Source organism: Chlorocebus sabaeus, chromosome 29 (assembly GCF_047675955.1).
Source record: "Chlorocebus sabaeus isolate Y175 chromosome 29, mChlSab1.0.hap1, whole genome shotgun sequence".
Taxonomy (NCBI): domain Eukaryota; kingdom Metazoa; phylum Chordata; class Mammalia; order Primates; family Cercopithecidae; genus Chlorocebus; species Chlorocebus sabaeus.
In genome coordinates this window covers 9,932,008-10,003,772 of record NC_132932.1, presented here as the reverse complement: position 1 = coordinate 10,003,772, position 71,765 = coordinate 9,932,008, and the positions used below count along the sequence as shown (strand labels likewise).

The window sequence follows — 71,765 nt, the reverse complement described above, 5'->3', positions numbered from 1 at the left end:
TGAAGGGTACAGGGGATCTCTCTGAATTTTTACAACTTCAGTGAGTCCTGTATTATATCAAAATAAAATGTGATAATTTTTAAACACTTTCTGATTTTTATATTTATACTTTTACATAAATTTTATATATTTCTATAATATCTAAAATGTAGTTAAAATGTCATAATAATTAAATGATGTTATCATATATTACACTAGCATACAGGAAAGAAAATGCCCTAATTTGGGGCACTATTCTTTTTGTCTGGCTAGGTTGGCATTTAAAATATGCTAGGAGAGGAAGGAGATGCATTACTTTTGCCTGATTCAAGCATATTTTCGAAATGATGTTTTCATAAACAAAGTGCCAACAGCTATGATCTTATCTTCTCTCTTCTTTTTATCCTAATTCAGGTCAATAACAAGTATTTCTGCTCTCTTCTGCAGATTCTAGGTTTTGGAAGAGAGGATGCAATTATGAGCAACGGGGAACTGTTAGTGAAAAATTCACCAAGAAGTCAGAGAGTGCCTTTAAACTTCTTTCTACCCAGTGTTGTCCTATTAAGAAAATAATGTCAGTTTCAGAGAGCGATGTTTTAAATAAATAAGGCTAGCATTTACAGTATTGCTAGAGTTTTAAACTACATGTTCAAGATCCCACTGTTGGTTACATGGATAACAATGTAGGTCATCACATCTAAACTTTGAAACATGGTAGACAATTCCTCTACTACCTGAGAGATCTGAAAGCCACCAATAAAAAAAATCCATACAGCAGATTAAGGTAAAATTTCAATATATCTTAAACTGCTTAAACATGTAAGTTCAACACCCCCCTCCCCCCAAATAAAACCTCTTTTAGCATAAAGAGCTGCAGTTTCCAATTCTACTCAATTAATTAGCTTCCTGTAGTCAATCAAATGAAAATTCTGAAATAGCCTGTAGATGTCATAAACCTAAAGTCAAATTCAAAGACGAATGACATTCTCCCATACACTTCCTTCTTTTCTGGAAACTGCAAACTCATCAGTAGGTACATCTAAGAAGTATACCTGCCCAGAAGTCCCTGTAGTTTTGTGATAACGTATGTAAAATAAGTTCAGCTCAAGGTATGGCATGGTAGTTTCATCCTACAGACCCACTGGTTTATCCTGGAGAGATTCTGAAGGACACAGTCAAATAACCAGGTGCAAGAAAAGAGTGCCTCCCTGCTTGCTAAAGCTCATTAGAGAAGGGCATCCATCTTTACTTCTTCAGGACAACATCCATGAACTGTAAAAATAGAATTTTACTTAGCAAAGGAAAGGGAGAATAAATGCAAGAATTTTTTAGGATCTGGTATATTGAATCATGAATCAAACAAGAAGAAACTATAATTGCCTCTCATTCTATCGAACAGAGAAATTTCTTCCACACAATCTTTTGTGTGGTAAGAATAAAGCTTCATTCCAAAGAAAATCCAGTTAAAATATCCCGGAAGAAATAAAACACAAGATCCTGCAGCTCTTTAATGCTTGCTACTGGCCAAATCTTGCAATTAGAATCAGTCACTTTAAGTGCTGAAGTCGTATAATGCTAATAGATCACTTTATAATGTGAACAATTTTTTCAAGTTGTATTTAATTTTCCATCATTACAGTACTGAATACCAGTAGTGTCTGTCCATTCTGATATAGGTTCTGAAGTCTCCAAAGGGTACAGACTACTGCTTGCCTAGGCATTGCTTAATTCTGGCTTTAATTCTCAGAGACCTGAATTAGAGCTGTAAAATGGACTGTATTTCAACTTTCTCCCTAAATGTGTTTATTTTTATTTTCAAACCACATGAGGACTCCTTTTTATTTCATAATTATTTTATTTCAAAAAATATAAATTGAGGTGAGGTGTATATGTCTGAATGTGTGTGTGTGCACATGCACACGTGTGTGGTTTTCTTTAAGAAAATGAAATGAACCAGAAAATAAGCCCTTAGCAGTAACCTAAGAAATAAAACAAAATCATTTACAACACATGGGATTGTTGCAGGATATGTCAAGATTAGATGGTTTTAAGGGAGCTATCCTGAATGTGGAAGCAATTATAATGAAATTCATGACTCATTAGCAAACATTCCATATTGTGTTTCTCATTTCTGGGTCAATGTTACTAGGAAATATAGACTTAAGATTTAGATGTTTCACTAACTTCAATGCCAGATTATAGATAGTTGGACTGTACAATGACATAAAGCAAAGACTCCAGGGTTTTAAAGTTTTTCACTTCTCAGATGTAGGCAATTTGGTCTTAAGATACCTATGAGCAAAGTAACTTCAAAAATGTATTGGTAAGAATTAAGTTGGTGATAGAAGGGTTGTCTGTAAATGTGAAGAATTACCTGGTGCAAATGCATATACTGGTGGATGACGGTGGGGATTTTGCTTGCACACTGCTTGGTATGCAAAATGGCTGGTGAACTCAAGTACCCAATACTGTACGTAATGGGAACCAGATGTCTAACAGAGAGAGAAAAATATTTTATAGCAATAAATGTGACATTGACTCTTAAAGGGTTTGCTGTTTTTAAACAACTTCCCAGTCTTACTTTCCCTCATATTTTAATGTAGTTTAAAGCACATTGTGTAAGGAAATTATTTTCATATTTTAAAAGAAAAAGTATTTAACTTGCCACTAACTTATAAAATGCAGACATAAGGAGAAATGATCTGAATAAGATAATTTTGGAATTCATTCATTTACCAAAGCACTATGCTCAGCAATGCAAAAAAAAATATTAAGGCAAATAAAGCATAATTCCTCCTGCCCTTAAGGAACTCAAAACATACTAGATGTGATAAGATGCACACAGCTGGATGGGGACATGGCACAAGCAAGCCCTGGGAAAGACGCTCACAGCGCTTCAAGAATTCCAAGGAGGAAAAGAAAACGCGATGCAATGGCCAGCAGGTTCCATGAAGGAGGGTCCCGCTGATCCATCCTGCTCAACATCTCCCCCACCCACCCCTTCTCTTCACAGCACTAGGCCACCTTGGTGAAGACCCTCCTGCTCTCTGGCCAATGCTCAGCAGCTTTGCTCTCTCAGTGTCCCCACAGTCACACCCCACGCAACCCCAACTTTGCTGCCAGGGTAGTTGTTCAGAAGCACTAATCCAGTTGGGAAGTAGGGTGCCCTGATTATTAGATTGCAAGCTCTGTAATGAAGCTTGGGGTTCACTCCCTGCTTTGATGATATTGGTTGTGACCTTGGAGAAGTCACTTAACCGATCTCCCTTGATCTGCTTTTTTGCTTCCCTAATAGCAAATGTATTATATGCTTGGAGTCAGGATTTCATGAGCTGCTGCACACCATGTGCTTTGCACAACGTCAGCATGGAGTCGGGGCACTGTTGGAAACTCTTTTAGTTATTATCCGATCAGTCATCCAATCTAGTTTGTTTGTTTGTTGGAGACAGAGTCTTACTCTGTTGCCCAGGCTGGAGTGCAGTGGCGCAATCTCGGCTCACTGAACCTCTGCCTCCCAGATTCAAACAATTCTCCTGCCTCAGCCTCCCTCGCAGCTGGAACTATAGGCACCTGCCACCATGCTCAGATGTTTGTATTTTTAGCAGAGAAGGGGTTTCACCATGTTGGCCAGGCTAGTCTCAAACTCCTGACCTGAAGTGATCCACCAACCTTAGTCTCCCAAAGTGCTAGGATTACAGGCATGAGCCACCACACTGGGCCCAATCTAGTTTTTACAGAGCAAAATGCAAAGCCTCTATTTTGGTATGCCAGACTGTTCATGAGCTGGCACTTGCATACTTCTCCAATTCTTTCTCTTAATCCCTTCTGTTAAATACTCAACTTTCTTGCTATCCTTGTCAGCTTGTCTTTGTCCAAGCAGGCCTTCTGTGCTCAAGTCCCATGCCTCTACACATGCTGTTGCCCCTGCCGTAGGTGCTCCACCTGCCTTCTACCTCTCTACATTGCAAATTTCTGCTTACCCTGCAGGTCTCCCCTCTAGCAGATCTTTCTGACCTTCCTGGATATCCTGTGAAAGAACAAGGGCCTCGCTCCACTAGGCCATGCTCTTAAACTCACAGGACCCACACAAATAGCATAAATAAATGAAGCAGTACAGGATAAAACTGTAAGGAGTGGTGGGGACTGTAATTAAAAAGGAGAACTCATTTCTTTCTTTCTTTCTTTCTTTCTTTCTTTCTTTCTTTCTTTCTTTCTTTCTTTCTTTCTTTCTTTCTTTCTTTCTTTCTTTCTTTCTTTCTTTCTTTCTTTCCTTCTTTCTCTATTTTTTTTGAGATGGAGTCTCATTCTGTCACCCAGGCTGGAGTGCAGTGGCGCAATCCTGGCTCACTGCAACTTCCTCCTCTGCCTTCTGGGTTCAAGGGATTCTCCTGCCTCAGCCTCCTGAGTAGCTGGGACTGTAGGTGCCTGCCACCATACCTGACTAATTTTTATATTTTAAGTAGAGACAGGGGTTTCACTATGTTGGCCAGGCTGGTTTCGGACTCCTAACCTCAAGTAATCCACCCACCTTGGCCTCCCAAAGTATTGGGATTACAGGCGTGAGCCACCGTGCCTGGCAGAGGAACTCATTTCATTTCCTGGCTAAAAGATCAGCCATGTCTCTGTTGCCATGGTGGAATAGGGGCTCATTATTGTCAATTCTTTTGTGTTTTCAAGGTAAGACTGAAATCTGTATTTTTTACCTAAAATCTCCAGTGTTCATTGTTGGTAACTAAAAAGAAAAATCAAATACTATAACTTTAGAACAATTAAAACCCCCTGGGGACCAAGTGGCTAACTGCATGCAGACCTTGGCTCATGGAATGCCTTATTCTGGGATTTCCTTACAGGTGCACACCACCAATCTAGCAAATTTAACTTCTGGCAAATTTAACTGGCCCTCTAATTGTTTGCACATCTACTTCTTCCCCAACAAACTATGCTCTTGAGAATAAGGATCATGTAGGGTTACGTTTGTCTTTCCAAGGTGCCTAGCACAGTGGGTGGCTCAAAGAAGCATCTCACTAAACTTGATATTGATATTTTCCAGAGTCTTGAAGCCAGGGAAGGGTCTGCCGATGGCCGGTCATTCCAGGCACATCAAAAGATAAAAATGTTCATATTCCACATGCCCCTGTTTCTAGAAAGGAAAGATTTTTCAGATACTGTAAGCCTTAGTCTACATCTGACTTCCTTAGGACCATCTGAAACGCTTCCTATGATGGCTGCAAAGCCCTCTCCATCATTAACAACATTCCAGCCAGCTCTCAAAATATAAGCCTAATCTATAAATCTAGGCGGTATATAAACCTAATCTATACCTGACATGTAAGTGAATGGCTAAATGAATTAATTAACTTTATCCCAAAGAGTCCCAACTCAAATGTCAGATGTGACGTTTTAATTTTGTTGGAAAGTGAACATAGACCACATCCTGAACACAGAAAGAAACATGTTTTCTCTAAATCCGAGGCCAAGAAGAAAATGGATAAGGCTAGGGTGGTGGATAACACTGAAGACTCAGAGACAGTCATCCTAGTGCATGCTTTTTGTTGTTGTTTGTTTTTTGTTTGTTTGTCTGTTTGTTTTTGAGACGGAGTCTTGCTCTGTTGCCCAATCTGGAGTACAGTGGAGTGATCTCGGCTCACTGCAACCTCCGCCTCCCGAGTTCCGACGATTCTCCTGCCTCAGCCTCCTGAGTAGCTGGGATTACAGGCACCCGCCACCATGCCCAGCTAATTTTTGTATTTTTAGTAGAGATGGGGTTTCACCATCTTGGCCAGGTTGGTCTCCAACTCCTGACCTTGTAATCTACCTGCCTCAGCCTCCCAAAGTGCTGGGATCACAGGCATGAGCCACCATGCCTGGCCCCTAGTGCATGTTTTAAATAATTTTTATGTCCATAATCTTTGATCCAATAATGCAACTTCTTGGCATTTTTCTCAAAGAATAATTATATGCAAATATTTGACTGTAAGGATGTTCACTGCCGTTCTGTTTATAACGTTGAAAATAGAGGCCACGTATAGTGGCGCATGCTCCTAATCCCAGCACTTTGGGAGACTGAGGTGGTCAGATCACCCAAGGTCAGGAGTTCGAGACTAGCCTGACCAACGTGGTGAAACCTCATCTCTACTAAAAATACAAAAGAGGCAGGAGAATTGCTTGAACCCAGGAGGCAGAGGTTGCAGTGAGCTGAGATCGTACCACTGCACTCCAGCCTAGGCAACAAGAGTAAAACTCCATCTTGAAGAAGAAGAAGAAGAAGAGGAAGAAGAAGGAGGAAGAGGAGGAGGAGGGGGAGGGGGAGGAGAAGGAGAGGAGGAAAACAGAAGGGTTTTTACAGGAGCAGTAACAGAGTACTGGTTTCATGATTATAAATAATGAGAGGTGAAATCTACTGAATCCTGACTTATGTGACAGAAAATGTGCTGTGAGCTTTAAGAATCATTACATCATTTAACCTTACTGTTGTGCCTATCTTACAGAGGAGGGAACTGAGGCATAGGGTGTTTAAATAATTTGCCCAAATCACATAGCCAGCAAGTGTCAGGGCGGGGCATTTGAACTCAGTATTCTTTAACACCAGAGCTCAAGTTTCTCCCACAAATTGCACTTCTCCCATAAATATTGAGACATCCACAGTAGTTACTGTGCAGCCATGAAAATTATAATCTAGGAGGACATATGATGACTCAGAAAAAAACGATGATGTATTTTTCAGTGAACAAAGCCTGTGCCTGTCATTCTGCACAGGCATTGTTAGATGAAAATATCAGAATCCCATAGACACTGCTCCATTAAAGACGAATATGAGGTAAGGATGCAAGGCTGTTCCACAAAATTCCCTGCGGGGATCAGTGCCAGGATACAAGGAGTCTCTGCCCCTAGATCTCTGCCATCTCTTCCTCTGCTTCTTACTATCTCCTCTACTCATCTATTGCAAACCACCGTCTCCACTACAGCTTTAGCTTTCAAGGTACAAATTCTAATCCCCTGTTGATACCGTTTGGTTGTGTCCCCACCCAAATCTCACCTTCAATTGTAATAATCCCCATGTGTCAAGGGAGGGGCCAGGTGAGATAATTGAATCATGGGAACAGTCTCCCCCATACTGTTCTCCTGATAGTGAAAAAGTCTCATGAGTTCTGATGGTTTTATAAAGGGGGCTTCCCCTGCACAAACTCTCTTGCCTGCTGCCATGTAAGACATACCTTTGCTTCCCGTTTACCTTCTGCCATGACTGTGAGGCCTCCCCAGCCATATGGAACTGTGAGTCCATTAAACCTCTTTCCTTGACAGATTACCCAGTCTCGGGTATGTCTTTATTAGCAGCACGAGAATAGACTAATGCATATGCCAATGTGCTATTATAGCACCAGTCCTGCATACAATCTAATTCAATCCCAGGGAAAGAGCAGGGACTAGTCCAGCTGGGCCAGATGTCCATGCCTGTTCCAACCAGCTGGGACCAGGGAATAGAGTTCTGTAGAACTGGTTCAGTAAAATAGGAAGTAGCTTGGAGGAAAGCACTGACCATCTAAGTGGTAAGGCAACATTTTTGGATATAAAAACCATAATTAGAAAGAAAAACGATGAGAAAGGCCCACATTAAGTTGTTAACAATGTTTCTGTCTACAGTGGTTTTTTTTTTTTTTTCTTATTTTTGCTTGTCTGCGTGTTCTAAATTTTCTAAAGTGGACATATATCACTTTATACTAAGAGGATAAAAGAGATCTAACCTACATGGGGATTAAAAATGAATATCCCTTGGCCAGGCACAGTGGCTCATGCCTGCAATCCTAGCATATTGGGAGGCCAAGGCAGGCAACCACTTGAGGCCAGAAGTTTGAGACCAGCTTGGCCAACGTGGCTAAAAATATTTGTATTTTTAGTAGAAAAAGTACAAAATTTTTAGTTTAGTAGAATAATACAAGAATTTTTTGTAGAAAAAATTTAGTAGAAAAATACAAAAATTTTCTACTAAAAATACAAAAATTAGCTGGGTGTCATGGCACAAGCCTATAATCCCAGCTACTCAGGAGGCTGAGGCACAAGAATCACTTGAACCCGGGAGGCAGAGGTTGCAATGAGCCAAGATTGCACAACTGCACTCCGATTGGGGCAACAGAGCAAAACTCCGTCTCAAAACAAAACATAACAAAACAGAAACAAAGAATGAGTGCTATTAGGAGACTAAAGGCCCAAATCAAGATTAAAGGTAATTTCAGTGATGATGGAATATAGTAAATGCTTACCAAAGAAAGGTTAGCAATTGAACAGCAAACCCCACCTCAAAGCCCTTGGATTGGAGCAAGCTTCATCATGAAGATCTCAAAGCTGTATCTGGTGGAGATGCCGAGCATTGTGACATCAGGGCCCACCGTCCCATTACACTGTGCTGGACAACTGGCTCCTGGGATAAGACAAGTCAGAGCAGAGAAGGGCGTGAGTCACGTGGAATATAAGATAGGATTTGAGGAGGCAAGAGACAGTGGCCATAAAGAAGGAAAACAAGATGAAAATGTATATTTCAAGTAGTTGACTGAGGAATGAGACAAGGGCAGAGACAAGTTCACTGGTCTGAAAAATGGCAATGGAGTAGCAAGTAAGTAGGGAAGGAGAAGGGGAGTTGAATCTTTTTGTTTTTCTTTTTTAATTTCTTGCTCTGTCACCAGGCCGGAGTGCAGTGGTGCGATCTCAGCTCACTGCAACCTCTGCCTCCTGGATTCAAGCGATTCTCCTGCCTCAACCTCCCGAGTATCTGGGATTACAGGTGCCCATGACCACACCCAGCTAAATTTTTGTATTTTTTAGTAGCAACCGGATTTCACCATGTTAGCCAGGATGGTCTTGAATCTCCTGACCTCGTGATTCTCTCTCCTTGGCCTCCCAAAGTACCGGGATTACAGGCGTGAGCCACCATGCCCAGTCCAAATCTTTTTCATGCACAGAAAGCATAAAGTCACAGCCGAAGAACAGAAAAAGGAAAGTTTTTGGACCATTGCAGAATGATGTAATTGAAATAAAGGACAGTTGGTCATACCAAGGCAGGGCAGAGGAGGATAAATAAATCATTGAGCACAGTCATAGGAGTTTGAATAAGGCAAGTAAGCACTCCCACTCCACAGTGAGGGAACCTCAGCCACTGCTGTCCTATTTTCCTTCAAAGCTCTCCAAATGATCAGTAGCCACAGCCCTTCCCAAGTACACTGTGCCTGTGACGTATACGAATGCGAGGGTTCATCTTGTATCCACTTGGTACACGTTCTTCTATCACCTCACTCACCTGGTGAATGGGTATTTATTTTATTACTTTTCACGGAATACTTAATTAACTTTGATAGCTCCAACGAGGTTGGAGATTGGAAGCTCCTGGAGATCAAGAGGCTGGGAGTAGCTGCCACCATGACTGGACACTTTAGCAGTTTTAAGACATGTCCACGAGTTCTTTAACACTCCTCACATCCAGAGGAGGTATCTAAATGCCCTGTCCTTGAATCTGAGCTGACCTTAGCAATTGGTGCACAATAGAAAAGGTGACTTGGTAGATCAAAAATGATCATTCAGGCCAGGTGCAGTGGCTCATGCCTGTAATGACAGCACTTTGGGAGGCCGAGGTGGGCAGATCATTTGAGGTCAGGAGTGTGAGACCAACCTGGGCAACATGTTGAAACCCCATATCTACCAAGAATACAAAAATTAGCCAGCCATGGTGGCGGGCACCTGTAATCCCAGCTACTCCAGAGGTTGAGGCAAGAGAATCGCTTGAACCTGGGAGATGGAGGTTGCAGTGAGCTGAGATCACGCCACTGCACTCCGGCCTGGGCAGCAGAGTGAGACTCCATCTCAAGAAAAAAAAAAAAAAAAGGATCATTCAGTCTCAACCTCACTCTCTTGGGACACTCATCTTTGGAGTCCTGAGTGGCCACGTAAGAAGTGCAAGGATGAGATGCTGTGAGGAAGTTTGGATTACATGGAGTGACCCCGTGCAGGGGTTCTAACTGACAGCTCCACCTGAGCGGTTGCAGCCATGGCCAGCATCAACCAGCAGACACGTGAGTGAGGCAGCGTCAGTGATGACTCCAGCCTTGGCCAACAGCAGACCTCATCCTTATCTTCAAGAAAGACTGTGTGGGAACCACCCAGCTGATCTCCGTCAACACTCAAAACAATGACAGAGCATCATAACTTGATTATTGTAGGTTTAAGTTAATAAATTTCAGGTGGATCTGTCATGCAGAAATAGATAACTGGATTAGATAGAGTTGGTTCTCAATGCGTTTCTATTAAATTTCATCCAATAGCAGAAAAGAGAAGGCAACATTGTCTCTTGATTTTTTTCTCCCTTTTTGTCTAACTCCCTGCTATTTTGTTCCTTGGTCAGTCTCTCCTTATATCCTCTCTCTCTCTCTCTCACTTTTTTTTTTCTCTCTCTCTCTGCAAATTCATAATTCTCCCCTTTTTTTGTGGCCATGGAAGCTGGAGAAAACAGAACTGCCATCCAGATAGCCAGGGCTCTCTCTATATATCTATAAAAGGCCTCTGTTTTCTCTCTTTTGGCATAAGGAAACTCAATTCCTTTGTTTTTAACTGCTCCCATTTCTCTGTTCTGTACTGACTTTATTCCTCCTTCCTGAATGATCTTTGAGTCTTCTGTGTACTTTTTAGGTTGTAAAACAAAGAACAAGACACCCTACCCCAGTGATGATCTTGGCTATAACATTACCCTCATCTGGAAAGCGCTGTTATTTTTGGCCACCTTCGGATCTTCATGTAGCTGTTCCACCCCTCTGCTGCAGGAGCTCCAACTCACTTCCCCAGGCAGTCCAGGGGGTCTGCAGACAGCAGCTGCATCAGGAGCTTGAGTGGGAAGACAGCAAGCCGGGTGGTCAGAAGAATCTCTGTGAGGATGCGGCTTCAAATGAAGCAGTGTAGGCGGGAATGCATGAACCCTGCAGCCTGGAGGCTGCCTGGCTCGCCTGGAGTGACTCATAGAATGGTCGCTGAGCAGCTGATAAAGTATGGAGGCTGAGGGAGACCCAGAAACTGGACCGGAAATCTTCCCCCACCCTCAATGTGAAAGGACATCTGTTCCAGCTGCATTGCCCCTCAGAGGTAGCCTGACCACCGCCTGAGAGTGTTGCCCTGGGGCAAGCCTAGGTGGGCACACATCGACCGGTTCACACCCTTGCTCAAACACACAGCATCGTGCATGAGCACAGAGCTGCTTGGCAGAAAGAGGAGGATGCCAGCCCCCAGGAATGGCAAACACGTTGTGAAAAGGACCACGGGCAGGGTTGGCCGGGTAAACTAGCAGCAGGCCAGGCAATATCATCTCAGGTCAAGGAGAAAGCTCCATGGCCAAAAATAGCCACCCTTCCCAGTTGCCACAGTGTCTAAAATTATACCATTGGAGATTTATTCCTTTGCGCACCTCACCTTTGCTGGGGGCGGGTCCGGGGAGGACCCATGAAATGTCTTCACATTAAGGTGCAAAAGGCCTGGCAGCTCCACAGAGTTCTTTGGGGGTGGGAAAGGAGGGCGGTGTTGAAAGGGCAGAACAAGGCAGAGGAAGTGCTGGGAACGCACAGCATTGGGCAGCTTCTCCTATTTCAGAGTTTTACCCTGAAGGAGCCTAGCTGGCAGCTACCTCATAAAACTGAGGCCTAAGCAATTTGCCAGTGAATTTGAACCATGCATGTAAACAATTCTAATAATTTATTCCTTGAAATGTTTCCTATAATACATTATTATGCAGAGCTGCACATGCCTGTACTTCAAATTACCTAAAAGGGGGGTGGGGGGGAACCATACATTAAGGGACAATTAAAAAGAATAACAAGAGGCAACATGAGGAAACAGTGTATGCATATGCCAGTCAGGCTGGAACACAGAGGCTGCTGAAGGCAGCCAGGCAGCCCATTGCAACCAAAGGCTCGGTTTCTGGGGGAAGATTCCCTCGGAAATTCAGGCAAGGACTGTCTTTATAGGTAGAAGTTTGGATAACCTGACCCCAGAAGATTAAGCAGTAAACAAAATAAAAGCAAACAATCACTATTCGAAAGTCACATCCAGTCCACTGCATCAATACACAACAGCTCCATTGTCAAAGTTCGTAAGACGTAGATAAGAATTTCAGAAAGGTAAGTCCATGCTGCTTAAGCCACCTCTGAGACAGAAAGCTAAGTCTCATGGATGCCCTGGTGGGCTTTAGGCAGGGGCAGGGATAAAATAGGGAATGGAACATGAGGAAGGGAGATAGGGAAGAATGAAAGAGCAGAGCCTGACAGTGGGAACAGCTGGTTCCCTCAAGAATAACCACACCTCTACACCATTTGGCAGTTTAAAAAGAACTTCCACGTTAACTTTGCCTTCAAACCTCCTGTGAAAGAAGGAAGTTTACTCTCATTTTTATAAAGGAGGGTTCTTTGGATTAGAGCAATTAGGTAACTTGCCCAAGGCCGCACAGCTGGCAAGCTGGGGACCATGGTCAGGTCTTGAAACCCAGTCTAACTAACTACAGCCCCTGCTTTGTTTATTCCCACAGTGTTGGGAGTTACAGAACACAGGGATTCAAGAAATGATCCTCCTGAATCTACTGAATACATTCCTGGTGATTTTAGTAACTAAGGCTTTCCTTCTCAACCTTAATTCATTTATGCACTCAACAAATAATGATTGAGCCTCAAAAACTACTGGGCATTTTTCCAGAGCTGGAGTTCACCTTCACAGAGATTTCACATAGGGGGCTCCTTGACGGCTGATGGCAACTGTCCCCTTTTCAGAGAGCCACTCCCTGACTGTGCAATGCAAATTGGCTCCAGCCACTCTTTCAGTCTTCCCATAATACTTATTCCCATCTGAAACCATGTGGTTCACAGATTTATTCACTACACTACTGCTTATCTCCTTCTCTAGAGAAGTAAGTCCTTCAGAAAAATGACCCAGTCTTATTTGAAGCTGACTCTCCAAAATTAGAACAGTTCCTGTACATAATAGATGCTCAATAAATATTTGTCCAATAAATGACATTGAATACCAAGGAAAGCTTTTTACCAGTGCCTATTATGTTCACAAAATTGTGTGAGACTACTTACATAAATCATTTCATTTAATCAAGATTGTATATGCCAAAAGAGGAAATATATAAGGAAAATAGGGTTTTAATATTAGTGAAGAAACTGCTTGGAAGAAATAGGGGTCAATCTGAAATGTTTCTATACTGTGCCACTTAATGCAACAACAAGGACTATTTTGTGACATTAAAAGGCAACAAATTTAAAACCAAGAAAAGGAAATACTTTTTTTTTTTTTTTTTTTTTTTTTGAGACGGAGTCTAGCTCTGTCGCCCGGGCAGGAGTGCAGTGGCCGGATCTCAGCTCACTGCAAGCTCCGCCTCTCGGGTTCAGGCCGTTCTCCCGCCTCAGCTTCCTGAGTAGCTGGGACTACAGGCGCCTGCCACCTCGCCCGGCTAGTTTTTTTGTATTTTTTTAGTAGAGACAGGGTTTCACCGGGTTAGCCAGGATGGTCTCGATCTCCTGACCTCGTGATCCGCCCGTCTCGGCCTCCCAAAGTGCTGGGATTACAGGCTTGAGCCACCGCGCCCGGCCAGGAAATACTTTTTAAAGCAGCGTATAATCTACCTGTGGAATTCAGTGCCGCAGGATATTATTGAGGCAAATAGTCTAGCAAGATTCAAGAAAGGATTAGACATTTATATGAATAGGAATCATATTGGCAGTTATACTAACTGGGTTAAAAAGTTACAAGGCATGTCCGTCCTGGGCTCCAGGGCATAGCTGTTCACCAGCTGGAGTGAGGAAGGAATGTCCCCCTGGGATGGAGCATTGCAGAACTGGCCAGATGCACAATGGCTTGTATTTTTGCCATCTTCTGTAACACAGGCAGGGACCACTGCCAAGGGGAAGTTTCTAGAGTAGATGGACCAATGACCTCTAAACGTGGTGTTTCTGTCTTCTCCTTGAATAGTCCTGAATAGGAGATGGAGGTTGCATGTAAAGTCTTTTGGGATTCGTACCTGAGAATTTTTCAGTTTCAGAAAACAGAAATTTTAAAAACAACTTCCCTCTTCCTAATGATGAAAATATTACATGGAATGAAATCATGCCCTACCTGTAATCTTATTAGCAGCACAACCAATAGTGCCAGGAGGCTGCCTGAGCGCCTCCAAACTTCAATGCATCGGAATCCTTGTAGAATCTCATACAAGGACATCATCTACCCGTGTTTTACATCCATCTATCACTGTGCCTTATGCATACGTGCTTAACACAGGTGTTTAACGAAAATGCATTTCTGCAGATGTGAAAAAAAACCTCTCATAATGCCGTCCACTCACCGAGCGAAGCTTCTGTCTTTATTACAGAGTCAGTCACACTGCCAGGCACAACCTTTGATTCTTGATGATGTATGCCATGCATTTTTTTCATTCTAACATGAAAAATCCAAAAGGTAGTTGTTAGCTATGCAACGAAATACAAGTGTTCACAAAGACATGGTATCATATTAATGAAAACATCAAAACTAAATTATGCATTATACTTGCTTACTTTATCAACCTCAGTTTTCCAGGTGTAGGCAACACTCTGAAGAAACTGTATCAGTATTTAAATTATTAGAGATACAGGCCAGGTGTGGTGGCTTATGCCTGGAATCCCAGCACTTTGAGAGGTCCCGGCAGGTGAACCACTTGAGGTCAGGAATTCAAGATGACTAGCCTGGCCAACATAGTGAAATCTCCGTCTCCACTAAAAATACAAAAATTAACCGGCATGATGGTGTGCACCTGTAGTCCCAGATACTCAGGAGGTTGAGGAAGGAGAATGGCTTGATCCTGGGAGGCAGAGGTTGCAGTGAGCCAAGATCATGCCACTACACTCCAGCCTGGGTGACAGAGTGAGACTCTGTCTCAAAAAAAAAAAAAAAAAAAAATTACTAGAGAAAGACTTTCCCCAAACTGAGGTATAAAGAACATTCTGCAAGCCAAAACAGAAAGGGAAATTTTAGTTTAAATCTTAAACCAGCAATATACCTGAAATTTTCAAAGTTTCCTGAAAAAAGAAGATTAAATTAAAATATATATAGCAAAATGTTGTATAAATGTTAATATATGTGCTTTTCTGGAGAGAGAGAAAGAAAAAACCATAGATTCCATTCATATCTTCACCTATGTTCTCACACAATGTAAGTTAAGAAAGTTAAGAAACACTAATCTAGGTCCCAGTTCAAAAGAAAATTCTCACCTAAGTCTGGACAAAGTCCTTTCAAAGTCCTTTGCAACTACATGTAAGACTAGTTCCCTTGAAGTTTCCTTAAATTAGCAGAATAATATCAATTAGATTCTCTTGGTCGAAAATTATTCATATAGGGCCTAATTCCCATCCAGAGGGAAAAAAAAAAACTTAAAACATTTAAGTGTCGAAGGCTACCTGTTATTTCATTAACTGGTTGCAAATAAATTTTTGTAGGTTTGGCCATTTTCTCAGTCTATGCTTTCCTAGTTACTTTTTCATGTGGCTAGTATAAGAGAAGAGCTTATCTGATTTTTGTTTGTTAGTGTGGTTTTTTTTTTTTTTTTTTTTTTTGGTTGTTAATGTTTGTTTTTTACTTATAACCACATATTTTGAGGAATGATAAGGTGTTATAAATTAATAGTACAAGCTCTGTAATCAATTTGGATGGGTTGAAATCTCACACCAGGCTCCAAATGAAACAATTAGCCTCCCCAGGCCTCTCTTTTTTAATCTGTAAAATGGAGATATAATAATATTTACCACACAAAGTCTATGTACAAAATAAATGAGACAATGCCTATAAAACATGTGGCATTGTGCTTGTCATATATTAAGTGGATGATAAATATTACCTAGTAGTATGTATATTTTGCCTATGTATTTATAAGCATTAAGAGTGCATATCCTGTTTCCTTATTATCACATAGTTATCTTGCATTTTTATGGGCCCTTGATACACACTGCAAATGAATTTCCAAAAGGGTTTTGCTAATATATCTTATCATAGCAATATGACAGTGTCAGTTTTACTATTCCTTGGTTAAAAATGGGAATTACTATCAACCAGGAATAAAAGAAAAAGACAAAAAAAAAAAAAAAAAAAAGTGGGGAATGAAAGGAAGGCGAGAAAGAAAAGATAACTTAAAAAATTTTTTAATGCGTACATGTAAGCTTTTGTGTTTCTGTATCTAGGAAAATAAATCTGTGAATGGTCAAATTTCCATTTGACACCAGCCAGTTTCTTTCCAGAGACTTTCTCAAAGTGTTGTACTTCATCTTTCAAAACGCCTCATCCTACAGTCACACACCTTGTAGTTTTCTGGCTGAGTGGACTCACAGAAGGGAACCGTGGTTTCCTGGTTCTCTGCCAGATGTCCAGTGGTCCCACGAAGGCCAGAGATTCAACTGCCTGCCACCCTTGTGAAGATGTTGCATACAAGACGATTCCCAGAGGAACTGGGACCTGGTGAGGCCAATATACAAATATGTTCTTGTAAGGTAGGATAATGCAGAATGAAACAACCCGCATCTGACCACAAGTCATGGGAGGTGTAACCTAAGGAGGCTTATCACCTGAGCTCTGAAAGGGATAATCTGAGAGGAACAGTTGGTTTGTGCAGCTTTTCAAGAGACTTAAATAATACCTGGTTTTGTGAGAAGAGAAAGAAGAAAAGAAAAGAAAGAAAAAGACCAGGCATGGTGGCTCACGCCTGTAATCCCAGCACTTTGGGAGGCTAAGGCAAGCAGATCACTCCTGACCAGGAGTTCAAGATCAGCCTGGCCAACATGATGAAATCCCATCTCTACTAAAAATACAAAAAATTAGCTGGGCGTAGTGGCAGGTGCCTGTAATCCCAGCTACTTGGGAGGATGAGGCAGGAGAATTACTTTAAATGGGGAGGTGGAGGTTGTGGTGAGCCGAGATCATGCCACTGCACTCCAGTCTGGACAACAGAGCAAGACCCTGTCTCAAATAAAAGAAAAAAAAAAAAAAGGAGAAAAAGAAAAAGAAAGCAAGAAAACACTTTAGTTGTGGGTACTGGATTTACTGCATGTCAAAGTGCGGAGATTGACAGTGTTGACTTGGAAATATTCTAATTCTAGGCAGCCAAATGGAGGCTTTTCTTCACCCCCTCCACACCAGCATCTGGCAGGCTCCCTCTTTCTTTTAAAACAGTTCCTGAGGAGGCCCAAAATTCATCTGATGTCTGCACGATTACTGTTCCAATAAGAAAACCGTGACCTCCCTGTTTTTTTGTTTTGTTTTGTTTTTTGAGATGGAGTCTCCCTCTGTTGCCCAGGCTGGAGTTCAGTGGCATGATCTCGGCTCACTGCAACCTCCGCCTCTTGGGTTCAGGCAATTCTCCTGCCTCAGCCTCCTGAGGAGCTGGGACTACAGGCGTGCTCCACCACCAAGCCTGGCTAATTTTTTTATTTTAAGTAGAGATGGAGTTTCACCACGTTGGCCAGGATGGTCTCGATCTCTTGACCTCATGATCCGCCTGCCTCAGCCTCCCAAAGCCTCCTTGCTTATTCACACAAATCCCCAGATGAGAACTCTCTTCCAGGTGGACATGATTTATAGGGCTGATTCAACAGCTTCTCCTACCTTAGTTACCATGAAGGACTCACATTAAAATGCTTAGAAAAGATTAGAGTTGGGCTCTTTTGACATTTGCTCGTGGTGTGGATTATCAGCTATATTCCTGAATCTGGTGCTGGCTAAAGAGGTTGAGAGGATTTGCACTCCAAGATGGGACCACTGGCATGACCTTTTCCCTTGGCTCTGTGGTCAAGCCACCCACTGCCCCACTTACTACCTGAGTGACACCTCTCTAGACCTCTGCCGCCTAATCCAGTACAGGCAGATAGTCACACCTGCCTTGCAGAGTTATTGTGAGGGAAGCACCAGCTTCTGGTACATGGGAGATTTTATTTATACATGAACATATATATGCGTGCATACACATAGATGTGTACTTCAGTTTTTGAAAATCATCTCCATCTTTATAGCTCACAAGGTGATTTTTGAAAAGTCAATCAAGAAAAGAAGAAAAAAACCATTTTCCTCTCCAACAAGAAAAAGCAATTAAACGTCAAATATTAACTGTTCCTGGGAGTGAATTTTTTTAATGGGTTAAAGACTTGACCATTACAGACCTCCAATATGTAATTTCTAAGAAAGGACCAGGTAATATATTTTTTTAAATTAAGTGGAAGACAAAATGCTGGAACCAGTGAATCCATTCAGAAAGCACTTTTTTATCCATTTTCAGTAGCTTCCCAATTGCATCATTCCTTTTAAGAGGCCCAATTTGTTTAACAGCATTTTATTTTAAACCTTTACTTGTGAAAAGCATTGATTTATGATAGGGCTGATTAAAGCAATGGTGTCTTAAGCAATAATGATTTCAATTATAGGACTTTCACCAACGTGCATTATTCTGATTTGCTCTCCATTCTTGCCACATTTTTATATACAAAGGAAAGTGTAGGGATAGGTGATGTAATTTTGAAAAGTCCCTGGACAAATTTAATATCAGAAAGGAATATATAGACAGATGGACTGATGCACCTTTTTTGATTATGTGAATGTATTATATTTTAATATGCTCTGATAAACTCTTCAACAGCTCCCTGATGAGCTCCTACTTGGTATCATTAGGGTTATTTAGTGCTTGGATTCGGCTCAATTCCCACTGGAGCCACACTGAGGTTGTAGAAATGTTCACACTACAGATTCACGCCAAGCCTAGCACTTAGAGTCATCTCTTTTTGTGAAGCTGGAGAAAACAATTAAGCTCACACTTAGATCTTTAACTTGTTCAAAGCCAACACCATAGAAAGGCATACTAGGCTCAGGTGGTGGCTCGCGCCTGTAATCCCAGCACTTTGGGAGGCCAAGACAGGTAGATCACTTGAGGTCTAGAGTTCGAGACAAGCCTGGCCAACACAGTGAAACCCTATCTCTACTAAAAATACAAAAGTTAGGCAGATGTGGTGGTGGGCACCTGTAATACCAGCTACTCGGGAGGTTGAGGCATGAAAATCGCTTGAACCCGGGAGGTGGAGGTTGCAGTGAGCTCATGCCCCTGCATGTAGAGACGTGGCGAAACCCTGTCTCTACAACAAATACAAAAATTAGATGGGGATGGTGGTGCTAGTTCCAGTTACACGGGAGGCTGAGGTGGAAGGATTGCTTGAGCCTCAGGACATAGAATCCGCAGTGAACTATGATCTCACCACTGCACCCTAGCCTGAGCGACAGAGTGAGACACTGTCTCAAAAAAAAAGAAAAAAAGAAAAAATGTGAAGTCAGCCTGGAGTCATATGCCACAGAATTCAGTGTATCCATCTAAATCTAATTCAGAATGCAACCTAACGTGGTGGGGCGAGGTGGGGGGGGGCAGTGCAGGGGGCAATCTATTACATTTATTAATAATGGCAACCTGTGAAGGAGCCCTTCCTAATGGGGGCTGCTATTCCTAATACTCACTATGCACGACTGTTGACCAAACAGTGCCACAACTTCAGAATTTAGAAATTCATATTGTTATGCAAAGTTGAAGGTTCTTGATTTTAAAGGGTGGATAAACACTGGCCCAATTCAGCCTGCAGGCTGCCTGCGCAATGCTCACTAGTTATTGTACAACTGGCCAATCAAGTTATTGAACAAGATAAGCCCAAAACAGCACCATGCTCTGCAAGAACCTTTTTAAAAATTATCAAAGTATTTCAGTTCATCTACTGTGCAAACATTTAGTGGGAATCTATTATGTGGTAAGAACCATGAGTGGAGTACTGGGAACGAAAAAAAAGAATAATATCAATTAGCCCTCAAGGCGATGACAGTCTATCACTTACATATATGAACTAGGAAAGATTTTGGGTTAAAAAACTAAGGAGAAATTCAGTCTAACATTGAGTCCCAATTCATCATGTTTATTTTTAGTTAAGAACCTCCTTTGTTACCCTTTAGGTAAATTAGTTTGTCCCTATGCTCTGCTTTAAAGCATCATCTTAATTTCAGAGCTATGTCCTGTGAATACCAAAGTCCATGTAGGATATATTCCTCTTAAAATCCCCAACAGCAACTGGAAGGGAAAATTCCAATCACACCTTGATAGAATTTTTCTCCATCAAATCAACTTTACAGATTTCTTAATTAGGCACTGATACTAACTGAGCCCTCGCATGATTTAAATCTAGCTTTTAATCTCAGCTATTCTATGCTGCTGTAGTTTTTATGAGAACTGACCAGCAAATGCTTTATGCTTTAATCTCTCTGGAAAATCACCTTAACAATTTCTTAAACTTTTTTGGGGGAAATAGAAGTCCCAAGATGCAAATGAAGGCATTGAGGTCCAGCTATTAGAATTTGTGGTTTAGCACTTGAAAAATTATGTGCCAAATTGCTTTACAGAAGAAAATCAGATCAAAGTTAAGATTCTGTTCAAACTTTGTCATTATTTCTCAGACTCCCTTTTTAAATGCCTTAAACGTGCCTCCATTGAAATGTATATGAACTTTTTCCCTCTTCCTTTCAATATGTTGTTGCCACTCTTTTCCTTCTCTGATGGCATTGCCTGAAGAAAAAGCTCTCACACATCACCACTGTAGGCAGGATATGGAAACAGCCAAAACAGGTGGTGCACTGTGCTAAGAATCGGCCTTGAATTGATTTAAACACAGCATTTGATACATTCTCTACCTTAATAAGAGGCAATTACAGGAGACCTCATTTCCTTCGTTGCATGAAAGTCGCAGCCAAACTTGAGTGTACAGTTCCCCTTTCCTTCCTCTTCTTCTCAGTCCATCCCCATGAAGTTCTTCCCAGAGAGCACTAAATCATAGGTAATGTGCTCTACCTGCTCTGGACACTGGATTTTGTAAAGCATTAGAAACTTTTTATTTGCTTTACAGGGATGACCATTCTCCTAAGGTCATTGACTTTCTTAATTAGAAGCTACTTTGGGGCTGAGCACTGTGGCTCACACTTGTAATCCCAGCACTTTAGGAGGCCAAGGCGGGTGGATCACGAGGTCAGGAGTTCAAGACCAGCTTAGCCAAGATGGTGAAATCCTGTCTCTACTAAAAATACAAAAATTAACTGGGTGTGGTGGTGGACGCCTGTAATCCCAGTTACTCGGGAGGCTGAGGCTTGAACCCGGGAGGCGGGGGTTGTGGTGAGCCAGGATGGCACCACTGCACTCCAGCCTGGGTGACAGAGTGAGACTCTATCTCAAAAAAAAAAAAAAGAAGAAGAAGCTACTTTGACAATTCTCCTCCAAACCCTTTATGTGACAAGTAAAGGAGAAAAGAATGGGAGAAATGAAGTGACCTGCCCAGAGTCACACAGCCAGGTCCTGTGACTTCGTGGTCTAGCCCTCTCTCCACCTCCTCTCTCTGCCATCGAAGGAATAACAGTTCTCAAATTGGAGTTTTATGTAGGCCTCACAATCAACACTAACTTATTATAAAACTGCAAATGGGCCCTTGTTTTATGCCAAGTGCCATGCCCATCTTCAGAGACTCAATAATGAACCAGAAGCATTCTAATTCTGATCCAATCCTGACCTGCTAATGACTCTTCCTCACTGAACTGCTTAACAGAATCACTCCTGGCTGAACATCACACAGAGTGTGAATGTGGAGAGGCAACAGAACTTTTATCTCAACTCCTCCTCATTTTACAAAAGAGAACACTGAGGCCCCCAGAGGTCTTAAGATTGAGTTCATGTTAGAGGTAGGCCTAGAACCCACAGTGCTGACCACCCAGTGAAACTCTTTTCACTTCAGTACATTCATCTAATTCAGAATGCATCTATCATGGGACCCATTCTATCACATTTATTATACAAATGTCCTTTGTCATCTTTCAGGTAAGTTTGTTTCTCCCTATGGTCTGCTTTGAAGCTCCATTTTAACTTGAGAACTAGTTCTTTAACTGCCAACATCTACGTAAGATACATTCACATTAAAATCTCCAACAGCAATAGGATGATGGTCCCTGGGACCCAGAGGTTAGGCACCTATGCGATGGAACTACAATGATTAACAATGTGCCCAGCAATAGCACAAACTCATACCTCTGAAAGATTCAGGGCTGATCTGAGGAAGTGGTATCATAAGCTGTGGTCAACAGAAATACTATGATGAGTGTTTGGAGTGTCCTCATACTAATGTAATGTTTGGACTCAAAACAGATATACTTAAAATACTAGCTACAGTTTATATATTTTTTCAATGATCTTGTAATTCAATCGTGTTGGATAATTTCAGCTGAAACTACAGATGGAAACTGGACCTGTTAAAGAGGGAGTTAGATCTTCTATTTTTTTTTTAAATGTGATCTTCCAGTAAGCGGCCTCTGGACATAACTACAGAAAATTAACACAATAAGTAAAGCATTATAGAACAGCTATTAACTGATTATGATAATAAAAACCAAATGGGGGCCTTAATTCTGCCCCTCTGGGAAAGCAGGACAGATAAAATAAACAACAGGAGAAAAAAAAGCATGGAATAAAGGATAATTGATTTTAAACAATAACACAGATACCTCCCATTATGTTTCAAGAAAATACAGATCTCTATCTTCATTTGGGGAATGATAGGGGTAAATTCTTATTTCACCTCATTAAGACTTAAGTTTGATACTAATAGGGGTGCTTTCCAGGCTAACAAATTGGAAAAATTAAGGGGTGCTGACAAGGAGGTTCTTAAATGCCAGGCACATGGCTATAATGACTAAATTTACTGTTTTACCAAAATTAGGAGCCCTTCCGGTCTCCCTCAGAGGAAGACAGAATCTAAACATTCACAGTTCATGTTCCATCAGGGTGGGACAGGAAGTAGGATCCAATAAAGTCAGCAGTCAAGGCAAAGGCCAACCCTGACAGAGGAGAAAAGAGAAGACACTGTTTCCACTACCTTGGGCAGAGGCTGGGGAACCCTTTAATGGCACCCCAAGTACAGTAATGCCTGTTGGCTAAATCCTAAACTTCTTGAGCATGTTTGGGGTTAGTTCTATGTAGAAATTCATACTAAAGTCTTCATTTGTTATCTAAAATATGGCCCATGTTCCTGCCTTCAAACCTGGCCAGAACCTAACAGCTTCTCTTTTAAGCGCCTGCTTTGGTGCCAAGTGTCCAATGAGATGCTTTCCAGAAGTTGTCTCTGATTTTTACATTATCCTTGCAGGGGAAAGATGCTCAATTTAGAGTTGAGAAAATGGAAACTCAAGGTGTTATACAGATGTGTTTGAGGTCTCACGGTTTTTAAGCCATAGCTCATCCCAAAGGCCACCTCTACTTGGAGAGGTTCACCATTCCACCTCTCCACATGTAACCAAACACTCTTGCTAAACATTGCTGTTTTTCCCCCTCAGTCTATTTTCACATATTGTTCTAACCAGTCTAACCCATGGAACCAATTCTTTTTGCATGGCACATGCAAAATCCAGGTTATTTTTACTTTTCCCTGGCAGAAAGCCAGCATAATTCAAATGAAATAACCATTTCTATGTGAGAAAAAAGTTTGGCATTTCCTAAAATGGAAAAATAAAAACTCGTATGCAAGACACTAACTTTTAAGGTGGCAGAAAATAGTGAGGTAGTTTCTTATGATTTGCTAAATAAATCAAGGGTGATTCCAATTTTTATTGTTTTGGTCCAAGAATTGAAGGAGAGTTCTCCTACAGTGAACCATGGGTGTTATGACTCAAAAAGAAGCCATCAGTAGATAAGTAATGAGGCTGTGTGTATAGAGATAGAACATTCTTGTATACAAAAAGGGTAAGACTTATTCAGCACTGAGCAGGGAGGACTGGGACCCATACATTGGGACTAGGGTACAGAAGGTTCAGGGGTGGAGACTGAAAGTTGAAGTCAAAAACGCATTTAAGAGCAAGAGCTTATCAAAAATACAGCGTATTCCTAGCAGTGAAATATTAAAAGCCTTCTTAATGAAGAATCTTTTTAAATAATTTGGAAGTTCTAATCCTTTGCAATAAGACAGGAAAAATAAAGAAATTACATAATTTTGGGAAAGGAACAGAATGATCATTATTTGCAGATAATAATGTTATCTACCTAGATGATTCAAGAGAATCAAATTGACAAATTATTTGAATAAGAAACCAGTAAAGTGGCAAATATGAAATAAAAGTGCTTAAAATGCTTAAAAAAAATGTTGCTCAGTGAAGTCACGAAATTGAATAGGGAAATTGCATGCACAATAGCACTGAATAAATGTGAGATTGTATTGAGAAACTACCTGATGGAACTACAACTTTACAGAAGTTCATATGAAAAGATTGATGAGAAGGCATGGTTTATTTCCACATGAGAAAACCCAGTTTTAAAAAGACCTCTAATCCACACACATTAATCTATAAATTGTACTCTCACTCTCTCTTTTTTGTTTTTTTTTTTTTAATCAGAATCTTTCTCTGTTGCCCAGGCTGAAGTGCAGTGACCATATCATGGTTCACTGAAGCCTTAAACTCCTAGTCTCAAGTGATCCTCCCACTTCAGTCTTCCAAAGAGCTGGGATTATAGGTGTAAGCCACCGTGCTTGACTTAAATTGTATTTTCTAACATTTAAATTTGAAACTTGATGCATTCTTATGGAATAACTAATAAGAAAGCATCATCCAGAATACCACTCTTAAAGAGGGAGAGCTTACTTTACTAGACATAAAAACATATTCTTAAATTACAATAATAAAAAGGAAGAATTTTGACAAAAATGATGGAGACAAAAAGATAATAAAATAAACATGAAAACACAGAAACAGGCCCAAGAGCATACATTTGGATCAATAAGGAAAATAAATTTTATTAAATAGATTCTTATTACCATGACCAAAAAAAAAAATTCCAGATAAATAAGAGATTTAAATGTTTCTATAAATAAAAGGAGCCACAAAAGCACTAGTAGAAAATATTGGTTAATACTGATTTTACTCCGGGATGGGCAAAGCCTTTTAAAACATAAAGCAGAAGGAAGAATAAAGGAAAATATTTAGTACTTAAATTCATCAACATATGCATTAACAATTAAAAACCAAATGACAAAATGGAGAAAATGTTTGCAATATATGATAGTGAGAGAGTTAATAAACTTAATGTGTAAAGAACTTTTATAATTTAATAGAAAATTAATGAAAATTTCCTTGGAACTACAGGGCAAATGTTAAATAAACAAATATTTTAAAAAGCATGCAAAATCACCTACACAGAAAACAAGACAAAGAGTCAAGAAATGTAAAGAAAGTTACCATCACAAATAATCAACATAATACAAAACACAATGGGATGCTATGTTTCTTATCTTTTGGGGGGAAGAGTTAATGATGGTTCCTGAAATCTGTATTTGTTCGCATGCATCCTGAGTGAGAATATAACTTGGCAAATTTGGAGGGCAACTCTACAAAATGTAGCCAAAAGTAAAATAACGAAACAGAAAAAAGGCTTTGACCCATGATTTTCACATATAATAATTTATCCAGAGGAAATGAAGATATACAGGAAGATTTTATAAAGGCAACAAGTTACAAATGGTATCAATGTCTAACTAGAGGTTAGAGGAATGAATGAATTACAGCCTCTACAGATAAGGAAATGCAATGCTGGCACTGAAATAATGTTTTGGAGGCTGGGCACAGTGGCTCATACCTATAAACTTAGCACTTTGGGAAGCTGAGGTGGGTGGATCTCTTGAGCTCAGGAGTTCGAGGCCAGCCCAGACAATATGGTAAACCCCATCTCTACAAAACAAACAAACAAACAAAATTAGCTTGGTGTGGTGGCGCAGGCCTGTAGTCCCAGCTACTTGGGGGAGCTGAAGTGGGAAGATCGCTTGAGCCTGGGAGGTCGAGACTGTAGTGAGCCCAGATCACACCACAGCACTCCAGCCTGGGTGACAGAATGAGACCCTGTCTCAAGAAGAAGGAAAGAAGGAAAGAAGAAAGAAAGAGAGAGAAAGAGAGAGAGAGAGAAAGAAAGAAAGAGAGAAAGAAAGAAAGAAGAAAGAAAGAAAGAAACAGAAAGAAGGAAAGAAAGAAAGAAAGAAAGAAAGAAAGAAAGAAAGAAGAAGAAAGAAAGAAAGAAAGAAAGAAAGAAAGAAAGAAAGAAAGAAAGGAAGGAAGGAAGGAAGGAAGGAAGGAAGGAAGGAAGGAAGGAAGGAAGGAAGGAAGGAAGGAAGGAAGGAAGGAAAGAAGAAAAGAAAGGAAGGAAGAAAGGAAGGCAGGAAGGAAGGAATAAATAAATTATGTTTTGGAATAGTTTTTTAACAAAATGAACAAATATTTACTATGACTTATCAAATGGGAAAAGCAGCCTGCAAAACAGTACACTACAGCAGGGTCTGCACTGTAGTTTCCAAACACACAAATGCATATGTGCAAAAAAAATACAGGAAAAAGATTAGAAAATGTCTATCAAAGTGTTCACAATGATTATATTTAAGTGGTGAGATCAGAGGGAATTTTTATTTACTTCTTCATGCTTTCCTCTAATTACCAAATGTCTTACAATGGCCATGAATGGTCACTCTTAACCACTGTACCTCTTTGCAACTAAAATTCAATATTTTCTTGTGTTTGTTTCAGTCCTACTTTGCCAGAAATGTGCAGGCGTCAGGTGGACTGCCTGGAGAAGGTGCTGCAGGAGAAAGTGAACCCGGACCGTGAGGCCTCTTGAGCTCGTGAGTCTATGCCTTCATCTTGTTCTGGCTTTTTCTTTTCTTTTTTATCTGTTCTCAGAAAGTTTGCAGCTTCCAACACCATTTTATTTGCTCCTCCTGTGAGTGACAGACCAGAGTGTCCCAAGAATACTTAATGTATTTTGTGTCAGGGGCCTGTGGGTCAGTAAGGTTATTAATAAACATCGCCTCTTGTTCTAATTTAGGTCCCTCCTCTCCTTCATGCCTCTCCTCCTGCCCTGCTTTTCCTTTCGCTTCTCTTTCTGTCTGACCCTTTTCCCCTTCTCCCTGATATAAAGCATTCAGCCTTCATTTTAGCTCAACTTCTGGCACTTTTCCCATGACATTTTTTTGACTTTGGGTGTTGTTGTTACATTTTCATGGGGAATTTCATTCCGGAGGAAATGCTTACTGTCCTAAATCAATTTGATGCAGGCTAATATGATGCTATGATCTGACAGGCATGGGAGGGTGAAAGGATCACTAAAATCGAGGCAAAATGTGGATGAGGAGGGAGAACACCTTGTTTTTAAAACAAATTCCTGTTTGACAAGATTCACTGACCACAAAACTACCCAGAACTTGAGAGGCCAGTATCATCAACCCTACATAAAAAGAAGTGATGTTTGAAGCCAGAAGGACATATTTGTATTTTGGTATTTATTATTATCTTTAATAAGACAAAAAGAAGTTAACAAATTTATCATGTATATTTGGATATATGTATATCAATTTTATGTTCTATTTAGAGTTTGACCACCTCATCTTATACTTAGATAAGCCTTGTTTTATTCTTGCTGATTGTATTACACAAATGGAAGTGGCTACATTGCCATCATCACTACCAAATTCTCAGACACACACTCTCTAAAGTCCCCGAATATTGTCCAAATTCTGTTCAATTTTTTTTACCTTCTAACCTTTTCTAAGTGCAACTTCAAACTGGAGGTTGTTTTCTAAACTGAAAAAATCAACTCCCCACCAACACACACACACACACACACACACACAAATGCATATGCTCTTTTCAATTTACTAAATTTCAGTTACTTTCTTCTAAAAAAACACAATATTGCATCTCCTCTCTGAGCTCTAAGGGAGTTACACTTGCCAATGGGAGTTTACTTAACCATGAGGAGGCAATATTTTATATAGGAAAATATGTAAAGAGAAATGCATAATTTTGTATTGAATTATTTATACTTTGCAAATTAACCTATTGCATTTTTTCATATTCAAGAACACATTGTTTTTTTTTTAACGTGACCTAGACCACTGTTTTCAGAATGAGTGGAATGAGTGATGTCATGTTTTAACACATGATTAATTTGACTTCAAACTAGGGTCCTCATATTGTGAACTACTTTTTTAAAATGAAGAAATGAAGAGAAAGCTAAGTTTATTAAGGAAAAAGATAGTTTCCTTTTTCTAAGTTCATTATCATTAAACATACTAGTTTTATAGCATTCACAGAATTGCACCTGATTTTCGGTCTTTCCCAAATTGAGAAAGAAAATCTATGGGAACTCTGAATGAATTAGGCATTCAACTTCTTAATCGTCACCCTAAACCACTGTACCTTAATAGCCAGAGAGTCAGGATCCTAAACTCAGCTAAAATCTCCACCGGAAATAGACACTAATCATATTTGACTGAATGTCTAATTTGGTTCTTTGTTTACTCTTTATTTTTCTGTTTTTCTTTCGATTAGATCATTCTTACCTGTGCTATACCAATAATCAAAGGGTGAGTATAGCTTTAAATGTGTTCTGTTTAATGCATAGTCATTTGTTATTCATGGAATAATATTTATGTTTTTTTAAAGATATTTTCTCAATATTCATAGGCTCACATAAGCATTGTTAGGATATGGTGGGGAAGAAAAGATGAAAAAGAGGAAAGAAGCTTGTATTGAGTGCCTACTAAGTAGCACACACTGTAACAGTTGCAGGCCTTCACTCATTGGTGCATGTATGTTGCACTAAGCGCTTTCTGATGTTGTCCTCACAGCATCACTGTGAAGTTACCGTCTTAACCTAGGATATAGATGAGAAAAATGGGGCTTAACAGCAACACACCCAAGATACACACAGCGTGGCATGAAGCCGGGATTCAAACCCAGGCTTTGCTTGCCAAACGATGGCACTTCTGATGATTAGGAACAGGCTTCATGTTTACAGCTGTGAGGGCCATGACTCCAAGGAGGAAGGATTAAATCCTGGTGTTTGCTGCAACCAGAGCTTCTAAGCTGATCACTTAGAAGATATGATTTGGGGATATCTGAGGGGCCAAAAAAGACCTTGCAAATAATCACATGAGATAACATGCTGGAAATCACTGTGAAAGGTTTAATATAGCTATCATCATATTAGCATGACAATATATGTGGGATACATTATAACACCCATAACAAATGTGATTTAACTTGGAGGTACTAGTGACTTTCAAAAGGTGAGCATCTTTGTGCCTTTGTTTTACATATTTTTAATTTTCTAAATTTAAAGGCCATTGGTTCCAAGAAGCTCCTTTAAATTTTGATAAATAAATGTTCTGAAGATCATCTATGGGGAATTCTTCTCCCACACATAATAAGGTTGGATGCAAAGCACAGTTTTATGCCCTGTAGCACACTTTTTTTTTTTTTTTTTAATGCCCACTCTGTTTTAGCTGCTTCCAAGTCCCAGCCTGGGATCCGCAGGTTGTAGGACAAGGATAAAGAGTGTGGTGAGTATTGGGCTACAGTTCTCAATGCTCAAGGGATAAGATTTCTTATGAAAACCGGCAGCTTTTTTGTTCTTCCTCAGCCTTTTTAACACACAGCCAGGTCTCTCTGTTCAGCTGCGCCCGCTGTGGTTGTGACTGTACCGGGCTAAATTTATGCCGCTGACAACCCCCATTGAAGTGTCTCGGTGGCACAGAGTCAGTGGGAGTCATGTGTATATAAGCACCAGCAGACCTTGGCCCGCTGAGTGTAATAGCATATCTGCCTTGGGAGATTATGGGAATGATATGGGCCATGCGTAATGGATAGGGCAGTCTGTGTACAAATTTCAAATGACTTGCTACACCCCTTTAGGATGGTTGCTGTCAAAAGTATTAGCACATTACACACACAACAACCACATATCATATTACCCGTGGCCCCTGTTCCTACAGAATGGCTCCTCCCACCTCTTGCAGTAGGTAATTGCTTCAGGGTTACCTATTGAACACATTCAAAGGAGAAAACACTGGTGAATTTTATTCTTTGAGCTTGACTGTATTAATATAGAAGGAGGAAAATACCGACTGTGTTTAAATTAGCATGGATAGAAGTTCAAAGGGAATTATGTGTGAAAGATATCTCTGGAAGATTTAAATTTCCAACCTGATGAGAACTGGTTTTAACATACTGAAGCTGAACCCAGGGGAGGGTTACATTGCTATGCACCTAAAAATCAAGACCTATCCTGATGGCAAAGGTTCACTTGTGATGTAAACAGAAAGGTAGGAGGATGCAGAAACTTTCACATCATGAACGATGCCTAAAACATTTATTTTTTAATCATTTTTTTTAATGAATCTGCCTCAGGCCTAGGAATCTACAAAAGTTGAAACAAGCTGAAGATCTGATTAGGAAACACTAGCATTCCTTGGTTAAGCATCCCCTCGCAGACTGGTGCAAGCACAAATTAAGCAGAATGCATTCTTCTTTTCTGAGTTGAGGTTAGACTTAAGTATGTGTCTTTTCTAGTCTTCCATGATAAAAGAGGCATGGTAGACTAGATCAATAAAGACACTGATGCTATTATCATTCACAGAAAGATTAGTGGCAAAATGATCACCATGGAGATGGTCTGAGGTTGAATGTACACAACTTCTCTTTCCATGGTCAGGACCTCTTTTTTATAATCATGTTGAAAATCTGTTAACATTAGGAGCCATAGCATTGATTGTAGTATCTGCTTACATGCAGTGTCTACAACACTATGGAAACCCATTTATCATATTCTCAATATATTAGCACCAAATGTATTCCAGGCACAGTATTAGTCTCTGGAGCTACAGATATAAACAAGCGACTACCCTATCTTTAGGACTCTTGTTTCTATTTATTTTATCTTCATTAACAAATAGTGCATGCTATGTGCCAGGCACTAGTCTAAGTGCTTTATATATTTTAACTTATTTAATCATCAAAACAACCATATGTGATAGTTACATTATTATCCCCATTTTAGAGATGAGGTAATTGAGGCACAGATAAATTAATACACCCAAGGCCACACACCTGGTATATTGGCAGACCCAGTACTTAAACCCTGGCAAATCTCATTCCAGAGAACCTGCCATTAACCACTACTTATGAGTTAACTGAAGAAATAAACATGCAACTATTTTCAACATAATCACTCGTGACACCGAAGGCCCCAGAAACTCCAGAAGCCCTGGCATCTGCAATATTTCGTTCAATGACTGGGCAAAACTGTAAAAAAAGAAAAAAAACATTCCTAGTACATTTGCAAAGGAACAAAATATAAAAGAGACAGATTCTAAAAGCTACCAAAAAGCCAAAACACAGTGAAATTTAATGGGGATAAGTGTGAGACATTCTTAAATGTAATAAATCCCTTGTACAAGCCCCAGATGATTAAGATTTGACTCCAGGATATAGGGGCTCTTCCTTGATGAAAGGCTCCATTTAAAGCCAATCACACGGTGCAGTGGACAGACACTGTCCCTGATGGTCATGTAACTTGTGAGTAATGTACTTGCTTTCAGACACTTCTTAAGAGACTGGCAAACCAAGGTCAACTCAGGGAAGCAAATCTCTTGAGTCTAGGTCATATGGGGAACTGGGAACTTTAGCCACTAAAACAAAAGCAGTAGATTGAGGGGCATGAAAGTTTTCAAAGATTTAAAGGTCTATCATATGGTAAAGGGATGAGATTTCATTATATTCCTTCTCAAGATAAAATCAGACAAGAGAAAGATATTTCCAATACATCGATTTTTGCTTTCATACAAGGAACAAAGCTTTCTAAAAACAAAGTTTCCCAGTGGTAGCAGTCTTGGAGAGCATGAACCCTTCCCCTCCATCTCTCCAGGTGGCCCTGGCCAAACTGGCAGCCTTCACTCAGGCCTTGTCACGTTTATGTTACCTTCCTTGAATCTGCAACTCCTGAAAATCGCTCCATCTGCATCTGTTTGATCATCTGTCCATCTCCAGAACTCTGGGTTCAGTGGGAAGTTGGACCAATGCCCTCCAAACTTCCTTCCAAGCTAGGATTCCATGACTTCTTGATTCCATTATGGAGCCTTGAATTTCAAAAAATTTTAAAAGCAGATTATCTGTTTTACAGATGGAGGAATGTCAGAGTGCTGAGTAACCAGCCAGAATGAGAGGCAGACAATGACTCCCTCTCACACCTAGATTCCTGCTCACACTTGAATAACTGCTTCTACACAACCAACCATAACATCGTTACAGAGCAACTTAGTCCTAACCTTATTCTAGAAAATTGGTCTGCTCCCCAGTGGCCACTAGATCATTTAGCTGAGAGCTTACTATCATTTCTAAGTTAATTTGTGAGTTAATTGTAAATGTCAGGAAGCTCTGACATTGCAGAAAATGGTAAATTGTTGAGATAAACCAGGATCCGAAAAATCCTAAGTTGAATAAAGTTTGTTTTTTGACCAGTTTTTATCAGAAATATATGTTGACTTGTGAAGGGTCTGGAATGGCATCACATCGGAGTTGCCTCAGAAGATGGCTCTGCATTAAGTACACACAGGATGATGGGATAAAAAGTGCTTTCCAACTCCAAGACTTGCACAATACGCCACAATCACAACCTCTGTTGTCTTTTTATCTAAATGGCTATCCAACCAACAGAGCTTGAAAAAGAACAACTCAGTCTCTGCCTGTGCTTACTTCCAATTTGATGGTCTAAGATGGTATTCAGTGTGGTTACGCTTCTTTTGAGACAAGGTCTCAATCTGTTACCCAGGCGGGAGTGCAGTGGTGCGATCACCACTCATTACAGTCTTGACCTCCCCAGCTTAAGCTATCCTCCCACCTCAGCCTCTGAAGTAGCTGGGACTATAATTGTGAGCCACCACATCTGGCTAATTTTTTTTATTTCCTTTATGTAGAGACAGGGTCTCACTATATTGCCCAGGGTGATCTCCAACTCCTGGGCTCAAGTGATCCTCTCGCCTCTCCCTCCCAAAGTATTAGGTTTAGAGGTGTGAACCACCACTCCCAGTCCTCATTATTATTATTTTTTTTAACTTTGAATACATATGCATAGCTATAGCTACAGGTAAAATCATGACTTGTCTTTTCAATACTGCTGCATTGAGCAGTCCTGCTCTTCAGGAATAGATACCTCCTATTTCTGTTCCTTGTCACTTGGTTATTTTCCTCCTGGAAAGGTCAAGCCCTTAACATCAGGATTATGTTAAAAGAAAGACCAATATTTTCAAAAACTTCTGGAATTATCAGGGTTATGCAAAATGGAGACTGATCTTCCTTTATAGAGGGAGAAACCTGCATCTCCATCCCAAATGGTTCAAATCTCTATCAACTTCAACTTTGGAGTTTTGGCCAAATGTTCCAAATGTCTCCTTTTTGCCCGTAATATCGGTATTTGCCACAATCTTATGTCTGATCATTCTCAGCAGCACAGTTCTCCTGGTAATAACTTCACTTTCTACCATTTGTGACTGATTAATCCACAATGTATTGAAAATTAGAGTTAAATTGGAATGCTATGGTAATTAAGCACAAGATGGCAGGGAGCCTTTCTTTTCTGACTTCTTTTATAAATATCATTTTTGAGGAGTGGCAAGTTGAAAAGCTATATTCTGACACAGTCAATTAGACTCTTTCTGAGTTGACAAAACCCATGCCTTCATGGCAGGGGATCTATGTGCTGTGTTACCTAGAAGATGATATTCAGTTCCCCATCCATTAACATTTTAGGGAAGGTAACACAGGGCTTTTGCTACATGCCTTCCTCTATTCTTAGACACACAGGTCAAAAGAGAAGTCGATGTTAGGCTGAAATTCCTGTAAATTACAATCTCCAGTTTGTGGACCAGAGCCAAAGGGCTCTTGGCTACAAAGTGTAAACAGATCATTGTTGCCTCTTAATCTGGATAATTGGTCCCAAATGCTGTTGCCACTTTTCGGATCGATGGTTTTCATACTTTTTAAAGAATCTGGAACTTTTCTCCATTGGCAGGGAAAAGTTTGAAGTGTAATTCAGTCTTTTCATCAGCACTAAGACTCCTATAAACAGCTAAGTGATTTCATTTGGGGGCCTGCAGACAGGAGGCTTGGGGCCTACTTCGAGAGTTCCACTCCATTTTCCCATGTCCATCCGGCTCTCCTTAGCTCCCACATTCAAGCCAACCACTGTGTGTTTACTTAACATGCACAGCTTCTGAAAGAGCTGAGCAGACTCGGCCACCTCTTGAAGATGTCGGCCAGATTTCAGAAGCAGGGCTATGTCTGATTCCAGCATAATGTGCTCTTATCAAAACATTCCTTGAGGGTGATGCGCTGTAATGAATTTGGCCTAAAATCAGTTGTTTTGTGACATCATCTCCTGAACAAAATCCTGGGGACATCATGTGAGAGAAGACAGCGTGGTGTTCTGGGAAGAGACCAGGCTTGGGAAGGATTCCTAGGAATACCAACGGTCTGAGCCTGGGTCCCCCAAATCTTTGTTTCTCCATCTGTAAAACAGAGATAATAATATATACCTTGTAAACTTATTATGAGGATTAAATGAGATAGTAAATGTAAAGGTTATTACTTTTAGGGGGACATTCCACACATTATTATTATGTAAAGCATTTTAAACTATATTTTTTAAGCCTATCCTTCTGCTTCAACCTACACAAAGAAAGGAACAAAATTTTCTTTTCCTGTGAAATCTCTGGCTTGGACTTCAGCATTCCAAGAAAATATAACTTTTACTGTGGGTCTTGCAAGACAATGACAAAATCTAACAGTGTTCTCTTAATTTGTTTTTCTCTTAGACCTTCCTCTTTGCCTCTTTCCAACCACCCTAGTGACGTTCTTAGGCCATTGTTTTTCTTCTAAATACTTCTAGAACACTATTGAGTTCTCTATTAACTATTACTTGGCCAACGTTCTACTTGTCTAGTTCTTTTTATCTTCCCCTCTCACCCTGTCATTTTTGTATTTTTTTCTCTGAATTCCACTCAGTTTATCTCTATCTCTTCAGCAATGAGGCATCCTACGTAATGTAGTTTTCCAAGTGGAAGCTCAGCAAGGACTTACAGGAGATTTGGGAAACCAACTCCCTTCCTACTTCTGGGATAAGAAGATTAGACAAGAATGAGCTTGTCTACTTTGGCTTTTTCCATTAAATTTACTACTGCCCTCAGTCATTAAAAAATGGGAAAGCATGCCTCCCATTCACAGTCTGCAGCAATTTGTTTTCCAACAACATTGCGATAGCATTTTCTCTAGAGAGGAGGTATGGCATTGTACTTAAGTACAGAGATTCCAGAACCAGACATCTGGGGCTCACATCACTTTTACAAGCAGTATAACCTTGGACCAGTTGCGTAACATCCCTATGCCTAGTAGTCTTTCTCATTTTTACAAAATGGAAGTGATAGTATTTGCCTAGTACTATCTATGGTAAACCAAACTGAGTTAATATGCGTGAAATGCTTAAAACAGTGCCTGATTATCGTAAGCACCCAAGAAATGTGAGTTAATAATATTTCACCCTCATTCTGCTTTTTAGAAAACCCTATGTATACTTAACATCCAAATGCTGCTAATTTTCTCTTTCAGACAATCTTATGTGGTCATCTTTCCCTGTACATCATTGAAAATGTGCTTTATATACTGTTCTTCCCTAATTCAGAACATTATGAAATGAGATAAAATAGCAATTCCAAAAACATCTTCTAGTTTACTCCATGCAGCCCATCATCTATTTATCATCAGCTAAAGTGGGATGAAAGTTTTATTATGAACCCAAAATGCAACCGTAGTTTACCCCAAAGTTAGTAAGTCTGGGCTGGGTTTAAGAAAACCTGGTTTGAATTTTAGGTGAACCTCCTTTCTGCTCTCAAATGTCAAGAGAAGATTTACAGTTTCAGGTGGATACCAAATGAAATTTGGTAAGTTCATCTGTGTTTTACTTTGAGTTTGTCATTTGAATGAACTCAAATTTCATACAGCTTAATCCTCATATTTACAGTTTTTCTGCCATTTTCACCTCAGTTGATAAAAAAATTAAATAAAAATTGAGACATGCTGTTCAGTATGTGAGCAAATTGCAATATTACAGAATGCATATGCTCCTTTGTCTCAATGATAAATAATTATGGAGAAAGTGTCATATTATTGGTAAAATGTGCTTCAATGAGTCAAACCATTTTTGGAGAATATTCTTCTGTATCTACTATGACATTTACTTGCCATGAAATTCCAAACTGATCAGATAATAATTAGCAAAATTGTCTGTTTCCATCAACTTTTAAAAATCTGCATTTTGCAGATCAGTTTCATCCCTGGCTCAGTTAAACTGTGATTTTAAAATCAAATTTGTATGATTTAAGCTTTCTTCATTTTTTTCATTTCATCCCCCAGAAGTCAGAAGCCCAGACTTTAAGCTAGCTAATTTCCTAAAATTATATGCTAGAGGTTTGGGTAGATTTAAGGACAGATATTGTATGTCAAAATGATAGGTTCACAGTTCCTGATTGATGATCTTGTACATATAAATGATATATGCCCATTAGACACAGGGGTCTTCTGGGAGAAGGAGTTTAAGCAAAAGTGAGCTTAGAGAAGTTTCTAAATCCTAAATTTGCAGAGACATGGGCAACATGCTTCCAGTTTCTGTTTATTATAATGCAAAATAATCTTGCATAACTTACATATGGAGATTAGTATATCAATGAGCTCTGAAAACATTATTTTGCCTAAAACTGCCTGTTTCACTACAACAGTTAAGTAGAAGCTCTGTAGTTTCATTACACTAAATGCCTGCTTTTTAATTTAACTAAACAAAGTTATACTGGGATAAAGTTTTTTCCTTTAGAAACGTATACTATGTAAAATTCTCTTCAAACACCACTACTATCTTTTCGTAAGTTAACTATATTTTATACTATTTTAAAAATTAAAACCTGGAAACATAAAAGTCATTTTTTTCTTCGAATTTGTAGTCCCAAAACTACTGCTCATAAAAATAAACTTTACAACATCTTTGAGAATCCAAAAGAACTCCGGTCAAGATTTTTTTGGCTAGAAAAGAAAGCAGTTTTGATATTCAAAAATTTGGCTGTTCTTAGTCAATCCCCAAAAGGGAAAAATCAGCTAATCTTAGCAAGATGGTAAATTTAAGTGATTCTGTAATCTAACGTAGTCCTAAATCATGTTTTAAAATATGATCAAACAGTAGAGACTGGGAAAAGACAGAAACTTTAAAAATAACTCAAAATAGAAAAGTCGAACATTTCTTTAAGAGGCTTTTCTGTTTCTAAATTAAAGCACGAATAGCATCTGAAAAATAGCAGCAAAGTTTGTGCTGGCATATTCCACTTAATAGCAACAAAAAATTTCACTTAACCTGTTCTACTACTGGATCATACAAAACAGTATGAAACATCAGATTTTTGTTGGTCAGATATTCTGGGTGTCATCCTAGAGAACAAGCCAGCTATGGACTCAGCCATACACAGGCACTAACATTCATGGAACATATGACTCTGCACACACACACACACACACACACACACACACACATACACGAAACCTGACCAGGCTCTGCTCTGGATCCTTGATAACTCTGGCATATTGTAAGCCCTGGAAAGAATTTCAATCTACATGGTTTGAAAATAGGGGCCTTTTAAATATGCTGCATACAATTTGTGATGGTCATCTCTAAAATGCGGCTCCATTATCCTTTTCCATTTTGAATGAATGAGGCTAATTAATTTCAGGCCATACTTGATGAGGTCAGCACCATACGAGGGGTGCGTGCTAGACATTGCTAATCTCTTTCAGCTGAGAGTGATGAATTAAAGATGAAGCATGCCTTTGCAGGCCTAATTTAGAATGTATATCAAAAAACCTACAGCAAATAATACTATACCCTACAACAAAGGAAAACTTGTTCTCTCAGGCTCCCTGAGTTGTGTTGATTTTAAAGACATTTTCAGTCGTCTTTGGAATTCCAGCTGTGGATGGGTGAACCATATCAAGAAAATCAAGCCATCTCTCACACATGGCCATGTGGACAAGAAGTGGGATTAAAGGAAAGAAAGAAAACAAAAACAAAATACAACGATCTGGGTTTGATCCCTTGTGTATTAAAATTCCACCTACACATTAGGCCATTTTTTTCAGAGCTACCAGGCTAACAAAGATCCCAAATTAGCAATACCTGTATTCAAGCAATGACCACCCAGCTCTGCTGGGACATTTCACAGCAATGTGCTAAATGAGGCAGCCTTGTTTTTAAAGCAGATATCCTAATGAGGCTTATTAGGTTTTTCCATGTCTCTATTTTGAAAGCCAATAGAGATTGACCAGGTAGATAATGTGATACCTTTTATTATGCCAAGAAAGAAATTGTAATACAGATGCCTCGAGGCCAAAATGTTCTTATGAAAGTTAATGCTAAGCCAGCTTCTGAGTTGGGAAAAGGGAGGTACTTGCTGATCTGAACTCTAAAGAGAAGAACGAATTAGTCATAATTTCTCAAAGATGACTATTACCTATTACAAGTCCCTAAGGGTGGCAAGGAAGGTGGTTTTGCCCAGAGACTGGGGAACATAGCTTGCAAAAAAATGTTTTCAGCCTATCTAGCAAAAAAAAAAAACCCTGACAGATTATTCTAATGCATTAGAATTTCCAACTAACTGGTGGTACAACGGCTCCTGACTTTGTATCCCAGTAGCCCTCATTAGAACAAAGCTGCTTCGAATTAGGTCCAATCTGCATGCTGAATCAATCTTTCATCCCTTTGATTGCTTCTGAAAATATTTATATTTCTTAATAATGCACATTTTGTCTTGCAACTTCTGATTAAACCCAGACGGGGGTTCCAAAACAGGCAATGGATATGAAAGGGTGATTTGGGACAGGAAAAGAAAAATTAAAAATACAGGTTTTTCCCATTGGGGAACCATTAGAGAATATAAATCTAACAATTTGGGTGATGGAGGCATCAGAGGACCATTGTGATAAATACAGATTGGAGTACTATTGTGACTTAATGGAGATGACAGAATATTCTTATTACTGTGTGATTCTTCATTGCAGCTTCCACTATTTAGCTGGTGAATTTAATAGGTTTTATGAAAAACTACTGTGAGAGAGACCAAGAAAAATTTTATATTACAGCCAATAATAACCCAATAAAAGTATCACATCATAAAATAGAGAAATGGTTATGATAGGGACATGATCAGATAATCTAAAGTGTCTTTTTTTGTTGAGCAAGGAGCATAGCGTAAGGAAGATGCTTTCATAGGGTGAGGATTCCTGGTTTGGGGGCCAAAAGAAAGCGGTCCAGTTTCAACTGCATCACCAACCAGGTCAATGACCCTAAGTAAGTCCTCTAACCTTTACAGACCTCAGTTTTCTTTCTTTCTTTCTCTTACTTGGAAAATAATGGAGGTAAGGATTTTCTTGCAAGTTTTAAATTCTATGGTTTTCTAAAGAACCACCGTTGTTTTAAGTATTCAGTACTCTCTGGAGGCAAGAAAAAGAAAAAGGAGACTTCCTCTAACGCTGAGTGTCCTCAAGACAGTCTCCAAGAAGCAGGAGCCATGCCCTCACACAGTGCACTGTGTCACGCGCCCCTACTCACCTCTGCAGAGATGGCTGTTGCTTCTCTGTTCCTCTTTTTTCCTCTTGGGAACCGTAAGTGAAAGAAGTACACAAGTGCAATGTCCGTAGATCCATTTGACCCAAGCAACTCATTTTAGAGATGAGGAAAGTAAAGGCCATAAAGGTTGAGGTCACCTACTTAGTTAACTAGTCACCTACTTATTTAAGCTGAGGTCTCCCTATTTCCAAACCAGTGCCTATTCTGCCATGGCACACTGCTGCAGAGTCTAAGGAATTTTATATTCTGAAAAGAAGTGGGGTTTCTTGTGAGCATTCAATACAATTTAAGACTTCTTGTAATTGGAAACAGGAACATAGGATAGGGCAGTAGCTTTGAATTCTGACTTCCTGGATTTGAATAATATGCCTCCACCTTACTAACAATGTGAATTTCAGGCAGGTCTTTAAACTCTGTAAGTCTCATTCTGTTTGGTTTTCATTTTTTTCTCTTGGATAATAGAAATAATAGCAGTATTTACTACAGAGAGGTGTATAGAGATTAAATAAAGTTACATAAATAAATGGTGACCATAGTTCTGGTATATAGTAAATGTTAGCTGTTATTAGTATCATCATAATTTTTTTTTTTTTTTTTTTTTTTTTGAGACGGAGTCTCACTCTGTCACCCAGGCTGGAGTGCAGTGGTGCGATCCTGGCTCATGGCAAGCTTCACCTCCCAGATTCACGCCATTCTCCTGCCTCAGCCTCCCGAGTGGTTGGGACTACAGGTGTCCGCCACCATACCCGGCTAATTTTTTGTATTTTTAGTGAAGGCAGGGTTTCACCATGTTAGCCAGGATGGTCTCGATCTCCTGACCTCATGATCTGCCCACCTTGGCCTTCCAAAGTGCTGGGATTACCGGTGTGAGCCACCTAGCCCAGCCATCTTCTGCTTTATTTACATAATGATAAGTGAAAAAATCCTGAAAGGAACCCAGGAGAAATAGGTTAAATAGGTTCAAAGTCCGTCTGTGCTCCTATTGGCTCCAAGACCTCAGTTTACTCATCAGCAAAATGGGAATTCAAAATCTCTTCTTGTACAGGACTTTAGTAAAAATCAAATGAATCATGCATATGACCACATTTTTTAAACAGGTAGAGCCCTATAACAATACAAGTGTTGATGGTTTTATCAAAATGCAATTATCCCTAGGTTGGAAAGCCTCTGGATGCTCAGAGTTGGTTAATAAATAATAAAATGAGATAATGCCCCTGCTTTGCTTCTCAAATAAATCAACTTAAAAAATAGATATCTAAAATACCATTAAATCATAAAATAAATGCATGTCCCCAAGTATCACTGCCATCTATTGAATTCAATTCTACTGTTCTCTACTTAAACTTGCAGTTCTCTTAGAATTAGATCTTACCAGAGCACCAGAGGACTATTAGGTCACAGGGTTTACAACAGTAAACTCACTCTCTTCTTTGCCTTCCAAGTAAGGGAGAGAAAGACCTAAAAGTTAAAACACACACACACACACACACACACAAACATTTTATGAAATGTTAAATGATGACCTCCAAGAAGCCTTCATACCTCTCGAAAATATTGCCAACCTTTGCTATTGACCAGCTGCTTATTGTGTATAAACTTAAAAATATATTCATTATTGAGATATAATTTTGTTTAAGCCAAAGAAGCATCAGGGGATGGGGAATTGTTTTGTACGTGGGATTAGTAAAGAGTTGGGGCCTAAAAGTGTATGTCTATTTTAAAAAGAAATTTTCTGATTGCAGATAACTTCTCAATTTGATTTAGTGTCGAACGATAGTGATGGGGTTGATAAGTGAGCATTCATCGGTAATTCATCTTGTGCTGGTAGAAATTTACAGCAAAGCAGTGCTTTCCCAACAGTGACAAGCCCTATTAATCTTCTTCAGACACATTTCAATAGGTGTTCCCATCTGTGGCCAACATCTAAACACTCTGGCAACACTGGCGACTTGAAGACACCTTCATTTCAAGTTACACTAGTGAAAATGTGATACTAGATTGTACTCTATTTTTTAACCTAATTCTCTCTCTTCATTCAATTAGCCTTTCTTGCCTGGATTTTTCTGCTCATGTGTAACGTCATTTTCCAGGGAGAGCACTCAAAGATTTGGTTTCTTAGAGATGCACAATCTCCCCCAAGGTTAGCAACCAACAACTTTTTTTACAAATTAAAATTGCATAGATTCCAGTACTGACAGTCGTTGGCCTCTGATCATGCATGTCCTTAGAAAGTAGAACCTGTTCAAATAAAGCCCGCCTGTGCATCGAGAAGGCTGAGGAAAAGGGGAAGGCTCTAGAATCCATTTGTGTTCATATTCAAAATGCACTTTATTATTCTGAACTATGATGTAAATCTCAGTGTGAGGGAATGCTGGGAAAAGGAGAGAAAATTTGAAGAGGGTGGTGAAAAAGAAGCCCATAATTCAAAATATGTTTGCCTAATATATTCGGTCCATAGGATGAAATCTCTCTCCTGTCCTTTTGCATCATTGGAGGACCTCCTGTTAGAGCAGGAAATAAAATAATCACTTTAGTAATAGATTATTTCACTTAAATTGCCTTTATTCTACTAGCAACATGCTCTGGCTGTCTGCAAGTTCAGACTAGGTGAAAAATGGGGAGGGGTTGTTTGATTTTGGATTGCACCTAAGTGCTTTTTTTGTGCCATTTTCAACCTCATAATGGGTTTGGTCTTGCAAAAAAATTGGATTTGAACCGCATTTTTCCTGTGCACTTTAGAAATCTTTCAAAAGAGAAAATTCTCTGACACATTCTTATTTAGGAAAGGTTAGATACATCTGCATAATGGATGGACTTTTTTTTAACTTCACTGAACTTTTTTGTCATATGTGATCTGAATATGTGTGTGTGTATGTGTGTGTGTGTATACACACACACACATATGTTGGGGAGAGTATGTACACATGCACATGTGCCCCTATGTGTTACTGGTTTATATGTGAATATACTTACATATAATAATATCAGCATTCTCAAAAAATGTCTCCCTCCTTCACACAAACTATTTTTCACAATGATCATTTGAGTTTGTTGTAGAGCTCAGTAACCTTATTGTAGGTGGCAAGTTTAAATGTACCATATTAATAACTTGTTATCCAAGACAAATTAAGTTCTTATGTGTCAAAAGCACTCGGCACTGGATTATCTACAAGACAAGTATTTATTGAATAAATGTTGAGTCCAATTTCATTTTAATGTGACTGACTGTATGTTTCAGCCTCTTAGGCAGAGATAAAAAACACTCAGACCTTTAACTGTGTTGCAACATTACACCTAACTTGTCTAATTCTATTATTGTGTCTTAACTTAGAATATGGAAAGAAGGCTTTTTTTTTTTTTTTTTTTTTTTTTTTTTTGGTGGTTGTTGTTCTGAAGAGCAAAGAGAAAGATAGAAAAACGGCTGGCATTCAGCCTAAAGAGAAATCATTGAAACAAATTAATCCTATGCTGTTTAAATTGACATGGTAATCCATCATCAGAGAAGGCAAACTCTGAAAGCAATCTAGAATCTGCCCTGCTCTTTCACTGGCCCTGGAGGCACAAAGACAGATAGTAAAGGAAGGAGGGGGGAAATCATAAAAGTTAGGAATGCCTGAGAAAATAATAAAATTGGTGGTATCAGCTCTCACTGTCCTGCCTCTGCAAACCTCCTTTGGAAAGGAGAGGTTAACTCTCAACAGTTGCTTTCCCAACTTTACCCCTAAGTGGTAGGTCTCTGGAGCTGAGCTCTAAAAGTCTGCCTCCTTCTCTAGGCTGCCAGGCTGCTCACCTCATTCTAACCATTGCCTGCCGCGTTTAAAAAGTTGACCAGCCAGGAGCTTGGCAGGACCCACAGAAACAGTTCAGTTTGCACAGAAACTTTCCCAACATGGTAAGGGGCTTCATTTATGGGGTTTAGGATTTGGGTGTCTTTTTATTTTGTTTTGTTGTTGTTTGGGGTCTTTTGGTGGGAGAGAGAGTGAGAGGGAGACTTTTTCTTCATTTTCTTCTTCCTATCTTATTTTGTACTTGATGAAAAAGCATGTTATTGTAGTTTTTAAAAGAAAACTTTTGTAATATCCCTAAAAACTTAGGCAAGACATCATGCCCTGTCACTTGTCTGTCTTTTATTTTGGAGGCTTATTTTTCAAATCTGTCTACAATTAAAAAATCCTGCAATGTTAAAATTTGCTTTTAAATTCAAAAAGTATATGAAACTGTAAAAGTGAAGTGTCCCATCTTAGTAGATAGTTAAGATTTTTAAAATAAAAGAAATTAAAACTTATTAAGAGCTCCATTGTTCAAACACACTGAATCCTAAGAATTGTTTTTTCTCTTGGGCTTAGTTTATGTGATGTTTATGTGTTTTGTTTTTTAGGGGAGGAGACATTTTACAGAACATACCTTTCTCATTACTGCCTGGACATACCAACTTGAACACAAAAGTGAATATTATGTTTTTCAATTTAACAATGCATTCGACTTTAAGGCGAGACAATTTGAAAATATTTTTAACTTCAAAAATTCACTCTGTTAAAAATAGACAGTATGTGAAGACAAAAACCCAAATACCTTTGTACCAAAAGCAAAAGGCAGAAGGATGTGAATGTAAACCCTACCCAACAGCTGCCCTATTTTAATTTATCTAGGATAGTGTTTCTTCTAGTTTATTTAAAAAAACTTAGTGTGTTACTGAAACTTCAGAATAAACATCGCACCTCTTTTCTATAATTAGAATTTTTATTCACTGATTTTAAAAAGGGAGTGAATAATTCTTGTATACTGACTAATGCTTTTTAAAATACATACTCATAAAAGACAAATTAAAGGTATTTCCAGGGTAAATGGGAAAGGAGGGTTAAAGACTCATATTAAATATTCATTCATCCACAGCCATGCCAGTTGCAATTTTAAGAGTTGTTAGGAAAGAAGAACAGGTTTAGTTGTTTGTTTTTAATAGAACCTGGGGGGTTGAAGTAGTAGCTCTTCAATAACTGAACATTCCAACTGCACTTCCTGAAAAAGATTTGATACTTTTGAATTTGTTTTCAATTTATATACAATGTAGACTTTAGCAAAATATTATCTAATTTTAAAAGCCATTAAATTAACCAAAATCACATGGAAGAAAAATAAATTAGTAAATAAACATCAGTCTTTATCACTCAGAGGAGGCTAAGAAGAAAAGTACCTTTAAAATCCCCACTACTTAAATATCACAATACTACCATTTTTTTAATTACTTGGTAATGTGGCAACAAAGTATATGCAAAGACATTGCAACATATCTTTAGAAGTAAATAAGTTATTAACATACATTATACAAAGAAATGGGCTTCCCCAATTTTGCTAACTTCTCCCTGATGTGATGTGACGTGGTCCTGCCAAGAAATAACCAATGTGACATTTTTCACTGAATTCAATATTCCCTTCCTTTAAGGTTCTCAGTTTTGCTTTAAACTATTTAAAGCGACTTCCTCTCAATCAATTTACCTCAGTCAAGTACATAGAAATCTCCTAGACAAGGTTGATTAATTTATTATGAATTATAATAGATGGATAGGAAAAATATCTTTATCTACCTTGTATTCAAACTAAAAAGAAAAGTATAAATTTTATTTAAACAATACACTTTGTAAACTCTCAAGCTAATACTTCCTATGGTCAAGAAGCTGAATATGATGTTAAACAGCCTTCTCTTAATTTTACACAGAAGTTCTTTATTTATTTTTAACATTCACCTTCAACTTTTCCAGAAATCAGCCTTTTAAGAGGAGAAATGAGGTTGTAACTAGCTTGTGCATGTTTCCCTATTATGACACTGTGTCTGTCTCTGTCCACCTACTTCTTTGTATTGAAACTGTCCCCCCCCAAAAAAACCTTATAAAAACCAATAGAATGGAAATCACTCCTTAAACTATTTTTCTCCAACTACAATTCACCTTGAGTTTGTGTTTTAAGAAAATTTAATTAAATCCCTTTTGTTGTTCTGCTTGTATTTTCTTTAAGTACTACTGATGCAGCTAATTAACCATATTAATTTATCTGGGTATTTGCCTTACTAACACCTTCACATTTAAATGACTGGCACTTGATACCATTTGATTAATGCTTTTTCTTGACATACCAAAAATTAACTGCCATTTAGAAGATTTCATTACCAGGCTCTTGAGAAAGAGAAAAATGTAGAACCAGACAATAATTCCTCACTCTGTCCACTGCTAAGTATGAACTGATGTCCACATGGCTTTAGATGCCTTTGGAACTTTCTCAGCAGGAGTTGCCTTACAATATAATATTGGTATTAAAGGCATGTATAGTCACATCACACTTGATTAAACGGGCAGAGAGCCCCCTTATGCCATCATCTCTAGCTATAGCCTATTCTCCTTTAATTCTTCAATCCATTGAAAAGTAAAATAGACCGAGTAGCATATCCCTAAATTTTTAAATATTTAGGCAAAAGATGCTCACCTTTTATTTAAATGCCCTGCCAAAGCTACCAAACTGCAAAATTGATGGTTTTACTTTGAAGTGTCTTTCTGTGATTTTGCAAGCCACAAAAGCTCTACCATAGCTAAGTTGCTTCAGCTTGTATTTCAACAATGGTGATTCTAAGGAGCTCATTCAAAACTCTTTTTTGCACTGCCTTCTGCCTTTTTGCCAGTACACATGAGTGACAGCCTCTATCTAGTGCTTGAGTATATGAACCTTTAATCCATCAAGGAACTTCTAACACCATAAGAATATACACACCCACGTGCATACACCTTCATGCATGTAACTATCATACAACTACCCATTAGAATGTCACCAGGTTTGAAACCAGCAGAATATATTTTTCTAATCTCATCCAGATTCTATGGCTGTAATTTGGCTACTGACAAGATTCTAAAATTAGCTTTTATTTAAATGAAATAAACCTTTTTTTTTTTTTTTTTTTTTTTTTTTTTTTTTTTTTTTTTTTTAGTTTTTAAAACTCCGTGCACAGCAATCTACTGTTGTATACATGGTCAGAAATATTTTTTAAATGGCCTAGGCGGTCAGTTAAATACAAGAAAATATTTCACTATATTATATTTTCTTATTCCCTAGAGTCCATCTCCATGGAGTGTGCTGCGGGTGATGGATGAGACTGTTGTCTCTCTGAATGGAAACCTGCTTTCATAGGAAGGGTGGAGGTGGGAGAGGACCAGTGAAGGGCAGAGCTCTAAAATTCTGGCAACTACAGTGAATATACCCTTTCCTCCTTTCTTCCTTCTTCCTTTACTCCCTCCCTCCCTCGCTTCCTTTTTGCTACGTCTCCTTTTGGTAGATTAGTGTAGTTAACCTTCGTTCCGGCCAAGACCAAGAAGGGTTAATGGAGACCCGGCTCCTGACACCCTCCAGGTCAGCTTGGCTTGCGAACTTCCAGCGCAGGAATTAGAGGATTACCGAGGAAGGAATGCGAGGTACCCGATAGCCTCACACCTGAACACGGTCGCTTCAATCCACTGGGATTCATTTAAAAAAATAAATAAATTCTCTTCTGGAAAATGGTTAATTGGATCTGCAGCTATATTTCCTGTTGCACCGAAGAGCCAAGCGGGCAGCCTGGATTGGATCCCTCAAGCTGCCAAGAAAATCGAGTAATTGGAGGGTGGTGTGGGGGTGAACCTTTCTAAATAAATAAACAAACGTAGGTCGCTATCAGTTGCTTTAGGGAGCGCAGATATTTAGGAAAAGGCCAGGAGCGGGAAAAGGAAGAAGAAACGAAAAAGATTCTCCCCTTTTCTTACCTTTCGCCCCTCCTCTCCCCTCCCGAAATTTGCGCCTACTAGATTATTTGCAGCTGTTTCGAACCTCAAGGTTTGTTCACAGTAGCGAGCGAGACTTGTGCTTGGAGAAGTGAAAAGCCATTTTCGCGCCAGGACTTCGCTGCTTGAGTTTGGGGGTTTTGCTCTCCCTCCCAGCAGACTCCCCTCAAAGCCTTGCTAACTTCAACAAGCCCTGCCAGCCTTTACTCCTTGGCCACTTGGGTTCGCAGTACCCAGCCAAGGGCCCCGATGGGTTTCTATCGCTGGGGATGGCCTGATACCCCCAAAGCTGAGTTCCCGCCTAGCAGAGGACGCAGACGTCCTGGAGCTTCCTCGGGGTCTGTCACCCTGCCCCCTGCCTTCCTCCTCGGCCTCAGATGTCGTCCCACCTGCGAGCAGAGAACCTGGAATTCACTATCCCGGCAGTCCCCAGCGGGTTCTGCCACCCGGCGGCCGCCCCTGACACCAAGTGGGTGGGAGGAAAAGGCAGCTGGCGGGGATGGGCCATTGAGATCTCTTGAAAAATATTAAAAGACAGGATGGGGTAGAGATTTCTCCGGGAGAAAGTTCGAGGGTGCATCGGGTCGCGGCTGGGAGGAGTACCCGAAATGCCAGAAGGAGAAATGCAACCCATTTAGGCCACACCTTTAATCCCCGAGGCTGTCTGGAGTGACTGCGTGTGGGGGACTTCCCGGTGTTCCCACACCACGCCTGTAATCCACTCCCGCGGCCCCCTGGCCACTGCCACTCGCGGCGAGAAGCCAGTGGCTCCCAAACCCTCGGCCCCGCGGCGGCCCGCACAGCCTTCACCCGGCGCCGGCACCACGAAGCCTGGCCGCAGCGGACTCCCTGCAGCTCGCTGCGCCCTCGCGTCTCCCGTCGAGTAGGGAGGGACGGAGGCCTGAGCCGGGGAGCTCCCTGGCGGTGGTCGGGCCGCCCCCCTTGAGGTCTGCTCCCCCCCTCAGCCTCGCCAAATCCCTGAAAGCCCAGTCCCCCTTCGTCACCCCGGGGGCTTCTAATCACTCGGTATCGATTTCCCTAACTCTTTTCATCCTGTTGAAGACACATCTTAAAACACTCCAGCCCGGAGTGTGCTCTGGGCTTTATCCACACTAATAAAATGATTTACCCTTCTCTCCGCGCTCTCCTCACAGAGGAAAATCGTTCGAGCCCCGGCTATTTGTGTGTGATCAGTAAATATTTAGTGCGGTGACATCCTCAGCTAGGCTTCGGATCGATTCGGGGCCCACCGGGAGGTGCGCACGGTCCGGGCGGGGCCGCGCCGAGCTCGCCGAGGGGGCTCCTCCCGCCCTCGCCACCGGCCGCTGATTTACTGCCCCTGCAACCAGCTGAGGGGGGCGAAAGCGCGCCTGGAAAATTGGCTTTTCAACCTTTTACTTTTGACATTCAGCCACTTCCCCAGGCTCTAATTCTCGCCCCTTCTCCTCCCTCCCGCCCTACTAAGGGGTGCCCTGTGCGCCCTGCGAGCCCTGCCAGCGGCAACGCGCGGCGCTGGCGCCCCCCGGTCCTGGGACCACCTATCACAGCCCTGAGCCGCGACGCGGGGAGGCCCCGGCCCCTGCTATGGGGGTCGCCTCCTTAGAGGAGAGATGCTCTCCGCCCGCCCACACCTCTGAGGGAGGAGAGGGGGGTGGAGAAGCCCAGAGCTGCATCAGCTGGACGACAAGCCGCTCTCCCTGCTACCCTTTCTCCGACCCCTCGGCCTTACCCCTACTCTAGAGACTGATCCTCGACGTCCATCGGGCCGGATGGCGTCGGGTGGGAACATTACTTTCCTCCCAGAAAAACTCCCCTTTCCTAAGACGAGAAAAAACTCCTAGCTTGGAGGTGTTAGGTGGAGGCCTCCTGCCCTGATATTGGCTGTGAGAGGGCTGCGACCGTGACACTGTCGGTGTCCCTTGGCCCTCCTGGCCTTCCCCGGGCGCAGACGATTTCATTAGTGCAGGGCCACACCCTGGACCTGGGACATCCGGCAGTAGGCTCGACCTGGAGTAGGGCACCGCAGAGTCCCGCCGCGTCCTGTGGGACCCGCTACCTAGGTCTGCTACGTTGCCCGAGTAAGATGTGAGGAATCCCGATCCTCGGACTCCACTACTTTTGGGCCGGGGCTTCGGGCCTGAAAGTCTCCCGCAATGTCGCCCACCTGTTAGCGAGCTTGTTCCCTTCTCACCTGGGGCCCGGGCCTTTGCAATTCCCCTGGGGCCCAAGGAGGAAGGGGCATGACCTTGCTGAGTCTAGGCACCTCTCCAAAATGCTAGCGCCCTCTCCTTTGTCCTACACATGATTTTCTAAACAACCTTATCTGCAGACTATATCTTTATACTAATGCATACTTAATTGGTCCGTCTTGACGGTCCATATAAAACAATTTAATTAGGGTGCTTTCTTGCTTTGGAGAGCACAGGAAAAAAAAAAAAAAAAAAAAAAAAAACCCTGCCCAGTGCTTATTGTATTTAGCACCAATACAGGCAGAAAATGTAGCACAAGTTTTTGGTTGAAAGAGCACCTCTGTGCCCATTGAAGGGCGTTGATCCGAAAAGACAGAAAGGACAAGTAAAATCGATTTGAAGCGACCCTCTCTGTCCCTTTCACACCATTCAGAAACTCCATTCCTTCTAAGACAAAGACCAGCGCCTTGGGAATTCTCAGGGAAAAAGAGGACTCTAGTCCCACAAGCCTAGGGCACTTTTTAAAAAAATCCTCAATATTTCACTGAAAACCCACACTTGATGCTGTGCCCCCCAAGTGTGGGTTCCACAGATGTCCCCTCCAAAGTGCCAAGTTGCAAGGCTGACAAACCCCTTCTCCCCTGCCTGTTTGGCCTTGTGGCCAGGCCAGGACAGCCTTTTAGGGTTAATGTAGCCCTCACCTTTGACCTCCGAGATCGGAGTGGCTGCCAGCACTACAACTCTAGCCAAAGTTAAAAGAAAACCACAACAAAAAATGTTTTCTGCTTCCAAACCCAGGGAAACCAGTTCTGGTTCAGCCGCCTGAGCCACCTTACCCAATAGCAACCTCCATCCCTAACTTTTTTTTTCCTTCTTTTGCAAAGAACTGCCTGAGCCATCTCTGAAGGAGGGAATTTAAGTTGTCAGGGCTCCATGGCTGAGTTGTGGGTGGGGTGACCTTCTTGGTCCAACTGGTCCTCCATTAGGAACCCCCGAATGCCAGGTTATCCCACTGGTGCCCGAGGTGGGGAAGGCAGTCATCGATCAGAACTGGCAGGAAAGGGAGAAGGGAGAGGAGTGAGATGGGCAGGGAGGGGAGGGAAAAGGCCAGGCTGTGATCACCTTCACCTGCCCTGAGCTCGGCCTTCCTGTTCAACTATTCCTCGACCTTCTGCTGGGGATGAAGGGGGCGGGGGCGAAAGGGAGGGGGCACCCCCCAGTTACACAAGTGGCCTCCTTCTACTAAGAGAATGAGTTCACCTCCTCCCCAGAGGAGCCTCACCATCCATCCACTCAGTATAACTGATGAGACAAACCGCAAGGAAAAACTTCTGTAGCCCATATTTATGGTATTAATGAATAGTTAAAAAAGATTTACACTTCTTATGATCAATATTCTGAGTTATTTTGCTCAAAGTATATAATTACAGTGTCTTCAGAGTTTTCATCATTGTTTGAGGTGGCAAAACCATTTGTAATTTTCATTAGCCAGTAAACATGTAATTAACATTCAGCACTGTGTTTAACTTAATTCCTGTTTAAGACAAGGACAAGAAGCAGCCGAAGAGCGTTAGTTCCATTTGTCAAGTCTGACATACATCTTACCATAACAGTTTCCTAAAATAAAAGATCCGTGTTTCCCCATTATTCTTCTCTTAAAACAAAACAAAACAGAAATCCATTAGTTAAAACTGTATTAAACTGTGAGAGGCAGCATAGTTTATATTCAATTTTCACTAGTTACCGTATTCCTGCTTCCTTTATTCGTTTTGGGGAGTAGAGAAAGGGAGGGGGTGAATCAAGCATTCATTATCTGAAGGCATGGAATGGGGAACCCCTCCCCCCAAAAGAAATAGATTTCCTTCTCAGGAAAGTTCTAGAATGAGGACCGGAAAGGGGGGAGGCAGAAATCCACAGGGGAGAGGGGGAAAAAAATCACTTGGGGAGACTTGAGTTAAAAGTAGAAAATGAGGATTCCAACGGATTCCTAGGAAAAATGTTGCCCTCCTGTCTCAAGTTCTATCTTTGATCCAGGATGAGGGAAGCCTGTCTGCCAGTCTGCGAGGCTGATGCTTTTTCCCCCTCCTCTTCCACCTCTGTTTTTTCCCAACTTGCTTTAGGATTAGCCTCCATCCCTCTCGACCCCAAACAGTGGAATTTGGCTGTGCCTTGGGTCGTCTTGCTTTGCAATATCGCCTATAGTTGTTGGCGATTTTCTGCTGAGGCTGAGCCGTTTGCTCCAGCCTCCGACTAAACTCATTAAGTTGGGAGATTTTTTTCAATTGGACGGGTGTTTTTAAAGTCTCGTCTTTCCAGCCCCAAACAAGGTGTAACAACGCACTCTTCCTTCTAAGGAATGAGATGAGAGACAAGGATCACTCCAGACATCTCCTACCTACGGTTTGGGGTTTTTTTTCTTAAAGGCGAGGCTTGCATTCCTCAGCAGCTATGTACAAAGCTCCCTGAAACCTTGTCTCTCTAAAGTTAGTGTGCAGGGTTTTCCAAGGCTGAGAGAGCCTAATACATGGGGAAGCACTTCCTTGAGGTGGAAGATCTCTCCCTTCACCTTTCCTCTTTTTCCCTGCAGGCTAGTGCCTACTTTTTATCAGTTTGCACAATCGCTTAGATAAACACCGAGGAGGAGATTCTCTTTAATTATCAAAGACACATCTTTTCAGGGGGCCAACAAAGCATTTATTTCACCCGCCAAACTAAAGGAGAGTTATTCCAGTTTAGGAGGAAGATGCAAGCGGTTTGGGATCTTGAACAAGGCAAATATGGTTTTGGTATGTTTACTTACAGTATTTTTTTCTCTCTCTTTCCTTTCTCACTTTTCTCCTTGTGCTATGTGGGGTTGGGGATGACTTGGGGTTTTTAAAAATATCGGTTTGCTAACGTGTATGAAATGCCGAGGACTGTGGTTTAAGGGGTTCGGGGAAGGGGGGAACAGAGTCAATTCAATGCATTGCCATATTTTATTACATGTGTGTGGTAGGAGAGATGGTGGGGGGAGAGGGGGAAAATACAATTGCAAAGCTGCCAAAATATGATTAAACCGAAGCGTTAAGACTGCGGAGCCTCCTATCTCCTTGTCCTGTCTCCTCAAACTCATTTCCTTCCATAGAACAAACTAAAAACCAGTCCTATAAGCGTGGTTTTCCAAGCAGCAGATGACTCGGTTTTCTAGCAAAGGAGCTGCCAGGCTCGCACTAAGTATAAGAATTTACTGTTCGCTTTGCCTCTGCGCTTCATTTTGCAACCTTGTGCAACTGACAGTCAGGCAGGCAGGGAGGGAGAAAAGCCTAGCCCGGCGCCCTCGGCCACGGTTCGGGTAGGCGAGCGCTCGGTTAAGCAAGGAGGAGAATCGCGACGAGAAGGGTACTCACCATCGGGCGGGGTGGTGGAGCTGGCGTGCGGGTTTCAGGCAAACGTTTACCTTTTTGCTGTCTATTGCAACCGCGCCGGGCTGACTTAAGAAGCAATTCTGTGCTCTGTCCAGAACATTCAAGGAGCGGTTCCTCATTTTTAAAAAGCCAGCGAGAGAGACGACAGAGACAGAGAGAAAGAAAAAGAGAGGAGGGGGTGAGGGGGACGCACATAAACCCAGTTCAAAAAAAAAAAAAAAAAAAAAAAAAAAAAAAATTCACCTCTTCGCCAGTGGCTCGGGAAACGCAGAGGTGGCGAGATCCGAGTACGGTCCAACCAAGCCAGAGCCAATTAATTTTAAATCCTGAAGAATTATTCAGATTAAAATGTACAGAAGTTTCATTCTCCTATGCCTACGTGAGTCCAAAGTCGTTTCCCTTTAAGAGCTCCTTTTCTTTTAAAGTTGAATTTTAGGCAGCCAGGACTCTTACACTAGGGGGCAGACAGATACTGTACTTGCTCCAATCTTAAGCAATTTTTTCCCTCCCAGCATATGCTCTGATTTAGCACTGTAAATTTTTCAGAGGACCCAACTCTGACAGCCCCTGGTGATTTTCAAAGTACCACAAGCCAGTGGTTAAAAATTGCATTGACTTGGAAGTTCAGAGGGACACAATGGAAGCCCCTTTCCCTATTCATGGAGCTCCAGTGTGGTGGAAGAGAAAAACACACACGGACTAGATTGAGGGAAAGGAGGAATTCAATGAATCCTGGAGGACGGAACTGGTTTCTACTGAGTTCAGAGTTAAACTCGGCATTTGCTGGGCTCTGTATTCATATTGTGATTTAATCTGTAAAGAAATACAGCCCATCAGGCCGCTTTCTGCAAGAAAATTATATTGCTGGGTATTGAGTTTCTTTCTTTTCTTTTTTAGATTAGGGCAAATGTTGTCCCACCTTTCTCTAGGCAAATTAAAGCTTGCCATTCTTCTCATTAAAATAAATTTACATCTTCAAAAAAAGACTGAGTTGGATTTTTAAAAAACAACAATAATATATTGATTTTGTCTTCTTAGAGCTTTTCAACCTTAGACGCACAGCAAGTGAGCATCTCTGGTGAAGACATTTGAAATATTTTTGCCTTTTTTCTTCTCAGTCTGTAGTCTTGTCTCTTCTTCTATGCATTAAAATTAAGTATAATTCATATGGTGATGTTTTTACCCCTTGTAACAGCATTTCATAACTGAATGAGTCCTAAAATGCAGAGTGAAACACCCTGACTTTATGGCAGCCCTGTGATCATTTGCCTAGCAGGCTCCAATTTTTTAAGATATGGTTGGGAAATTCTTCCATTTCAATCTAAGGCCATCAGAGAGTACTTCAAATTCCAAAAATCTCTGAGTGGACTGGGGAAGTTCTTCCTCCTCGATATTGTCCCTTCCCATATTTGTAAAAGGTAATCTGCTATGGAAGTCTCCTCATTCAGGAGGTGAGATTAAGATTTCCCTATAATCAAATATTTTCATCCTCTATTGAGATGGGAATGCCCATAATATTTCCTATCTCAACCCCAGTCTCATCATATCTCAGCTGAGCTTGTCCCTAATCTACTGACATTTGTAACATTAGCAATTCCTGAATCAAAGAGGTTGAAAGGGAAAACAACCACCACCACCAAAAACCTTCTCCTCTGTAATGATTTCTTTTCCATCCTTCTTATCCTCTTTAGGAGAAAGTTATATTGTGTCTCTAATCAACTTGAAATTCTCAACTTGGCTTCACTCTGTGGCAATCTTATTACACACCAGGTTTATGATAGTTAAGTGTCCACTATAGGTTTGTTGGGCTTTTTAAAAATTTATTTAACAACTTTCAAATAAACCAAGAACCTGCAGCTTTAGTGAAATACGTGATTTCATCGGAGAAAGAGTGAGGGTTGAGGAGGTTTCAGGAATGAAGCTTAAAAGACTTTTCCTTTCCTAAAAACCAGTCCTTATCTGCCCAGATCTTTAGTCCTTACCTCATATTCTGCCTATGCGTGTAAAGAAAATTGAATGTAAAATGTAATCTATACATGTCAATTATATGTATGGTTTATTTTTAAAATATCTTTATCCTGTCAATTTTTTTTTCAGCTACCAAGGATGTTTTCTGTGGTCGTCAATTTACTCTTCATATGTGTTCATTTTTTCCTGGAGCTCAGCGGCTTTTGTGTAAAATATTTTAATTGTTCACAAACCTAGTTGGTTTACCGGCATAAGGTTTTCTCTTGGTGCAAAATGTGTACAAAGGAGACACAATTTTCTTGTATAAATGTGGAATAATGGTAATTCACTAACTTGTCATAATCAAACAACAAGTTTACTGTGTTGGAATATAGTGTGTTCTGAGAGCAATTCTACATGTTTGATGTTTAAAACCAGACACCCTGGAATTCAAAGACACAACTGTCTCAATTATTTTAGCACATGGAGCAGGATGGCAATGGGCTATGAAGTTGTTCTTTTTGCAGTGACTTCTTGAGGTAGAATACGACTTGTGTTTGGTTCTTGTGACCTGTATTAGTATTATTTCCCATTTGGGGCAGAATCTCTGGGTGCGTTTTAATGACTATATGAATGCTTAAAAGGAACTTGAGGAACAATGAAGTCCGTACTCAACTGTTCTATGACCTAGAAGCATAGTCGGTGAAGTCTTTGTCTGTGTACATTGACAAATGTGCATCTGATACATGTGCGCTTACATGTGTGTACAGAGGGTGTGCACAGGGGAGGCTGGGCGGCTGCCTCCTCCTGTCCATCAGTGGGCAGAGGTCTTTCCCTTCTCACCATGACTGGGTGTGTGGCAGGATGTTGGCTGGACAGTTAGCAAAAACCAGCGAGAGAGGGTAAAGTTGAGGAAAATTGATTTTAATTGCGTCATGACAATGAGGTGAAGTCTACTTCTGCTTCTCAGCATCCGAGATGCTTTATTTGGGCAATTAAAATGTCAGGCCACATACCTGTGAAATGTTAACCCTACAAGGAATATGGAGAAACAGAACGGCTTTTATCCTCTGAAAAGAATATATATATGTGTGTGTGTGTGTATACATGTATATATACACACACACATATATACACACACATATATGTATATATATACATGAGCCACCAAACCGAACAAGTGATCAGAGTCAATTAAGAGAAGGGTTTGCCATTACCCGGATTTGGCCAAATCTTTCGTTTGGAAAATGCCTACAAGCTCAGTTCGTGGCACCTTCCCACCCTCACTCCCTACCCCTCTGCAAAGAAACCAGGGAACTTTTCTTTGGCATTGTGGGCACTAAGATGCGCCAGGAATCCCGGGTGGTGCGCGAGCGGCGGATTTCATGACATCGCCAAGTTGCGATAGGCAAAGTCCCCGATTCCATCCAAAGCCTCTCGCGGAGCCTTTAAGAGACGTTGTGTGTGCGCGCTGCGCTTGTCTCCCCGCCGGGGCGGAAACCTCGGGTGCGGGATGTGGGGCGAGCAGAAGCAGCGCTCGCAGGGCCAGCACCGGCCCATCCCCCGCTCGGCGGCAGCGGCGGCGCGGCCACCCCGTCCCCGCCCCCCCAACCCCCGGTCCCCCGGGCGCCCCGCGCCGCGCCGCGCCGGCGACGCCGCTCGCGCTAGGACCGGGCTGCGCCCGCGGCCGCCATGGCGGGGCCGCCGCAGTCCGGCCAATGACGGCGAGGGGGCGGCGCGCGCGCGCCTGGCCAGGCCAACCCCGGCTGCTGCCTTATAAGGCGCGCCGTCGCCATGGCAACGTGCGCTAAGTTGCAGCAGTCGTGTCAAAGTTCACTATATAGAGAGCTCAGTGAGCTGATCGCGGAGAAGCCACTTCTGCCAGCCCCGGCGCCTATAAATCGCATTCCCTCCCGCGCCCCCCTTTTTAGCATATTTGATCACTTTGATTCTCTGTTCTTTTCTCTCCGCGGTGTGTGTGTGCGTGCGCGCGTGTGTTTTCTTCTCCTCCTCCTCTCTCCGAGTTGCCTCCTTTCTCCGGGTGCCGTGCTGCCTTTTTTCCCCTCTTTCATTCTTTCTCTCCGTCTTTTTCTCCCCCCTCTGCGCACGAAGGATGTGCTTCTAGGTGGTGATCTGCCCTCCTCTCTCTCTTTTATCATTTCTCCCCCGCCGCCGGCGAGTTGACTCTTTCCCTATGTGTGTGAGGCGGCGGCGGCAGCAGCAGCAGCAGCGGCTCCGGCGGCGGCAGCAGCGGCAGCAGCGACTTCAGCGGCGGCGGCGGCGCTAGACGCGGCGGCTCCGGGCCCGACCCGGCGGCTTCGGCGGCGGCTCCGGCGGCAGCGGCGGCCCGGGCGGCCCGCAGGGAACGGCGAGCGGCCTCCACCCAGAGACTGCGGGCAGCGGCGGCCGGAGAGAGCGAGGCGCGCGCCGGACGCCCGGGGCAGGCGGCGGCGGCGGCGGCGGCGGCCCAGCGCCAGGACGACGCCGCGCAGCGCCCGACGCGGACCACTTTCATGCTGATTCCCCCGGACCCGGGCAGCGCTCCGGCCACTCCGCGGGCCGCCGGCCTCCGCCCCGGCCTGCCTGGCTCCCTGGGCGCGCCCGCACCCGGCGCCTCCGATCTCCTAGTCCTCCTGATTTCGATGGCTTTCCTGAATGGCTGACTGTGGGCTGCCCTGGACTTGGCCCCCGGACAGTCGCCTCTCCTCCTCCTCTACCTCCTCCTTCACCACCACCTCCTCTTCCTCCTCCTCTTCCTCCTCCTCCTCCGCCAACTCCTCGGCTGCACACCAGCTCTAAGAGCGAGAGAGTGAACGAGAGAGGGAGGGAGAGAGTGAGAGCGAGCGAGATCTTTGGAGAGATTTTTTTTTTTTTTTTTTTTTGCCTCCTACTTCTGTCTTGAAGCCAGACAATCGACTTCAGCTCTCCCTCCCCTCCCTCTTTCTCCACGTTCTGCTCCCACTCGCTATCCTGTCCCCTTCCCCTCCCCTCCCGGCGGAAAGCCCCCCGAAACCAACAAAGCTGAGCCGAGGGAAACAAACAAAACAAACACACCGGGCCAGACAAGCAATCGACAAAACTTTGCAAAAGCAAAAACAAAAAAGGAAAAACTAACCAACCTCAACCAACCAGCCCCCGAGCCACCCGGGGTGCCCTCCCGCGCCCTCTTGCACCCTCGCACACACAAAAGGCGGCGCGCCGGAGCCCGAGACCCGGGGAGCCGCCGCCGCCCCGCCGCCGCCCGCAGCCAGGGGAGCAGGAAGTCCGGACGCGGCCCCCATAGATATGGCAATGGTAGTCAGCACGTGGCGCGACCCCCAGGACGAGGTGCCCGGCTCACAGGGCAGCCAGGCCTCGCAGGCGCCGCCCGTGCCCGGCCCGCCGCCCGGCGCCCCGCACACGCCACAGACGCCCGGCCAAGGGGGCCCAGCCAGCACGCCAGCCCAGACGGCAGCCGGTGGCCAGGGCGGCCCTGGCGGCCCGGGTAGCGACAAGCAGCAGCAGCAGCAACACATCGAGTGCGTGGTGTGCGGGGACAAGTCGAGCGGCAAGCACTACGGCCAGTTCACGTGCGAGGGCTGCAAGAGCTTCTTCAAGCGCAGCGTGCGGAGGAACCTGAGCTACACGTGCCGCGCCAACCGGAACTGTCCCATCGACCAGCACCATCGCAACCAGTGCCAGTACTGCCGCCTCAAAAAGTGCCTCAAAGTGGGCATGAGACGGGAAGGTATCGGCCTCTCATTTCTCCTTCCCTCGTGCTGGGTCCCGGGGTCCTGGGTACGTTTGGCTAGCCTGCTCTGGGTAAGGACAAGAAGCCCCAAGCTCTTCTCTTCGTATTGCAGCGGAAAGGGGTTTTATACTAGAAGCGAGTTCTGCATTGGAACCCAAACCCCAAATCCGCATGCTTTGGCCGACTGATTTCCTTCTTTACTCAGTCTTTGGGCTGTTTTCATTTGCTTTGCATTGATTGTGAGTTCACTGGAGTCTGCCTTTCTGCAAGGGATGGGGTGTTTGTTGTTGTTGTTGTTTTAAAGCCTAGTTTACTTCTCTTTCTCTCTCCCCTTGTTTTTCCTGCATGTTCAACATGTCCCTCCCCTTCACCCCTTTCCCCAGCCCCCACCCTCTCAAAAAAAAAAAAAAAAAAACAACCTGAGATTGTACTTTTGTACAGGAGGTTCAAATTACAAATGGCAATTTTATGCACTTCGCCGTATTAACGCTGCCGCCCGGGCAGCGCTCATGTGACCCTCCGTGGATTAACATTCTGCTAAAAAAAAAAAAAAAAAAAAAAAAAAAAAAAAAAAAAAAAACCTCTGCTTGCTTTTTTCCTTTCACTTTTGAAACGAAGAGAGCGCGATAGGAAGTAGGAAAGGGTGGGCGAGGGGCCCTGGGCGGCTGCTTTCGCTCTGCGCGAGTTGGGTCTTTGTGATATAAAATTCGCCGAGCGCCGCGAGCCGTGCTTTGCCAATGGCGCGCTCGGCGCGGGGCGCAGGCTCCGGGTTGGGGCGAGCCAACGCCGGGGTTTCTTTGTGTTTCTGCGAGAGCGACTCTCCAGGTCCGGAGTCAGATAACAGCCTGAGCCCGAGCCTCGCCGGCTTTCCCCGGCCCTTACAGGCCCTGCTCAGGCTCCGCTAGTGCCGGCCGCCTGCTCCCTGCCTCTCCCGGCTTCCTCTCTCCTTAAGCCGGCCTCTCTCTCTCTCCGCCCTGTCCCTCGGTCTCTTTCTCCAAGCACACTGATTAGACAGACGCCAGATCTCCGCTCTCTGCTTGTTTCTCACTGGGGGTTCCCCGCCGGGCTGGGGCTGGGGCTTTGGGGTTTGTGGGAGAGTCGTTCCGGAGTGGCCACAGGCCGTCTGGGGTGAACCGTCGTGCCTTTTGCAAAAGCGTCTCACCCTCCCCCCAGACTCGCCCCTCCCGCTCCCTCTCCTCCAATCAATAAGAAATATCAGCTGTTTAGCAGTAAAGAAGAAAGATGCCCTCAGAATGCTACATCCCGCCCACAGCGCCGGGGACCCCGAGGCAAAGTGGCCAATTCTGGGTCCTCGGTGGACCAGCCCTGAGCGGGCCTCGGAGGCAAGTGTGTCCCTCTGACCCTCAGAGCTCGCCTGGGTGGTGGTTTCAAAGGAATGGTGCCAAAAGCCTGGCGACTCCAGGTCTGTGGCAGGCCTGCCTGGTTCTTGCGCTGCTCAGGGCCTGGGTCAGGTGGGGGTCGGACTGGGGCAGACCCCGCCGGGGAACCTGGGGACTGAGGCTGGTCATTAACTGTGGAGTGTCTCCTTTCCTCCCCGCAGCGGTGCAGAGGGGCAGGATGCCGCCGACCCAGCCCACCCACGGGCAGTTCGCGCTGACCAACGGGGACCCCCTCAACTGCCACTCGTACCTGTCCGGATATATTTCCTTGCTGTTGCGCGCCGAGCCCTATCCCACGTCGCGCTTCGGCAGCCAATGCATGCAGCCCAACAACATCATGGGTATCGAGAACATTTGCGAACTGGCCGCCAGGATGCTCTTCAGCGCCGTCGAGTGGGCCCGGAACATCCCCTTCTTCCCCGACCTGCAGATCACGGACCAGGTGGCCCTGCTTCGCCTCACCTGGAGCGAGCTGTTTGTGTTGAATGCGGCGCAGTGCTCCATGCCCCTCCATGTCGCCCCGCTCCTGGCCGCCGCCGGCCTGCATGCTTCGCCCATGTCCGCCGACCGGGTGGTCGCCTTTATGGACCACATACGGATCTTCCAAGAGCAAGTGGAGAAGCTCAAGGCGCTGCACGTTGACTCAGCCGAGTACAGCTGCCTCAAGGCCATAGTCCTGTTCACCTCAGGTAGGAAGGAGCCCTGTCTTCTCGTGCCCACGGGCTCCTAGCCCAGAGTTGGGGCCCAGAGAACTTGGGAGTCCCCAGGGCAAACCCATACTGCTCCTTGAAAGGCCAAACTGTTGAATGCAACTTGAAGTGGGAACTTTGTATAGCTGTTGGGCACCACCAGGCCTGTCCTGGGGAGAGGAGAGGAAGGCTGGACTGCAGGAAGGATGCTTCAGATAGATTCCCCAAATGGGCCATAGGGCAGCCTCTGCTGCCTATTTCCCCTACCTGCAGTATCCAGATTGGGATGCCCTCTCCTCTTCCCTTTCCTGAGCCCAGGCCCCCTGGGCCTGCTGGGCCCCAGGGAATCTTTTCAAGACCTGGGTTTTCTCTAACACCCTGGCTGGGCCTCCAGGAGATGCCCCTGGGCACTGGAGCAGCCCTGACAGTGTCTCTACAGGGGCAAGTTTGCCCCTGCAGGGGAAAAGTTTGCCTGCTAACTCAGTAGGAGTTGGAGCTCCAGGCAAATCCAACCTGAGGGCAGCAATTTTCAAAATCATATTCTTATTGAAATAATGCAGACTGCCAGGAGAGGGGAAAAGATCTGTCAGGAAGGGGGCAAGAGGAGGAAAGGGACTGTCATAACTCTTTAGAATGTCTGCAGGAGGTTGAAGACTCTGGCCTCTTGCTTCCCCTGCCCAAGCAAACACTTAAGGCAATTTTCAAACAACCCAAAGTGTATGCCAACTTGGGCTGGATATGGATGTTGCTAGAGATATAAAACCATCATTGACTGCATTATGCAATCTAATTAGTTTGCATGTAGTTTAACCTGTGTGAGTAATAGATCTGATATTAATTAACTCTTGAGGCAAAATGATTTTTGAAAGTGTCTGGCTTTCCATTTTGGGCCACACCTGAGCTTTTTGGCTGCCTCCAGGTTGAGTTCAGCATAGCCCAGGTGGATGAAAATCACCAACCCCTTTTCACATTCTTGTACTAAGTTGTCAGCTGATCCCTTTGTCATGGCTGAGAGGGGAAAGGGGTTCCCGATTAAGAATAACAAACATTTGGACATTAGCAGGGCTTGGAACCTAGTCACCCACTACAATATTTTAAGCTTGTAACAGGAAACGAGGAGAAATGTGTAGCTTATGTGGCAAACATAAAGGAGGTCCACAATCTCTTCTTTATTTGAAAGAAGTCTGGGGAACTAAGTCATCAGCTGAACGGCTTGCAGGTTCTGAGTCTTCAAACTGCTAAGTCTTGTACATTGCTGCTTTCCACATAAAATCTCCCGGCACAGCCACCCCAAATTCTGCCTTTGGAAGTCCTTAGGTAATCAATTAAAGGCCAGTGTCTGGGCAAGGAAGCTGTTTGCAGAGGTTTGGATAGGGATTATTTTTCTCGAGAGCCCCTCATATCTAGAACGTTTGCCTGCTGCAGATATGCAGGCAAGATATTTCCCTACCTCATAGCCACCTTCATCCCTGTCCCACAACACAACACCCAGCCTACCTTCTTGGATGATGGAGGTAGTTGTTAATTTCTTGATATCATTGCTAGCTCTTAGCCTTACCCTTGGTCTTTCAAGGAAAAAAAAAATGCCTGATACTGTCATTAACAGTTTAATTTATGACTATTTGCAAAATGTGGAGGCCTGTGTGGAGAATGCAGATTGCCTCACAAAGAGATAAAGGTTCCTGTTATCTGATTCAGAGGGAGACACACAGTTCCGAGGATGCAGAGGGAAGGAGTCCTATGCAAACAGATCTTTTAGTTCCTGTCCACAGACACCTCTACATTCTGTAGACATGCAGAGTCCTAGATATACATATGAGGAGGTTGCATGTGTGTTCTGGTTCTTGGGGTGGAGGTGGTGGTGCTGATTTTCGAATATCTGTTTTAACGATTCACAATATGCATGTGTTAACCCCAGTCTTGTCTGGGGAGCCCTGAAAGGTCAGGTCACAACCTGAACCGCCTTTACCAAGAAGCTTCTCATTTCAAAGGCACTTATTGTATTTTCACATATCAAAAAAGAAGAGTGTTTTCCTGAAGATAACAGGGAGGGGGGATGCTTCTTGGAGGGACCTGGGTTTTAAAAAATAAAGGGGGGTGGGAGAAAAGGGGAGAGAGAAGAAAAGGGAGAAAAAGAAACAGCTCAAATGAACAGAGAGATCACAGTTTGCATGGCTGCCCTTCAATAGGCTAAACTGACAAGATCAGTTTTAAAGGGCCACTTAAATCAGTTTCAAAGACTGGAGAAAAATGAGTCGCCCTCTTTGGGGAGAATCTGAGGCTGGATCGTGGACGCCATTACTCGGGACTGGGCCAGGTTGTCCACTCCCAACCCCCACAAACCCCTATATAATTATAAGCCAAACTATTATTTACAGAGGAGGAGGGGAAAGGGTGCTGGTAGTTTTGGTTTCTTCTGTTTACTGACTTGGGCCAGATAGACCCAATGCACTTTTGCTTGGGCCTCTCAATGACCCAGGCTAAGGACTCAGGCAGTGGAAGCCTCTAGCACACTGAGCTATGTTTTATTTTAAAGCAAACACTTCTTCAGGACCATCTCTTGCTCTTTCTCCTTAAGTTTTCAGTACATAGACATTTGCTCCAACTCCGGTTGGGGCAGTTTGACAGAGCTCTGTGCACACACCTCATGTGACCCAATTCAAACCTCTTAATCTGATGACTGAATTCTTCTTCTTCTTCTTCTCCTGTTTTTAAACTTTCTTCCAGATGCCTGTGGTCTCTCTGATGTAGCCCATGTGGAAAGCTTGCAGGAAAAGTCTCAGTGTGCTTTGGAAGAATACGTTAGGAGCCAGTACCCCAACCAGCCGACGCGATTCGGAAAGCTTTTGCTTCGCCTCCCTTCCCTCCGCACCGTCTCCTCCTCAGTCATAGAGCAATTGTTTTTCGTCCGTTTGGTAGGTAAAACCCCCATCGAAACCCTCATCCGGGATATGTTACTGTCCGGCAGCAGTTTTAACTGGCCGTATATGGCAATTCAATAAATAAATAAAATAAGGGGGAGTGAAACAGAGAAAGAAAAGGCAAAAGACTGGTTTGTTTGCTTGATTTCCTTCTGTTAAGAAAGGATATAAAAGGATGTTACAAGTTTGCTAAAAGAAGAGAGGGGAAGAATTTAATGGACTGTGAATTTCAAAAAAAAAAAAAAAAGACTGTCAAATGAACTTTTACAGAATGCATTAAAAAAAAAAAAAAAACTCCTGTGTCGGTCAGAACAACTTGCTACTTATCATTTTTGTATAAAAAGGAAATTAGTCTTTTTCTTTTTTTGCTAAATTTTTGAAAAACATTGCTAAAAGTGCATTTAAGGAGATTGGGAGAAAATTAGCAGAATGGAGAAAGTAAGTCTTTTTTTTTTTTCCCAAATTATTAATTGTCCTGTGTCTATGTACCTCTAGCTGTTCTTTTTTGTACTTTTCTGGTTCCAAACCAGTTTATTCTGTGGTTCTATAATAAGTTTTGATATAATCTTGGCTTCTTAAAAACTGTGTATCATTAAAATATATGTTCTGCAAGAATTAAAACTGAGTCCATGAAAATATCATAGGAAGACATAAAACTTTAAAAGGCAACTCAAAGATGATGGAAACGCACTTACAAGTGGTGACCAAAAATTTTAGGTGAAGTTGAGCACTCTAATTAGAGAACTGGAGGAACCACATATAACACTTAACTTCCCCTACCCTGCCCCTCCCCAAAAGACACCATGACAAACCTAGCTTTTAAAAAATATTTTAAGAAAGAGAATGAACTGTGGAATTTATTGGCAGCCAAGGAATGTGTCCAAGACACATGCTGAGGTTTTGAATAAAAAGTGAACTTTTGTAATTTGAATTGGGTCCCGCTTAGTTCTTGAATTGTTATGAAAATCCTATATCTGTTTGTATATTTGCAAACCCTTTGTATTATAATTGTTGATATTTTCCCTTTTTAAAAAATACCATTGAAATCAGCATGACAAAAATAACACTGTTGGCACTTATAGGTAACGTGATTGATTCAGTATCTTAGAGTTTACAGTTTGTGTTTTAAAAAAACTGAAGGTTTTTTTTTTTAAGTGCAACATTTCTGTATACTGTAAAAGTTATAATAACTGAACTGTTTGGTCGAGTCTTTGTGTGTTATATTCCAAGGAAAATTGAAAGTATTCAGAAATTAAAATATTATTTGATATCTGAAACCTGGCTGTCCCCACTCACTGTCTTTACATCTAGAAGAGCCCTTGTGAGCTCTCGCTTAGCTGGCCGGGTGGGGGGCAGTGGGGGGGGGCATTTGTTTACTCCCCTCAGTCAGTTTGTTCAAAGGTGGACTAGTGTATTTGCCTGTTTAATTTGGGTGTGTGTGTGGGTGGGGGGGAGCTGAAGTTAATGGTTTATCTATGGTTTAGGAAGTGCCATACTGATATAGTAAACCACCCCCATTCACCTAATCCTCCTTTTAATTAAAAATGGATTTTCCAGGAAAAAAAAAAAAAGGCCCTTATATTTGTCACACTTAAGTGCCTGCTTAGGGAAGGTATTGTGAAAAAGTATTAGAAATCTTGAGATCAGTATCTATTTTATGATCAGAAAAAAATACTCTTTTGTACATTTCTGACAGTTACTCAGAAGATCGTTCAAGCAAGCTAATCACAGCATTGTAATTAGAGGACAGTTGTTTGCAATGAGTTTTTCCTTAAGTAGGTGGGATTTTAAAAAATATTCTGTGGTTCTACTCTAGCGTGGTTGTTGATAGAGTTTCAAATTCAGTGATATAGGTTATAAGACTGAAGGGTCTATTTTTAATGTATATATGATAACTTGCAGTTGGGTTCCCTCTCCCCTCCCCCCTTTACCTTCAGTCTGTGAGAGCATGACCACAGGGTCAAGGGAATCTTTTCCATTGGAGTTATGTACATAAAAACACATCGACATTTTGACATTTCAGATTGTGTAGCTACAATCTATACTGCTCTTGGGATCCTTTGTCCTTAGAAGCCAAGTTAAGGAAGAGAAAGCAGGACAGAAAAAGAAAGAAGGAAGGAAGGAAAGTTTACAGGGTGTGCTGATTTAGAAGTAGTAACTATTTCTTTTGGAGTCTTTTTTCATTTTTCCTCTTTCTCTTTTCCTGGTTTGGAGGAAGCTCAGTGCTGGGAGCTTGCAATTTTGTTCTTATTCAAGGTTTCCAACCCACCCCCCACCGCCAGTACTTCATCATGTTGTGGTTTAATTTTAAGGGGGGGGGGGGAACTAGTGAGAGAGGTGAAAGAAAAGGGATCATTTTGTAAAGTGTATTAAACGTTAATATTCAGATCCAGTCAATACATGCAGACCAGTAAAATCTGATTTGTGCAGAGTTTGCCATCTGACTCTCATTTATTTCTGTAGATATATACATATATAAATACAAGTCTGTTCTTACGGCACAGTATTGCTGACCTTTAGTTCGAGGTTTTGTCGGTTGTTGTTTATTTTCTTCCTCTTGCAAGTGCTATCCATGTGAGTGTGTGAAGTTTCTCTAATAAGTAAAACACAGGCCCTTTTCCTTGTTTGTTTTGTGTTAGTTTATTGTAAACAGCCATTTGTTGTAAATTATTATTGGCATTAAATTATAATTTATGATTTTCAAAGCAAAAGACAATCCCTGTTTTATTATGCTTTAAGCATGTGTTCTAGACGTTGGAAATCTCTCTCACACTCTTAAATTTCAGCAATGAGCTTGGGATTTGCGAGGCAGAAAAACAGGACCAAAATTTTTCAACCGGTTAAAACAAACCCCCTTGTATATGTTTAGAGTGGCCGGAGGAGGATCTGTTTAGAGTCTTGAGTTCGGTTTAAGTTTATTGCATTTAAAGAAAGTTTTTCTTTTCACGCTGAGTTAGAACAAAAGATCTTTGCTGCGACTGAATTGGACAAAAGACCAGGGCTGGGACCCAGCGAGCGCGTTCTGTGTGAAATTGACGAGATCTTTAAAAAAGCTGCTAAACATGGCGACTCTTTCCCTTTAAGTGTCTCTTTTTCCTTGCTGGTTTTTTTTTTTTTTTTTTTTTTTTTTTTCATCTGATCTGAGCTCGCTTTATTTCTTTTCCCAACCCCGCTCCCCCTCCTCCTCGTGGCGCTCGGGGGTGTGAGAGAACCCAGTTAGACGCGAAATGCAACAATAGTGCAAGGAGAGAGAGGGGCGCTCGCTGCTTCTCGCCACTTTCAAACAAACCTGGGGGAAGATTGCGCCCGGGGGGGATTCCAGCCTGCTCGCTCGGCTCGCGGTCGCCCTGCCTCTGCCTTTCACCATTAGCTCTCCCCGGGCCGCGAGGAGCTGGGGCTCAAAGTTAGCAGGCGACGTCCAAAGCTGGTTCCGCGGAGACGGCTGGATTAGCATCCAGCCGGCTGTAGGGACGGGGGCCTGGAGTTGGCAGCTGCTGCGGGAAAGTGCCTGCCCCCCAGCCCCCGCCCCCACTTACGTGCGGCAGAATTCCGCCAGCGCCCCGGGAAAGTCCGGGGTGCCGAGCGCGCGGAGCTGCACTCCTGGGATGTGCATTAAGCGGCGACAGGCGGGGGGGGGGGGCGGGGGCGGGGGCGGGGGGCGGTCAGGGGGAGCTCGAGCGTGTGAAACTCTGCCTCGAAGCTCGCTTTTGACTTGGTCCTATGAGCTGAGCCAACATGGCGTCTCCCATTGCACCGTGAGCGCCGGGCTGCCAGGCACGGCAGGGCCGGGTAATAGAAAACACATTGGTTACCAAAAAGGAAAAAAGGAGGGCGGGGGGCGCTAAAGGCCATTCCGTCTGCAGGACGAAAACCCTCTTTTAAACTCTTGCTGGCAAGTGAGTCCGATCCTTGATTCTTTAATTAAAGCAACAGAATTCGTAAGGAAAATATTGGTAACGCTGTACCCTCTCCCCTCCCCCTCCCATATTCAGGAGAGTTGATTTCCTGTCTCCTCTCCTTCCAAGAACCAAATTAGAAAAATAAAAAGTCTGTATCCGCAGATGATCTTAAATGTTTGAATGATATAGGGGGAGGGAGAGAGGACGGTCTTTACAGACCTCGGTCAGTTCTCGCGCTCATTAATGCAGGGGCTGCGCCGGGGTTTGCGCGGGCCGGAGCGGAGCTGGGGCGCGCGGGGCGGTGGGGGAGGGCGGAATGCGAACCCCGCTGGACTTGGGCAGAACTTGCTGCTTGCACGTCCAAGTTGTGGGAAAGGTGGCTTTCCGGGAGGAGGGTTGATTGGGGGGTGGGAGGATCTAGCAGGGGCCGAGGGCTGGTTCCAGGCGGGTGGTCGCAGACCCTAGAAATGTGTGAGCCCGCGTGGACTGTGCCCCTGGCAGGAGAGGGACTGCAGCGGAGGATCCTCTTTCTCTAATAGGTTTGAGAGTGGGCAAGGGCGGCCGTGGGACAGACCTGGCCTCCTAGAGAGGGTCTTCCGAGGGCCTCTGCAGAGACAGTGGATCCTGGCTCAGGCCCCGTTCTCGGGCGGATGGGGAAATCGCCCCGCTACGTCCAGCTCCATCCCCAGCGCCGGCCAGGACAACCCTATCCTTCAGCCGCCTGGGAGGGGAGCGAGGTACTCTCTGAATTCCAGGCCTCGTCAAGACTTATTGAAGTTGGGTTTAAAAAACGTGCTTCAGATGATTTTTCCCATTTTCTCAGATTTCAAAGGCTCCCTGCAGTGCGGCTGCCTAATTAATGGTGAAATTCAACTAAATCTAATTATGCAGTAATTTTAAAGCAGTTAGTGCTGGGCGTTGGTTTGTAATAGGACCCCAGTTTTTTAAAGTTTGCTTACTGTGTTGGTTTAGGGGAAAGCTATCTTTTGTATGGTAAAGAAAGACCGGGAAATAGTTCTACTGTAGGAACCAGAGGGCTAAGAACCGCTCCCCACCCACCTCTGTCTCCATCCCCAATTCTATCTCGTTTTCCTTCTGTTTTTTCTATCCCAAGCACACGTTAAAAAGCTGAGCAAGGTGCTAACCCAACAAGGAGACCCTATTTCATAGTCCAAGGGGAAAGGGAGAATCTTTCATATGGAGACACAAAGAGCTTGGTCCTGGAGGCCTCTGTAAATGCCCCCAAACGCGGGAAGGGATTCTCATCTCCTCTAATAGAGAACAGATTTCCTCCTCTTAACATCCATTGTCATTAAGGCGCAAAGCTGACTCTTGGAGTTATAAATCTTATCGTCCTTCTGATAACACACTTGTAATAAGTTAGCGTCCTATTCAAAGTGAATTGTAAAACTGCCTCATTTAATATGGCATCTGTGTCATTAAAACTTTTATTTTTCTCCCCCTCGTGTCTTGCAGGTTTGGCCTTGGGGCTAGCGCTGAAGTCTCTGACTCTGGGGCCTCTGGGGTAGGGCTGAGGGGAAGAAAGGTGTGAAAGACGGGCTGCCTGGATTCAGCCTCTGGATCTTAGACTGGGGTGAGACACCCGAGGCAGACTGGGCCTGGGGGGTGGTGTCCCTCTCTCTCATCTCCCCCGGAGCGGCCCCCTCGAAATGACGTTCCTTGAAAGAAACATGCTTGTGATTAGCTAAGCAAACACATCTGCTTTCGGAGTTGGGCCTTCGTTAATTAGCTGAACAAAGGGCCGTTTTGCTTTTTACCTTTTGCTGGGGAGAGTGTGTTATTTCAGGAGTGTTGCGGGCCCTCCTCTTTTCAATTGCAGCCACGACGTTAATTTTATTGGGATTACTGATGGGAAATGAGGTGGCGCAGGCTTCCGAGAGGAAAAGCTTGATCATTACCCCCTTTGGAACTATATTTTTCCACCCAACCTCCTGCTTGAGAGGAGGGGGTGGGGGACGAACTGCGCAGCAAGTTCGGAGCAATTGGAATCAGGCTCGCGGTGCGCTGATCTCGGGTGACAGAGCGTGTGTTGAAGCTGAACTCTATAATTTGCGCTTCTGTTCCTTTATTAGGCCTGGACAACGAACTAATGAGCTTTGGCCCAGTACAATGTCACTTGTATTTATTTTCTTATGGCAACTTTGAGATAGCGGAAGTGTTCTTTACCAAGAGCCAGGGAGGGCCCGGAGTCCTGCTGTCCCGGCCCGGGTTGGTGGCTGCGTCCCCGGGGGATCGAGGGCGCGGTGAGAGCGCACGCAGAGCCGGCAGAGCTCGGGGACTGGGCTTTTAGGCGAAGCTAATGGGGCCCTCAGGAAGGCGTTAGGCCCTTTGGAGGCCCAGGCATCCCTACAGGACTAGCTCACTGAGGATGAGGTCGGGGGGCGCGGGGCAAGTCTAGGGCAAGTTCCCAGGCACGAGATGATCGAAGGCGCGAAAGTGGCATGGCTTCCTCCTGGCGTAGAGCAGGGGGCCCTTCCGCAAAGACAGCCAGGCCAAGGAGCCCTCTGAGCAAGCAGATCTACACCGCCCGGTTGCCTGGGCGTCTGCTTTGTGCTGCAGGAGGCCTGGCCCAGCTCTGTTGCTGTCTGGGTTGGGGGTGATGTCGGGTGAAGAGGTTGCTTTTTAAGGGGTTCTTGGAGTCCTGGGCATGTGGGGACTTCCTTTCTTCTCTTTCTGGTTTGGCCACTCCAAAGGGTCGAAGTTGGAGAGGCCTGGAATAAATGAAGAAGCAGTGGGGGTTGGAGGGACAGAAGGGGTCGGCAATGCGGCGTCCCTTGTTCCCTGGCAGAGAGAATACGAGTCCACCACGCGGGGACTGTGGGTGGGGGACAAGGGAAGGGAAACCCCAGGAACTGCGAGGGGAGCTAGTACTTCTCTCCACAGCCTGCAACTTCCCAAGGCTCTAGCCTTGCTCCCGCCAGGCAGCCCTCGTTAATAACGCCTGGACACCGTGTCCCTGCCCGCCCCATCTCTCCTCGCCTCTCCTCACTTCATCTCTCTGCCTTACCACCCCCTCCCTACCTTTTCCTTCCTTCCTGCAAATGGGTGTTAACGTGGGTCTTTATGTTCTGTCTATAACTAGGATATAATCACGCGCCCCATGCCTCTCTCTAAAAGCATTTAATAAATGTCTATTAAAGCGCTACAAATGTAAGATGAATTTAGTGGCGCGGCTGCCTCCCTGAATCTGAACAGTAATGATGGATTTATCAACGGGGATTCGCCTTCAGCCCAGCGAGGGAGGTTTACTCAGCAAATATGTCGGAGAGCACCCACCCAAATGCAATCATTTGACCCCTTGCGGGCGATAGCGGGGCGCCCTTTCCCACTGCTGGTCCTGGTTGGCCAGGGTCGCTCGGGGACAGAGGCCGACCTGGACGACCAGAGAGGTGGCCTCACGGATCCCTTGGCCTCTCGCCCCCTCCTCTGTTTCCTCCTCTCAGCCTGAGGCTCTTCTGGCCAAGGGGATCGGATCTGGCGTGTAGGTTTGGTGGGGAGGGAGAGGGTGGTGGCGGTGCCAGAGCACAAGATGAAGTGTGGGCTGTCTTGGCGTTGCCAGGAGACATCAGTGGGTGCCGTCGTGCCCTTCTTAGTTTGGAAGGGGCACAATTGTACCCACGTCTCTGAATGTGAGCTTAAGTGCCCTGCTTTTGACCAAATCTTAGGGTCTGGGATCGTGGCTGACCCGGCCCAGCCCTGGGCCCCATTGTAGGAAAGGTGACTGTAGAACAGAAGCCTCTGGTGCCCCACCCCTTGGAAGGGCTCAGGTGTGCCCAGTGCGAGTGCCTTGCATGCTCATCCTCCTGGGGCTCCCCAGACCCCAAGCCAAAGCAGAGGTGCCTGTTACCAAAGGTTGGGGAAGAGCCTCCAAGGCAGGGGCAAAACTTCCATATCTCTTTCCCCAAAACTGATCTGGCTTCTCCCCTGCCTTCCCCCACCGAGGCCACCCGGCCATTTTAAAGTTTAGTGGCTGTGAACTTTCAGAATTTGGTTTGGGCTGTGATACTTACCGCACAGACCCAGTGACCACCACCTCTTTCTTTTTGTCTTTTATCTGCTCTCCTTTCGAGGGGGAGGAAAGTGCTGGCCTGTTCCATCAAGCCCAGTTCGCATTTGCTTTAGCCTCTGATTTCTCTTTCTTCTTTGGAAATTTCATTGAGATGTCTCTGTA

General features: G+C 43.0%; 1 protein-coding gene and 1 long non-coding RNA gene across 5 annotated transcripts; both read left to right on the top strand.

Annotated features, from left to right (window-relative positions):
- The first annotated feature begins 43,279 nt into the window (after positions 1 to 43,279).
- Positions 43,280 to 46,801, top strand: LOC119620282 (uncharacterized). Its single transcript, XR_005236795.2, has 3 exons — positions 43,280 to 43,490; positions 43,977 to 44,043; positions 46,694 to 46,801. It is a non-coding gene; the product is annotated as an uncharacterized lncRNA (long non-coding RNA).
- Positions 46,802 to 51,342: 4,541 nt separating this feature from the next.
- Positions 51,343 to 65,245, top strand: NR2F2 (nuclear receptor subfamily 2 group F member 2). Of its 4 annotated transcripts, none has more exons than XM_007990517.3 (3): positions 51,343 to 52,369; positions 60,226 to 60,753; positions 63,481 to 65,245. In XM_007990517.3, exons 1-3 carry the CDS (start codon positions 52,327 to 52,329, stop codon positions 63,753 to 63,755), a joined length of 846 nt encoding a protein of 281 aa, XP_007988708.1. In that variant the 5' UTR covers positions 51,343 to 52,326; the 3' UTR covers positions 63,756 to 65,245. The 4 variants fall into 4 exon arrangements, with proteins under 4 accessions (XP_007988708.1, XP_007988707.2, XP_007988710.1 ...); XM_007990516.3 differs by lacking the exon at positions 51,343 to 52,369 and adding an exon at positions 56,800 to 58,661; XM_007990519.3 differs by lacking the exon at positions 51,343 to 52,369 and adding an exon at positions 58,678 to 58,735.
- Positions 65,246 to 71,765: the final 6,520 nt, after the last annotated feature.

Excerpts from the sequence above, each read along its gene's own strand:
- NR2F2 (XM_007990516.3), top strand. The coding sequence starts at position 58,220 with ATGGCAATGGTAGTCAGCACGTGGCGCGACCCCCAGGACGAGGTGCCC. Across the intron at positions 58,662-60,225 it reads AGTGGGCATGAGACGGGAAG|CGGTGCAGAGGGGCAGGATG; the intron begins GTATCGGCCTCT and ends TCCTCCCCGCAG. Across the intron at positions 60,754-63,480 it reads CATAGTCCTGTTCACCTCAG|ATGCCTGTGGTCTCTCTGAT; the intron begins GTAGGAAGGAGC and ends ACTTTCTTCCAG.